The sequence below is a fragment of the Mytilus californianus genome, unplaced genomic scaffold (assembly GCF_021869535.1).
Source record: "Mytilus californianus isolate M0D057914Y unplaced genomic scaffold, xbMytCali1.0.p SCAF_6, whole genome shotgun sequence".
Lineage (NCBI taxonomy): Eukaryota > Metazoa > Mollusca > Bivalvia > Mytilida > Mytilidae > Mytilus > Mytilus californianus.
The window spans coordinates 75,228,761-75,300,849 of NW_026262712.1; the positions used below are offsets into that span (position 1 = coordinate 75,228,761).

At 32.1% G+C, this 72,089-nt stretch overlaps 1 protein-coding gene across 1 annotated transcript; it reads right to left on the reverse strand.

Moving 5' to 3' along the window:
• Positions 1-15,474: 15,474 nt before the first annotated feature.
• Positions 15,475-43,462, reverse strand: LOC127705228 (glutamate receptor ionotropic, kainate glr-3-like). Its single transcript, XM_052209548.1, has 8 exons — positions 43,284-43,462; positions 42,579-42,767; positions 30,509-30,603; positions 29,875-29,965; positions 28,391-28,721; positions 27,776-27,993; positions 26,636-26,901; positions 15,475-17,835 (listed from the first exon to the last, which is right to left on the reverse strand). Exons 1-8 carry the CDS (start codon positions 43,308-43,310, stop codon positions 17,529-17,531), a joined length of 1,524 nt encoding a protein of 507 aa, XP_052065508.1. The 5' UTR covers positions 43,311-43,462; the 3' UTR covers positions 15,475-17,528.
• Between the last annotated feature and the right edge of the window lie 28,627 nt (positions 43,463-72,089).

Here is a 72,089-nt window from a genome sequence, read left to right on the forward strand (position 1 = left end):
AATCCACGGCAAATGAATAGGCTGACGTCACCACAATGGTTTAAGTTCGTGGCTATAGAGTCCTTGGAAAGCTTCAATTAATTTTCAATTGATCAATTCAAACTTGACAATTTTGAATTTTGTGTGTATCAACTATCAAGGCTTTAAATGATTACACGTATGTTGTTATTTTCCCTAAAGGGTAGTCAAGAGATAACTGGATAATTATTCTATGCAAGATAATGTTGAGGTACTTGAAACGCAACCAAATACAATTATATAGAATAGATTAGGTAACAATAGTCAATTATTAGTCCAGTGGTTGTGTTTGCAGAGAAATAGGTAGACTACTATTAAGACTTGTCACACTAACGATAAAACGACTGTAATCATTTGTAGCAATATTTTATTCTAAAAGTTACTATTATTTCTACAGTAATAATTATATTTATGATATGTTAAATTGATTTTCTTGAATTAGTTCAACTAAAAAACAATAGAATACACAAAGCATATGATTAGATGGATTTTTTTTTGCAGACAGTCAGCGAAGTTATTTAATGAGTCCTATAAGATATATTTATTTTCAATTGAGGCAAAGTTTTACATGAAGGTAATGTGGCTAAGGGCACTATCACTAATTGTTTTGGGGTTTGATATTCAACATAGAAATTCAGGTAAAGTGAAGGCAGAATGGATGATCGATTAAGGTAGGATAAAAACATCTCCAGAATAGTTAAGGTTTTGTTGAAAATAAATTTCTACTTGAAAAAGGAATTTTTCAAATGTTTTTATCTCATTCCTCTACAATTCAAAAGGTCGTCCCCTTATACACAAATATTGTCGCATTAAACATAGTATTGAAGGAAAACACAAAAGAATACACAAATAAAATGCTAAGCCAAAATTTTTGAATGTGAATAACAAATTAAGATTGAAAAACCGATTTTACCTGAGGAAGTTGAAACCTTATACAATAAGAAGAGTCGGTATGATAGCCAATGAGACAATTCTCAACCAGAGACCAAATAACGTAGAAGATTAGCAATTAAAAGTCAACATACGACCTTCAACAATGAGCAAAACCCATGACGCTCGGCAGGTTATAAAAGGCCTAGAAACGACAAATGTAAAACAATTCAATCGAGGAAACTAACGACCAGATGTACTTTAATGTCACAAATAAGTTTTACAAATATAGAACTACACAAAGCTAATCTATTAATTGCCTAGATCATACATAACCTTAACACTAGCATAGCGCTAATTGTAGAATGTCATCCTAACACTTAACAGAGCCCTAACCCTATAGTACAGGGACCTATAAAATACAGGGATGTCAAATGAAAATGCATGCCTGAAGGCGTAAACTATGCATTTGTTGTCGATGTTTATCTTGTTGTTAATTACGCCACATCTGTCCTTTTATTTTGTTAAAGTTGAATCATTGGGTTGAATATTGTCCTTTGTGTGTGTTTGTGCGTTCCCCTCCACATGTCAGATTAATCACAAATTATACATGTTTTATTTCTAATGTAGTCTATTTATGCAGCATAAAACGAAGAACAAAATATCAATACACAGAATACAAATTCCATCGATCTGGAAATAAATTATTAAACCATACTGTTAGTGGATTTTAGGAGACTCGTCTCAAATTTAGTTTTGATAATAAATGATGTGAAATTAGGTGTCCTTTAGAGGATATACATTTTGGACATCGGTTTGATACTGTTACATCTAAAAGGACTCCAATTTGAGAAACGGACGACGATTTGAGACCGGACTTTGATCTGTGTCTTAAATATATATAACAGTGAATATATTAGTAAATGTAGTGTAGAGACAAACTATCCGACCAAAGAGCAAAAGTTACAATTATAACTTATTTTAAAAATTTTTTATGAGAAAATGTAGACAGCATTTAAATTATGTGTAGTAATCCATTTCCGAGAAGAAGGTTCTTTCAAGGGGTAGGCCTTGGTAATCCCAAACTTTTCTTCTCTTTTAAGTTGTCTTATATTTAACACCATTAAAAGGGTAGGAGTTCATGCATCATCTGCCAAACTCTTGTTGAAATTCACCATTGCATTTTATGTTTAAAGTATATTAAATATTACCAGTTTAGGGGTACCGTAAAACAGTCGAAAACACTAGTAGGTATATAATTATTGTGTGTTTTTCAACATGTACTCATTAGGTATACCCATGAATATGCTTAGTAGAAACATCTTTTAAAGTAAACATGCAGTCTTTGTAAAGCCTTTGTTAGTCTTGTATTATTTTTAAATTTAGTTTCTTGTGTACAATTTGGAGTTTAGTATGGCGTTCATTATCACTGAACTAGTATATATATTTGTTTAGGGGCCAGCTGAAGGACGCCTCCGGGTGCGGGAATTTCTCGCTGCATTGAAGACCTGTTGGTGACCTTCTGCTGTTGTCTGTTCTATGGCCGGGTTGTTGTCTCTTTGACACATTCCCCATTTCTATTCTCAATTTTATGAAATGTCATCTTAACATGTGTAGCCTGAATGTAAATAAATGGTTTAAAATGATTGTATAAGTCTAAAATTTTGGTCATCTCAGACATTTCCTTATGTAGAAAAGGGTGGATTAAACCTGGTTCAATAGCTAGAAAAACCTCTCACTTGTATGAGAGTCGCATAGAATTCCATTATATTGACAACAATGTGTGAATAAAACAAATAGACATAATAAGTGAACAATTTCAAAAAATTGACGTACAGCAGTCAACATTGTGTTGTTATCTTAATCACTATAAAACTATTAATTATGTCAACAAAGAAAAACAAATAGGCATAAAGACACTCTATAGACAAAGCACATACGCGAAAATGAAAGACAAGAATGCAAAAAATGACCATAGCACAATAACACAATAGTTGTATGTAAAAATACCGAGCCACACCGAGAGGATATTACCAAAAAATGGACTAAACAGTAAAGGATGAAAATATACATATATGCAAAAAATTGCTGAAACAATTATTCTTTATAAACCTTGCAAATCACATTTTTTTTATTAAATTTGACCGTTTCAAATTTCCAAAATCTTCGAACAATTTGGCTTACAGACATAAAAAAACAAGACAATTTTTGGACAAAACTCTTTTTTTTTTACTTTATTTTTGTCTCTTTAAATGAAAATTCTATGGTCCTAATAACAACTGTAGTCAAGTTTATAAGGGAAAACCGTAATATTTAGTATGGGACCAATTGACATATCAACATTATAATACATAACATTGGTTTCCCTCCCCAAGACTGCAAAATGCCCCTGCCATCAGTCAGTAGACGCCAACTTCGATGTTTTAGCCGTTTGTCACTATCAAAGTACTATCTTGGTGCTAATGCAGGATATCTGTTAGCATAAGGTTGTACTAGGATGGATGTTCAGATCATATCTTTTAGAATACTCGTTTGTATTTGAAAACCGAAGACATACACAGTTAAGTACAGTCTATAGCTTAGCACTAAAACTTCATAATTCAATCTTTTTTTCCAATTCAATGTTTCCTAAACTTTCCAAGATTTTATCTAAATTATGTCAAGAGTCATTCCAAAACACTCAGTGCATATACTTTTTTAATAGTATTTCATATGTGAATGTTAATTGTGTACCTGTTCATCTCTTGATTTTAGAATCTTTAATAAAAAAAAATCCTTAATTTAAGGCTTAGTGGACTGGAGTCAAACATGTCCAATTGTTTTAGAAGCCTCTGCACCATTCTCACAACCAAATGTAAACAACATAAATGCTTGATTACTGTCTCAATTACTCCTAGGTTTAAACGCACAAATGACTTCCAATACATTTGTAAGAGTTGTCTTCCATACCCCGGTCTTCTCTCTTAACCCTAAATTTCGAAAATCAAAATGTATCACTAATTTTCTGTAGATGTTTTGTCCATTCTGAGAGGAAAACATGTATTGAATATATCTTGAATGATAGTTGATTGTCTAAATATTGGATTTACCAGATGATTTGAAGAAAGCCTTATGCAATTTTAAATGTCTTAATCATCGATTCCCCATTGAAAGGGGGTCGCTTTTGGGGTAAGGAACGTGACGACAGAATTTGTGACATCTGTAATAATACCAACTAGGGGAAGAATATCATTACTTATTTGATTGTATATTTTTCAATGATGAAATGAAATCATTATTACATTGTAATCATATTACCAACCATAATACTAATAAATTGTATGAGTTGTTTAATTCTGACTCTTACAATGTTGTTCTTCAAATGCAAAATTTTGTAAAATTATACTCGTTAATTAATATGTGACCCGCCATGACATTTCCAGGCTTATGGGAGGGTTTGCGCCTTCAAACAAGTTTAACCCCGCCACATTCTGTATGTGCCTGTCACAAGTTAGGAACAAGTAATTCAGTGGTTGTCGTTTGTTGCTGTGTTACATATTTGTTTTTCGTTCATTATTTTGTACGTAAATTAGGCCGTTAGTTTATTCGTTTGAATTGTTTTACATTTGTCATTTCGAGGTCTTTTATAGCTGACTATGCGGTATGGGCTTTCCTCGTTGATGAAGGCCATACGGTGACTTATAGTTGTTAATTTCTATGTTATTTGGTCTCTTGTGGAGAGTTGTCTCATTGGAAATCATGCCACATCTTCTTTTTTATATTATGGATGTCGAACGTCATTGAAGGAAACACGCTGTTGAATATTAGAAACGCTACATATGTAAAATTTCGTATGGGGACACACACGTTTATTTTTGTATTGAATTAAAGTTTTTGATGCTTTTTACCATTGCATCTGAAATTTATATAATTCAAAGCTTTAAGCTTAAGCAAGCAAACTAATCATAAACTTCACAAAATGTTGGGGCCCTTTTTTAGTTTACTATGCGGTATGGATTTTGCTCAATAATAAAGGCCTTACGGTGACCTATATTTGTTTACTTCTACGTCATTTGGTCTCTGGTTGAGAGTTTTTTTCATTGGCAATCATACCTTATCTTCTTATTTTTATAAAGTCATAGCAACTTGATACCCCATTCCATCATATATTATTTTCAACGCTTTTGTCTGCATAAATGTTTTACGAACTTTAAAATATTGTAGGTTCCGTAAGAATACAAGCTTCTTAAGTGGATTTAAAGAAATAAAATGCATTTATCAATACTAGGGACAGTCGGTTGGTATAAAACGATTATCGTGAATATATGCGATGTGCAGTTACTCCATAGATAAGTAAACCGAAAATATCAGACACAGTATTTTTCATAAAAGTCCAAAGATGTCGTAAAATAGGTTTGCATCGTAGATTTAAAATATGTTAGTAATTAACTTCTAGTTACAGTTCAAGGATTTAAAGGGTGGGGTACCATGACAACGTAAAGAGTGGTATTTGAAAAAAAGTTTATGCATTTACCATATATGTAGCTGCGGTCCAGCACCTTCAAAAAAAAATATATAAATTGAAAGTAAATAAATCATTTACAAATTCATAACTGTTTTTAGATGGTTCCTTCAATTTCCTCGAGATTCAATCGAATAAGGATTTGTAAAGAAGAGATTAACTACACATCCTATATAAGTTATGAAGAAGTATTACGTTATCGTTTGAAGTGGAAAATATTTAAATCTATATATAAAATTGATAAAAATAATCTAAATTCTCTGCCATATAGATTTTTGTAAATGGAGTCTAAAATTTATCCATAATAAATGCACCGTATAAAATGAATATATGAGAACAACTACTTATAAACTGTTATGCTTCGCATGTTTAATGTGTATAATAATTAATATTCAAGAAGGCCTCAGGAGGTTCCATTGTTAGAGGAAATCGAATAAATATGGTAGGATTGGTGACTTTTTGTGTTATGACCTTACAACACAACATTATGTATAGCTTATACACGAATCGTTAATAAGCTGGCGGCTAATTGAAAGCTTTCATTGCAGGACAGCAGGCATTTGAGTTACATCATGGTTTATCTACTTTTGGAATATTTGCAGTAACATATCCTATGGAAGAAGTCACATCTTCTCAGATTGATGCTTTATCAAGTGCTTCACAAGATAAATCAACCAAAATTAACTTTACTGTACTGTGTCATAATGTTTGTCTTCAATTTCTTGAAAAGGTATTTTGAAAATCATAGAAACAAAAATAATTTTAAGAGTTAAAATCTTTGTTATTTTAAAATTGTTGCGATGTTCGCAGTTTAATTAGACATTCTTAATTATTTTCAAAATAATATGATCACAACTCAAAATAATGCGAAATATGTATATGACATTGTAAGATAAATAGTTGATCGACCGTTAGGGAATATCCGTTTTCACAGATGACGACGAATATGTTTGAATTGTTGTAACAACAATCCCGTCCTCTTTTCCTCGAATGTTGCTCATATTTTAGTTTACTATGTAATTTTGTTAGTTGTTTGATAGTTTCCTTTTACGTCATGCACTAGAAACCATTTTTTTTAAACAATTAATCCATATTTGTTTCATAGATGCTATAATTCTAAGGGTGTAATAAAAATATTAATAGAGAAAACACAGACAGACAATGCAATGGCCAAACGTAAAAAGACGAACATACACACAACATATCACAAAACACTAACCAGAAAACTTAAAACTGTGGCACCATTTGGTTCAAAATATGGTAAAAAAAAACCACCAAAACATCCAGATATAAACCCCAAAAGGGTAAGTATCTTCTGCTACACTTGTTGCAAACGTAATGTTGACAAATGCAGTTCAATTCCACTGTTATATCGCATTAGTTGGTGTTATTAATGGTGAATACTATGCGATTTTGTATTAGACATGTGGAGCAGTCTTGGTCATTTGTGACATTTGTATTAAATAAAGTCAATCAAATCATGATGGCATCCGTAAACTACACAACTAAGAACCCTTAGTTTAATACCATTGAAATAAGTATTATCTCTTGTAATAAACAAGTAATTTGAATGCAAACCATAATGATATATAAACAGAAAACAATGTAAAAATGAATAATGCAGTAGCAAAAAACATATTTTAACTAAAAGAAGGTCATATGGTTATAATATCTTTAACTTTTATTCTTCTTCAACTAGTTTTATCAAAAGTATGTAATGCAAATTGAACTAGTTTTATTTCATCAGTTAGACATATTTTCTTTCATTGACGATATTTTTGCTTAGGTATGTTTTATAAATATTTCTGTTTTATAATTCAGCCTTTTGCATTTGGAAGAAAAAATGTGTGGCGAAATTCCCTACTTCACTTATCGAGGTGGTTAGTAGGTGTTGATAATGTTGGAGATTTGCTTGATTTTGAAAGGGCTGATATAAAGTTCGACAACGTAGCTATAGTAAATAACTATACAACAAACAGAAACAAGACTTACAACATTGATTCGGTAAGATTATTATATTCTATTATACTGGAGCGACATATCACAGCTAATCCTGAATTTTGGGTCCTCACTCCTTTTTAAAGTCGTAGTTTATTTGTCCTTTTTTATTTCCTTTATTTGAGCGTCACTGATGAGTCTTTTGTAGACATAACGCGCGTCTCACGTACACACTGTTAGTTCTGGTATAAATGATGAGTTTATTTGCTTTTTGTCTCATTAGTAATCATACCATATATCCTTATTTAATATATATATATATATATATATACATAACGTCATTTATTTTCAGATACAGTTAAGTTTTAATTTTTATTTTAAGAAAAGAATATTGAAAAAAAAACATTTATAATATGTTCATGATCAGTCCAAATGTACTTCGTTTAACTGCGATTTTAATAATCGTTGATTAAACTGTTTGTGTTTTAGACTGACCAAGAAGAAGGTTGTATCGTTCCACAAATATATACTCTTATGTGGCAGTCAAATCGGCGTGGTTTGTCCAAAGTTGTGCATACAAACCAACAGATACCAGATGAAAACAAATTATTTCCAAATGCCGACTTTGGTTTTAATAAAAGAAAGTTTTTGGTCAACACATTACCAGTAAGAACATGTTTCTATTTTGCGTTCAAAAGTATTTATGCTTATAAAACATTGCTGATGATCATTAATGGTTCATGTCGCTTTCCAAAAGAAAAGAATAACGATATTAGCTTGTTTAATGTAGCATGATATTTGCTTCAAAATTCATATAGAAAAATTAAAAAAAGCATCGGTATTTATGTCCTTCGTTCCCCATTCTATTACAAAATAATCTAAAAAAACCTCTTCAATTCAGAACCTATACGTTTAACATGATCTTTTCGTATAACAATCAATGGCCCAGATTACTATCCTATTAAATCTATGCAATATCCTTTTCAACTGAAATGACACTTTCTGATTTGTTACGTCTGAAGCGATTTTCTGGATTTACCTTCATTGTGAACGCTCTTGCCATAAACTTTGAAGTCCAAGCATGTATTAATAGGTGAATACTTGACGAACTATGACAAAATAGTATGACACAAATATCGGACTCCAAAGTAAATTAAAAAAGGTGACGTCCATAAAAACCGACAAAATCAAACTTATCAACCAACGGAACGAGTGAAAAACCACTATCATATTCATGACTTTGTACAAGCATTTTCGGAAAATAAAATGGCGGGTTAAACCTGGTTTTATAGCTAGCTTTACCTCCCACTTGTATGACAATTGTTAATAGTTCCTTTATATTGACAAAACTGGGTGAGCAACCCAAACGGACATAAAAGCAAGGTTAATGTGAAAAAAAATTGGGATCCAGCAGCAGCCAAAACTGTGCAAACATACATTACAGTCATACAACAAAACTGACTAAACAAGACTAAACAATTCAAACAAACAAGTTTTTAAAGTTGATGGTACATACATACAAAATATAAAAACAAAGGAAAGCAAAATGGAAACAACACTGTAAAAACCTCTTGCGTCCGAATCACACCTCAGGACCCACCTGCACCAGGAAAGCCCAAAGTCAAAAACCCAATAGCTTGATGCATAAATACCGAATCACCTCAAAATCATATGACCAAAAGTAACATAATAGCACAAAAACAAATAAAAAAGGGACCTAAAAAGAATAGCCAAGTCAAATGGCTTAGGGAGCTGAACCTTAGTCTATATCTTAATCTATCATCGGAACTTTTAAAAAGTTATGTTATAAATTATGTCAGTACAGAAGCACTGACTACTGATCTGTTGATAACTGCGTCGACTAGCAGCCCAACAGCAGCAGAATTGATCCAAGTGCTGGAAAATGAAATGTGTGTGTCCGAAGCGCTTTGGCCATGTTCAAATCGAAAACCTTTGAAAGTATTAATACTTGAATGCTAAAGTGCAGAAGTAGTCTGCAGATCATAATAATATGCATACTTTTCAAGCATTTTCATAGCTTTTCTAAACTGATCAAGATAAAAAATAACTTATGGCTGTTGGAGCGCTTGTTTGTATGTCGACGTCATTGTAATGTATGCTGTAGTTGAACAATGTTGGGTAGGAAATTGGAACTTGACAAGATTTTCCAGATTTTTTCATTTGAATATTTTGTCATAGTATCTATTATTAGTAACAGTAAAAGCCATTTATCATTTAACCAAAATCTTGTCTTAGCCATGAGTTTTCAAAATGCATCTTTTGAATATTACCGGGGTTTGTTTTATGTTAGCAGCCATGTGTATATAATGGGGTTGGGGTCATCAATCATATTCTAAAAGAAAATCATAAAGTACCAGTTTGCAAGCAACTGTTCCTTTGTGAGATTTTTTAAAAAAAATGTTTTAATTGTTTGGTTCAGTGTTGATATTATTGCAGTATATTCCATTATTATCTCTCTCGTTGATATAGTTTGCCTTATAACAGATTGTCTTTTTGAACAATTCCATCATTAAATCATCAAGTACAAAACAAAATCGAAGTTTCTAATCAGTTATCTCCTATACTGGATATTAAGAAGGTGATGAAAATCGAGTAAATGAGTTACAAACGAAGCAAAATGTAATCCTTTACCATGAAACAAAAATCACTACTACACATTCTCGTCTTTTTCCATTTTCAGTTTTTGTGTGCAATTTTTTATTTTATTGCATTGTATATCTTTTATTCCTCATTTCATTATAAGAACTAACACGTTTGAGTTTTCTCTCGATTGCAGTTTTCTCCCTTTGTACAGTTCAGTAATGAAACCGGCCAGTACACAGGAATCACTATTGAGATTTTGAATCAGTTGTCTCATGAACTGAATTTTACGTAAGTGTCGTTATTGAGTTTTAAAAAAACAACCATATAAAAGTCTTAATCCTGGATTTATATATAAATAATGCTATTGATTCATTAATTTATTGTTGTCAAATATTACATTCATATTAAGGACGATATATGAAAAGAAGTTTTAATTCAATGTACATAGTGTCACACAATGACCATCCACATCACATCATATATGGTACCAATGCATGAGCTTTATTTTTAATGATTGTTGTGTTATATAATTGACTTGATTTTAATGTGCATGTTTATGGTATCCTAGTATCAATGATCAAACATTCAATAAAGAACATACAGACATGGCACGAAATTGAAAAGAATGATGTATCTGCTGTTATGGAGTATGAAAGTACATTATTTTAATGTCTTACGTAATCTATAAAATATTAATGGTTCACACAAGTATATGTTAATGTGATACAAAAACACTAAACTGTCGAAACAAGAAGTCAACTTTTAATGTACTATTTCCGTATGTATAAATATTCATTAAGATTTGAACATTATGTTTTGACTGTTTTGACTTTGCATGTTAAAACTGCATAGTTCGCGAAAAAAACAGCAAACACGAATATAAGTCCCGAGCATTTGATAAGATCATAAACATACGGATATTTGATACTGAGAGAAAACTTATTATCCTAACTTATTTTTCGGAATAGAAAAAAGACCTGATTTATTTCAAGTGTATACAAGATATTACATCATTTCATCGTGTGCTCCCTACACAAATACTGCTTAAACAGAGTTATGATGAATAACGTCTGAAATCGAAACTACATACATGTTTCTGTCACTATCACAAACTAGTTGACAGATACAATTTGAGTGTCTCAAATCAATAGCGACATGTTTTTGTGGTCTTATATATTGAGAAACCAGAAATGTCGTCTGATGTACAATGTTACCGATTGTATCATACATGTATTTCCAATTGTGATATTTTGACTGAATGTGGATTTGCATGGCGGTGATGCATGCCTAGCTGGAGAAGTTTACCCTGTCAAAGCACCCAGTTTTGCGCCTTTATGAGATTCCCTCCGTTTTAGTCTGATACCTACAGTTGTATTTTCTAAATCCATTTATGACATTTGAACATCTGTTAATTATTTTTCAGTAAAAGTTAATTCAGTTTTCATTCAAATTGTTATTATACTGGGAAAATGTTCCGAAGTTCCCAGCTTACATTGACATCGATGTCCAAATATTCTTAAAGATTAGATTTTGTTTCCGTTTCCAGTCGTATAAAACTACGACATACAACACCTTTTAATAAATGGTTCGCCATTTAGGAAAATAAAACTTGTTCACCGAACTATGTAATAACCAAACAAATAATTTTGCAGACCAAAAGTTGTTGTTTTGTAAACGCCATTTCGTCAATCGGTGCAAAATATAACCAGTCAGAGAACTATCATGAAACTCTTAAGTGTGATATTTTGAATAAATAATAAATATATGCTTTCGACAATAAATAGATATGAAATTCAAGCGCCACCTGATGGGAAGTGGGGAGCTGAAAAATATAATGGTACATGGAATGGTATGGTAGGTCAACTACAACGAAGGGTTTGTTTAATTCATTGAGATATACATTGCATTGGTTGTATCTATTGGCAATAATCAGTAAAGCTTGATCTTAATTATAGGCAACTTTATTTTTATACAGACGTTTAAATGTCACAGTAGTCTGAAATATATAGAAATTGAAAAATATAGTACACACCAGAAACTGAGTACTTTTTCAAATAAGTATTCTCATAAAATATATATTACTTATAACATATATGTATCATATTATTACATATGTTGTATTAGAAAATTAAATTTTGTAATATAAAAAAAAATATTGATGTTAGTGTATATAGTCATGGTTCGATCGGAAATGATCGAAGTTTAATAAATTTACTCAAACGTTGCTTTGCCGATTTATATATATCCTTTGATAATATTTTCAGGAGGTAGACATTGTAGCAGCATCACTAACAGTGCATTCAGACAGGGAAACAGTTATGGATTTTACGTATCCCTACTTTTATGAGTTTTCGTCAATAATTTTCAAAAAATCAAATCCAGAAAATTCAAAATGGACACGACTCCTAGATCCTTTGAGTCCAACAGTATTAATTTTGATTGGAGTTTGTCTACCTTTTGCGTCTTTTATACTTTGTCTTCTTGAAAATACCACCCCATTTTACAACAAAAGACAGGGGGAAAGAGGTCTACATAATATGTCTGATTCCTTCTGGTATATGTATGGAGCTTTATTAACACAAGGTAAATCACAATTTTTTCTACGGATGTCTATTGTCACAAACATTGTGTGAGCAATGATAAGACACTACATTAGCCTCTACCGATAACAGCAATATCGTTACATAAGTTTGTGCATTTGTTTACTTTTTGGATTGTTGAGAATTTTATTCCGTGAAAATTTATTTTATTGGTTACAGTTGAACTAATTAAGAATTAAATACAATCAAAATTGTTGTCAATATTTTTCTGCCTGTCCAATATACAATAAGGTGCTACGGAACTGATAACATTTATCATTTGCACATTTCAGGCGGAGAACATATGGCGGCTTCTTCATCAGGACGGACACTTCTAAGCTGTTGGTGGATATTTTGCATCATAATGGCGGCCACGTACAGCGGGAATTTTGTGGCTTTTTTGACAATTCGAAAACAAAACCATCCATTTGATGATATCAAAAGCCTAATTGCTCAAGATGAGTATAAATGGGGCTTAACAGGTGATTCAATATACGAATCTATTTTCAAGGTAATGTCATAACATGATTTACGCATTATTTATGAAATGTGGTTTTACATAAAATGTAAATGGTATGGTAATGCATACAAAAGTTAAAATTTAATTCACCTAATTTTATAACTCAAATTTGGAAATTTATTTCTATTTTCACTGTAAGACCCTTAAAGCAAAATACAATTCATTATTCTTATATATTTACATTTACAAATCGACAAACTAATGAAGTTATAATTCGAATTGATAAGGACGACAACAAAGTCTACGGCAACTGACATGGCAAAGCAAACAAAACAACAGCATCAAGTAAAGAAAAAGTAACAATAGGAAAGGAGAGGACAGAGTCCTCCCAGTATCATACATTTATGTTCATTCACAGATGATCCTCGTTTTGTTTCCATTACATAAAAAACATAATATGAAAAGCAATTTATTATTTTGAATGGCAAATTATAAATCATTTCTCTTCTATGGTTACTTGTCATGATTTATAATAGGAAGAATATCTACTAACTGTCCTCATTTAATTTTGATCAGCTGGCAAATAGTTCCAATTGAAACATAATCGGAATCATATTTTTATCGTATCTCTTCTTCTGCTAAATAGAATATAATGATTTCTACTATCCGTTTTTATTAAATGTTTATTTTTAAAGTTGGCCACTGTTAGCCATACTTGGTCGGGATAATGAATGCCAGGTGTTCTTAATCGATACTGCTCAAAGGGAAACAATCATCTGGAGGTTAAATATATCAAATGTTATCTTCTAATGATCAATGTTGGTAAATTTTATAAGTGAGGTTTTCAGTCTTCAAGGGAACACATAGTTTGGTTCAATATGTTTTTGGAATGCTAACGCGTTAGTCGATATGTCTTGTCCACATTTATTATGCTTAATAGAATCACAAAGTAGGGAAAACAAAATGGATTATAGAACAATTTTGAGTAAACAAATCATTTCATTTCTTTTACATAATTTAAGTTCTTTCAACTATCATGTAGCGACCAATTTTACATTTCAGGACTCGAATCTACCGGATCGTAAACTGTTTTGGAATGGTATCGTTACATTCAACAAAACCGATCCCTCTGTACTTAACAGTACAACAAAATCACACTTAGAAAAAGTGTTAGCAGAACAATATGCTTTTATTGATGATCACACTGGTACGGCAAAATTAGTAAACAATTGTGAAATCACGCTTTTACCAACTAACATAATGTCTACTTACGCCATTGGACTTCCAAATAATTCACCTTTTGTGACAAAATTCTCAAATGGGTACGTAATTGATTCTTGTATTTTTTCATAAATATGTCGAATTTACGGTACAAATTAACTGCTGTTAACAAATTTAAATTTGTTCTTTGGATTATTAAACAAGGTTACATGTATCTCGCTTTGATAACTGAAAGCTAAAACTTTATGACGAGAGTACCGGTATTATGGTAATTAAACATTAAATCATAGTGCTTATGAAATTTTAGAAAAGCACATCCTGATGTAACCTCACGTTACATATTCAATTAAATTATTGAAAAGTAATGTTTATGTAATTGAAAGCACATGCGTTTAAAAACATATCTGTAATGTATTTCTGATTAATTAACTGTTTCAACTATTCGATATTTCAGGATTATGACAGTTCTTGAAAGTGGACATATCTCAAAGTGGAAAACCAAATTTTGGCCATATTCCAGTCACTGTGTCGAACAATCTAAAACCGAAGCAAAAACGATACAAATTATTGATATTCAAATCGCATTTTATCTCATAGGTATTGGAATAACACTGTCTTTGATGTGTCTAATTTTTGAGTATGTTACGCTCAAATGTCGACAATTATTGGAGAAGAAGGGTATAGTCATCCATCCAGATAGTCCTGTGAGACACATTGGAACAATTAGCATGACAGATCATACGATCAAGGATTATTCAATTGACCAATGCAATTCTTTTTCTTTGAAAAATAGAAGTCGTAAATAAAGGGCTGAAAAACGTGCATAAGAATGAGATTATTAAATTCGGTTTTCTAGAAATTAAGCTACATAAGTCTATTTCATTTGTGTAATGACTTATAAATCAGTTTGAATTGTTGTCCGGTACTCCATTTGATTCGGTCAATTCATGCATTGTTCTCTAGATTTAAACATTTTGGTTTTTTTTATAGTTTTACTTTTACTTTTTTATGTATACTGCAAAATCATAAGAGGATACGAATGAGAGAGTTAAAACGAATATATTCTGTTAAGCAGATAAAGTGCATTGAATTCTGTTTCAGTTAGTTTGATCATTCTGTAGTATCATATTATATGCTGCACTGCTTTCAGTGAATACCGATATTAACGAGTGTGGTAGTATAAACTTTAAGAAAGACGTAAACATTGAGCAGGATTTGATACGTAAAAAATAAAATGCTGCTTACATAATATTCAAACGGTTGGTTTTTATTGTTATTTTCAAACAAAATATATTGGAATATACTGTCTTAAATATTATCTTAAAATGATTTATCAGATAACTTTAACTTAAGTTCCACATGAGATTATCGTTGAGGTGACATTGGTCCTTTGCAATTTATCGTCGTTTAAGTTGACGGTATTACCTTTTTATGATTTCAAACTTGTGTCGACGTTATCTATGTGTCCTAAATGATAAATCAAAACAACAGAAACTATTTTATTTTTGCATGATAATCAATTGTTTTCTTAGCTAACTAATTTCTTTCACACAACTGTCTCCTTCCTATCAAGATCACTTTCTTAAAATCGACCGAGAAGGACGACTTATAATAGGATCTTAAACAAACGTAATGTTGTGAGCTATCCGTATGCCACACCTCATGCGATTCCAAATTATTAAATGTTTGAAGCTTTTATATTATTATAACTTTTTAGAGGTTTGGGTGGACGAGTGATTCCTGTTCAGTCAGTGCATATATAAAACGATTTTAACACCGTTTAAACAATGAAAAGCTAACATATAGGATCTTCGGATACACTGAGGCAACAAAAGTCTACCGATGTTCAAATTTCATACTTTGATTACAAAAAACAAATCACGGCAACAAACTAAATCCGAGCTAATCGCATGAACTCCAAAAGGGGCGAGACCGGGTGCGTTACCCCTTTAATCATTTTAATTCGAAGATTGACACCAAAATAATAACACCAATTATATTACAATGTTGATTGCTGTACCCCAATGTTTGACATTTTTACCTATTATTTCTGTTCGTTTTGCTCGCACATTGTTGTCAATATAATGGAATTCTATTCGACTGTCATGATGATTCTGTCCTAGCATGAAAGTTTTATTATTCTTAGGATGGATAATTTTACACAAAATGAAAGCTGTATAAGTGTATGGTTACTTATTTTTGTGACGATGACAATAACAAGTGACAATATTTCTTTTCTTTCTTTTTTTTTTTATTAATATTCTTGTTCTGGCTTGATAATTGGGTACTTTTTATACTTCAAGATGGATTGTTAGACATAAAAGTGAAGGACTTTGAGTTTCAAACTGCTATATTGGTGTATTCATCAATATATGGTGCCAATAATTACCCTTTTCTAGATTATTCCTTAGTATTAGTTATATGCAATGTCTGTTATGTCTGTAAGTAAGAGGTTTAGCTAACTATTAAACCAGGTTTAATATGCTTTCAATTTATAAAGAAGTTTGCAGAATAATGACATTATGAATATTCCTGAATGCTATTTAATAGTGTTACAGAGCTAGCGATGTCCGATGGCAATACGTTATCAATACATTGCAATTATAATTCACACACTACTTATCATTCTATAAGAAGAAAGAGTCGGATTAGACTACTCCGATTTGCCTTATGCAGTCATTATATCTTCCGAAACCTCTGATGTGTAACGTAATTAGTTATATTGTAATGTCGCTTGTTATATTGTTCTCCATAAAGACGAACTTTAATTCAACCAAAGCCTCGTAACAACTTGTAATAATATATGGCAGTGTTACTTATATTTATTACTTGTAATTTTTATCTATTTTTTGTTGAAACTATGAGTATACAGTATTTACAGACATGTAGGGTACAAGTCAGTGATACAGCAACACAACGACACAAATGATCATATGACATATAGAATAGATATAAGAAGATGTGGTATGAGTGCCATGAGACAACTCTCCATCCAAGTCACAATTTGTAAAAGTAAACCATTAAAGGTCAAAGTACGGCCTTCAACACGGAGCCTTAGATCACACCGAACAGCAATTCAAGCTATAAAGGGCCCCAAAAATGACCAGTGTAAAACCATTCAAACAGGAAAACCAATGGTCAAATCTATATAAAAACGAGAAACACTTAGAAGTCAACATACGGTGTCAATTAATAGACAGGTGTCTTTACAGTGTGTCATTGTTTCATCAAAAATGTGATTATTGCAATTGTTAATAATTATATGTATTATCAGAATAAGTTGGGTCTTTTTTATCTATTTTCCTGCTGCAACATTTGTCGACACCTTGTCCTTCGCCTATTTGATATTTGAATAAACTTCATCATATTCAATAGTCTTTATACTGTTCTCTTTACGGTCTATTTCATCTTCTTTTCTCTCGCGTTTTCTTGATGTTTTCAAGCACCAAAATTTTATCCGTTCAACAGATAACGTAAAGGTTGCAATGGCTATCCCAAATGATATTAAATAAAAAGAAATTTGTATGTCAAAAATTCCTATTGACTTCGCTTCCGTCGCAGATATTTGTTTACAATATCCTGGTTTAGGCCATAATTTCAATTTCCAAGATTGCATGAGTCCACTTTCAAGTACCGCTATAACTCTGAAAAAAAAACAAATGACAAGAGCATTCCAATTAAAGATAATAAATCAATGAAGTGACTACAGTGGGGCATATTCCACACCGGAAATCCAGGTCACATCACAATACTACCTCCACAGCCTAAATCTAAAAGTCACCAAGGGTCGGTTCTAAATTATAAAGATAAATCCGGTCGTGAACGATTTTCAAACACCTCTTTACGAAACATCTAAATTTACCGATAACCACAGTTATGTTACATTTGTTTATCCTCAATTGCTCCTTTGTTGTTCTTAGAAGAAAAATACCTTTTATTCCGTAAAGTGTAATTTATGTCCAAATATACTTATTTTATTGTGTTACTTTGACGGTTTTTGGATTTTTTTACTCATAAGCATAAAATACACAACAGGTAACACAAGGGGAATGAGAGCAGCCTGCGCTTCATTCTCCTTCAGTTTTTAATCGGATCCGTGTTACCCTATCTTTTAGTTTGTATAATGTTGTTTCGGCTGCTCTTTGTCTTTTGGTCATCGTGTTATCATGAAACGGCAGTCGTGTTCTCGTTTAGGCTTTTTGGTAACAAGATGAGTGAAAATTACAACTGAAATATATTTATACTAAACAATTGTTTATAGAAAAACAAAGGATATGGGGTATCCATTCATGACACAACATCAGTACACGCACAGCATAAACACACAAAAAAGCAAAGGAACAGCGCTTTTATTGCTGTTCTTTCTCTCAATGTCACAGTGAGGCCTTCAACATCTAGCATGCAATAAGTGTCGGCTACTCTATAACTGCATTGTTTTTATCAAATTAGTTGGATTAAAATATTATAGAATAAGCACTGTATCAATGCAATTTTAAATGATTTAATTGAGTTTGAATGAGCGAATAAACTTTATGTCAACAGTTGAACTTGGTGGCAAGTAAACATTTACTTATTTATACAATGTTAGCGGCAATAGTAAGCGATAAAATATCAAAGGAGGAGGTATGATTATTTGACGTCATAAGCATGTCGAAACATACCTATTTGACCTATAATTGCCCTTTTTACGCACACTTTTTGGTCAAAAAATATATGAGATTTTCAGGCTTATGGAGGTACCAGAGTCAAAATGATTTTTTTGCATTTTTATCAAGTATGCATAGATAAAACAAAAATACCCTGACAAGTTATTTTGCTAAATTCTTCAAAATAAAAAATTATTGTCATTTTTCTTTATTTTTTTGTCAATTATTCACATGTATGTTCAATTTTTATAGTTGCTATGTCATATTGTTTTGTTGGTTTTATTTTGGGGCCGGGGGGTTGGGGAGGGCGGGGGCATTAGTCTTTTTAAATTAATCAAAATGTAATTGTAGCTTTAATAACTAAAAACTGAAGAATTTTAATTCGGTTGTCATAGCAACAATGTTTTCGGAATCTGCAATCAAAATTATAATGACTTAAACATTTTCTTTCTTCCGTAAGGAAAACTATACCAATGCTAGTAAAGTGAATACCAAGACATATAATAAACCATCAATGAGCTGTGTATTATTTAATATGCTTTCTAATGTTCATCTATTGTCTTTTTGTGAATACATATTGTACATGTATCCTGACAACGTGATTAAATAAAAGATCTGTTAATGCAGAGAAAGATGAGAAAATCAAACAGCATGATCAATAATATTAGGGCATGAAGGAAAAGCGGATGCAAAACAACTTTCAATAACACATACATCTTGTTTATGTAGTTCTAAGACAGGCATAGATAAAAAAAAATAGGAATAAACATGGAATTAGACACTATTGGGGTCCTAATAGGAAGATATATCTTGTTTTATTTACATGTACCGGTATATGTCCATACACAATTATATTTATATTTTCCTTTACAATGTTAAACATTAAGATTTACTCCAAAAACTTGGTGTTCATGCTGCAATTTGTTTCAAGAAAGTTATGATTTTTCTGTTCTTTTTTTATCGCAATGGTGATATAATTTAAACCATTTTGTATAAGCGAAACATATTTTATTTAGCAATTCTCTGAAACCACCAACCAAGTTGCGGCACTCATAGTCTCAGATTTTCTTGAAATTTGGTTTGTTGGTAGCTATCGATAAACAAACAAGAAATATGTTGACAAAAAAATTGTTTATGCCCCCGTTGCCATGGTAACGGGTTCCCTTGGATTTTGCCTCAAAAATGCATATTTTAACGAACAAAAATGACCCATTTTAAGCAGTAATCATGCACACATTTCAAGTTTTATGAATATTTTGACTTTTGTTCATTAAAATATAACACTTAATGAGTAAGATGAAAGATAAAAATTATTTCTGACAAAAGGGGAAGAAGGGGTAGCACTGATTTAAATAGTGGAGTTTTCAATGTATTCAAGAAGGTAAATTATAGGCATTTTGCATGACATCATTTTACACTTTTGCATCCACAACCAATTATACTAAGATAATACATGTAAACTATCACTGTTGTCTAGGAATAATTTATCAATAAAGGTTTGGGAAATTAGTTGCTAGGGTGGTTGCTATGGGAATATAAAAGTGTCATTTTTAGTATTTTGAAAAAGAATTTTGACATTGTTATTAAAGTAGCTTTAAAACAGTGACAGATACAAAATAAAAATCACTTGGGACATGTTGTGCATTCAATGACCTGAAAGTTGTTCTCAAGGTCAAAGCTTATTGATGACCTTGACTTTGACCTTCAATCTTTTTTATTTAATTTTGTTAGGAAATTGTAACAAATAAACCCAAAAAGTATTTAGAAAAAGAGTGTAGACAAAATTTTGCTTTTATTTGGTAAGAAAGCAAAATGCCAGAGGTCAAGGTCATGTTTTAAGTTCTGAGCAACGACCCTTACTTGATATAAAAGTACCTAGCAACCATACATAGTTGGGTTCAGATTAATACGATCTATGATATAGATCCTAATTAAAAGTTAAGGGCTTAATATTGCGAACATAAACTTTACCAGCCATTCTCATATAATTAGAAAATGCATAGCAACCATCCTTGTATTGGTGCTTTAGGTAAAAGTTCTGAAATTTAAAAACTAAAGTTGTAATTCATTCTTCCAATTAGACTTTCAAATTTCTTTTAAGAACTGTAATTGTGTTTCTTAAATAATTCACATACATGAGTTTACTCATGTACATTTCAGTTAATCGCCAGCTACTTTGTCTCCTGTTCCTACTTGAATTACAAATTGCTGTTTTTTCCAATTTTATCAATTTCACGAAAAAATACCAGTTGAATCATAATATCATTTCCCAGGGGCCTCCTGTTTTACTTTTATGTTAACAAGACTAATCATTAAATCAACATATTCGAAATTTTCATTTTACTCCATATTGGCGTTTTGCCCTTAAATGAATGCTAAGGGAGACAAATTCAAATAACAGCAATTTTTCTTGTTTCTTTATCCCAATTATGTACATCTTGTTTATTTACACTTGTAGCTATACATAGCTTATTCTATATCAATAAAATTGAGTATAAAAATGGGGAATATGTCAAAGAGACAACAACCCGACCAAAGAGCACACAACAGCCGAAGGCCACCAATGGGTCTTCAACGCAGCGAGAAAATCCCGCACCCGGAGGTGGTCTTCAGCTGGCCCCTAAATAAAATTGTGTACTAGTTCAGTGAAAATGGACGTCACCCTAAACTCCAAAACATATAAATAAACAAAAATTTAAAAACATACAAGATTAACAAGAGGCTCCCGACTTAGGAAAGGCGCAAAAATGCGGCGGGGTTAAACATGTTTTGTGAGATCTCAACCCTCCCCCTATACCTCTAGCCAATGTAGAATAAAGAAACGCATAGCAATACGCACAGTAAAACTCAGTTTAAAAGAAGTCCGAGTCCGATGTCAGAATAGGTAACAAAAGAAACTAAACAAAATGACAATGATACATAAATGAACAAAGGACTACTAGAAGTTACTGACATGCCAGCTCCAGACCTCAATTAAACTGATTGAAAGATTATAACTTCAACATATGAAAATCAATATATTTATGTTAATACTAAATAACGATTGTTACCCCAAATCGTCTTTAAAAGGTATTTACTCTAATAAGGGGTTGTCAAACGAATTTAACCATGTTAAATTATTTGTAATCGTGTCTTGCTGATAATTTTTGAATTTTAAAATTTCCTTCTGTTATAATATGGTATTTTTGATATTAGGCAAAAGCGCACACAAAAAAACCCCGTCTTTAAAGGGCAATAACTTCAATAAAAATCAGCTGACGATTTAAACGAAGTAGATCTGGTGCTGCTTATAATCTATTAAATTAAATGTTTCTCTTTCTCTTTTATTGTTTTCAAGATAATAGGCAAAAAAGACAAAACATAAATGGGGAATGTGTCCGTGGAACACAGATGATGCCCCCGCTTGCATATCATATTTATGAAGTTATAAAGGGACATAACTAAAGAATTGTAAAAGTGACGCTATCCAAATTTGTACTTGATCTGAGTTTTGTGGTAAAAGACATTGTGTATAAGTCTCATAACATTTGGTTGAGGATAACTTAAGTTAGAGAACAGAAACAAAATTCAGCAATTTTTCCATTTGTAAACAAAAATAACTCTAGAACTGTAAAAGTGACACCCCCAAATTTCAAACATGATCTGTATTATGTGGTAATAAGCATTGTGTATAAGTTTCATAACATTTGGTTGACGCAAACTAAAGTGAGAGAATGGAAACGAAAAAAATCAGCAATTATTATGTTTATAAAGGCATATAACTCCAAAACGGTAAAAGTGACGCCACCCAATTTCGAAATTGATCTGTATTATGTGGCAATAAGCATTGTATACAAGTTTAACAACATTTGACTGAGGCAAACTAAAATAAGAGAACGATAATGAAAAATTCAGCAATTTTTAAGTTTATAAAGGGTCATAACTCCAAAACTGGAAAGTTGACCTCACCAAATTTCGAACTTGATCTGTGTTTTGAGGTAATAAGCATTGTGTATAAGTTTCATATCATTTGGTTGAGGCAAACTTAAGTTAGAGAGTGGAAACACAAAAATCAGCAATTGTTATGTTTATAAAGGAACATTAATTTACTCCAAAACGGTAAAAGTGACGCCACCTAATTTGTGGCAAAATTGTTTATAAAGGTCATAACTCCTAAACTGTAAAAGTGATGCCACCCAATTTCGATCTGTGTTTTGTGGTAATAAGCATTGTGTAAAGTTTTATAACATTTGGTTGAGGTAAACTAAAGTAAGAGATCGGAAACCAACTTTGGGACGTACGGACGGACGTACGGACGTACATACAGATGGACAAGGGTAAAACTTAATTCCTCGTCTGCTTCAGCGGGGCATAACAAAGGTTAAAATTCTTCATTTCTGGCCAGAAACTCCCCTGTCAATAGATTATAGTTAGATCCTTTCACTCGGAATATTAAAGATGCTGTCAGGTTTTTCTATTTATAACAATTTTCATGATGAAAGACAATTTAAACTTGCATTTTATTCTTATATTCTATTTTAGCCATGAAAGCCATCATGGGATACATTTTTAAAGTACATACTCTAATGATGATTGTATCCATATCTGGTTTAAGACGAGTCCGGTAAAAGATAATTTTGCCAAAAATATTACATTTTAGACACTTAAGTGTGTACTTCCCTTGAATCAATCAGTTTGTGTTAAAGATTTGAACTGATTTGGTCATTACAAATGCTAAAATTCAAGTTCAAATATGAATCTATCAAATTTGCTATAAAATTTCATTTTTTGGATGTTTTTCTTTGTCTAAAATGGAAGTTGCCGAATTCATGTTCAGTCTCAACATTTATATATGTAATGCATTTTCATTACATACAATATTGTTATTCTAATATTAAGACTGAACACAAGTGCCACCATTTCCATTTCAGACAAAAACCGTCTTACAATTAGCACAAATGCTAAAATTTCAGTATTTTTGCATAACATAATGATTCAAGTACCTGACGCGTGTCCATTGTGTTGTCAAAGACGAATCATATTTATCTAACAAACGCATTCCACTTTCTTATAAATAGCGTTAGAGTTTACATTTTTAGCAAATTTGTAATAATTCTATATTTTGGGGCCAAAAACGGATCCTGATTGGCCAAGTCTGTTCAATTATTAATTTCAGTGGAGATTTTTTTTTTAAAGTTAACGACGACTAGCCCAATATTATGAGTAAATCTCAATTGGCCCTGTGGCTCTATTAAAAAATAACCTTTGCTAAACACACAACGTATTTTTTTAATAATTTTTTTTTTCAATCTTCCACTGTTGAAATACAAACATAGCAATGAGCGGATGCAGGGTAGTTCTATTAGTTAGGAAAGACCATTTTATATTTTATGATGGAGATAATGGATGTTTAATGAAATGATTGTGATCGTGTCTTGATCTGAAGATCAATAATATTGCACAAAACATGCTGAAAAGGAATTGTCTGTACATTCAGATGCACATCAGCCACAAACCATTTAAAATACAAAAACGGTGTGTATCAATGTTTCTAATCAATAAATTATAACAAAATGTTTGGGGTATTGGGTTCTAGGATGGTTGCTATGGAAATAAAAATGAAACATTGTAAATGAATATTTTGTCTATGCTCGAAAGGCCAATCCCAACCAAAGAAATAAACTCGTCGATCTCTTAGCAGTTATATTCCTTTTCTCTTCTTCTTGTAGATTCAAAGGACCTGTCTTAAAAATAACAGTCGGTTGTCTTCTAGAGAGTTGTCTCATCGGACGACATCTTTTAAATTTTTGTATTTGAATGTGTAATCAGTCTCATGAAATTGAATTTGCTATATAATATACTATTCTGGATAAGACATGTGTTCTTAAGGAAAACTGCATGTTTAATATTATTTTTTTTTCTGATTTTTGTCCCAATGAAACCTAAAATATATTGTTGCTGCGCAGTTTTTCTAAATAAATAAATGGTTGCTCTGCACTTTTTCAATATAAATAAATGGTTGCTAGGCATTTTTACACTTAAAATTAATGATTATTTAAAACTTATGTGATGATAACCCCCCCCCCCCCCCCCCCCCCGACCTTTTAAGTTAGGTCTATGTAATAGTTTATATAGTCCTGAATGAAATCATGTATGGTTGCTAATTTTTTCATCAAATAAGGGTGGTTGCTAAGCACTTTTGACATGATCTTGACTCTTTATTTTTTCATATGTTAATAAAATAGTGGCTTAAAACGTCCTGAACATTTTCTCCATGTATAGTATGCCTCTTTCTGTTACATTTCCTTTCAAAATTCAATTAATATACATAAGGTCAAAGGTCAAGGTCATCAATGACCTTTGACCTCTGGACAAATTTATGGTAATTTAATTGCCAATATTTTGCACATCATAGTCATTCAATAATTATTACTATTTGTGGATTATTTTAATAACATGGCCACATTTTAGAGGTAAAAAGGAAAATGTGACACATTTTTGTTTCCATAGCAACCATCCTAGAACCCAATATCCCAAACATTTTGTTATAATTTATTGATAAGAAACATTGATACTTTTCATTCATAACCACAGCTTAAATGGAGGTGGATGCAAAAATGTCTATTTTGTTCATGCAAAATGTGTGAAATTTGTCTACTCAACCACAATGAAAAATGACCTCTGCTTCTGCGGTTGTGACAATATTCAGCAAAAATATTTTTTATATATGACATTGCTATTTTGTTTGTTAAGTTTCATGTTTCTGAAAAATATTTACAAATATCAATAAATAAAACCTGGTTTTGTTTACGAATGACTGCAAAGTAGTTGTTTTTTCGATGCTAAATTCCTCAAAATTTGCGGGAAATCTCATTTACTTGGTTGCCATGGCAACCATGGGCTAGCAATATTTTGGTGGGCATTTTTCTTACTTTTTTACATGATCACATGTTTTGGCTAAGTTTCATGAAAATCGGTGGCTATGCGTGCCGACCCCCCTATATAAAATGGTTTGTGGTTACAGAGAATTGCTCTTAATGATTCATGTGAAAATTATTTACGCAATGAAATCTAAAAGATAAATTGTGTAAATTTCGAACGTGATTGAAAAGGGATTTAACCTAAATTATTAATTCAACGTAAAAGATCTACTTGTTTTGTATATCTTATTATAAAATTCAACTTTCCTCAAGTCATGAAAAAAATGAAACTCTATTTTACCGCATGATATAATTGGACATTCCATAACAGGTGCCCCTATTACGTAACGTCGTTATGTAACTTTCCATCGACGTTATCTCATTATGACGTTTACCGCCATAAGCCTTCAAATGTCATGACGGGTCACATATGAGCTCGGTTGTAACCCAAAGTGATAATCTATTCATATTTCATATCTTTGTAAAATACGCTTTGTAGCAAAATATCTGTCTGGATTAACCTTTTGTTCATATTTAAATAGGCTTATTTCACATTTTTTTTTTTATGTTTTGCACTTAATGTAGGAAGTTTGAAGCCCTAATGCCAATATGTAAGGCAAATTTGAAAATGTAAACACTGCTGTCCGGCAAACTTAATTTTTTGAACATCTAAAAAATGTAATTTAAAAGATTCATATTACATTTTGATTTTATAATGCAAGGGGCCAAAAAAAGGTGGTCTTATCGTACCTTAATGAGCATATAAATAATTGACGATAAATGCAGATTTAATTTCTTTAAATTAGAATTAAGATATTTCAAGAGCTTGGTAATCCGAAAATGAAAACAGATCTATTTCATTTGCCCCTAGTCAGTATTTCTTTATAATATTTACTTACTCGTCAGAAAAAATCTTTTCAAAAGGTGAGTGATTTGGAAGACCAATGGCATATGTGAAATAGAAAATATCAGTTGATGCCAAAACCAAATCGCAGCTGGTAGTCATTGATAGTTCTACAAGAGTTCTATCACCAAAATACGCATAATTTCCACCTTCAACCTTTCTTATATGGGCTTGAGTATCATGGTCAAGTACAGATGGATCATCTTTGCTAAACTGAACTATTCCATTCCATACTCCTTTGACTGCAGGTACTTCAGATGTCTGTGCCAAATATAAGATTTTAAGTACTGATTCCGGATTCAAAGGTATTACATTCATTCTGTTAAGGTTTGTGAAAATATTGATTGGTTGACTATTGTTTGTATAACGTTCAGTGGCAAGTATTAATGCATTTTCAGAACGGAAACAACTTAACAATAAACTCAATATGCAGGTTCTGCGAAGTGAGTAAAGTGTGATCAACAGTGGAAATTCTACTGCCACTAGGAAAAAGGGTATCTTTGATAGCCAAATAAATTTTGAGTTGCAACAAGCTTCAAACGGATTCCCTCAAATAGTTGATGCGATGGTTCACTAACGTGCATTCCACTCCCTTAAAAGAGGTATCAGATTTATCGTCCAAATTCCTATCGGACATTGCTGTGTATTTACACGCCATGCACTGTCCCATTTCTGCTGAATGTAAGACATATAGGGATGACCGTATGTTTATACCCTAGTCAATCTTTGAGGCGCCCGTGAAATGATATCATGAAATCAAAAGGCGAATGGATTTTATTCTAAAAAAAACAGTTGCTCTTAATACTAATAATAGCCGTGAGGATGGCTGATGATTCTTTTCGAATCGTTTTCAATTGTCAGAACTTTTAACAATCATTGACTATAATATGTCCTATCCTTATAGCATATGAACAATGTTAGAAATTGAAATGATGATATGAACCGTTTTTCAGAAATACTAAATAGAGTAATTGATAAAAAGAAATAGTGGAAGCTAAAATGAAATAGTACAAATTTGAATATTTTATATTCGCGTACGTTTCTATTAATATTTTTGCTCAATTGTTCGTATACTTCTATAAAATCAGTCGAAGCGTTGATAAAACTACCAGTAAATACTCCATTATTACCTTACCTGGAATAGAGTTTCATACACAGTTCCTCCTGTGGTGCCCCATTTATATGTGTTCTGTGCTATCAGGCCTTCGATATCTTTGAAAGGAAGAACAACTTTCTGGTATGTTAGGAATGCAACAAAGTTTCCGCTATATGTTGCCGCAACTACTATGCAAAATAGCCACCATGCGCTGAGAAATGTTCTCCCCGTAGATGAAGCGGCCACATGTCCACTACCTGTAATAGAGTTGACCAGTATATGATGAGATACTCAGATAGACGGCTTAATAAATAGTACCTGCTTAATTGTACAGAAACTTACGTAGTACGATAACAGGAACAACAAAAAAAGATGGCTACAAGAAAACAAGTTCCATCAGCTATCAACTGGTTAAAGAAAAGTTAATTGAAATTAGATTTTTTAAGTGGCTTTAAATGGTACTTTTTATTTTGTCCCTCCCTGTTTATAATGCTTCTAAACTATTGGTTCTTCTGCAACTGTATCTATCAAAGCTTTTTGAAGAAGCAATTTCTGTATAAATGATATTAATGTTTTCAAATAAAGAAAATATGATTCAAAGCAATTAAAATAAAATTGAAAATTAATATTTTGCTACAAAAATAGTAATCCTACCTTGACTGAGTAAGGCTCCATACATATACAAAAAGGAATCACAGAAATGGTGAAGTCCTCTTTTATTCAATCTTTGTTCCCTCTCACAACGGTAAAATGGGTTATATTTTTCAAAAATGAAAATAAGGAAAGAAGTAATTGAAAGCGATAGTCCAATGCATAGAAAGACGATAGGACTTAAAGGATCAAGCAATCGAGTCCAATGTGAATCATTTTGATCTGGTGTCTTCATTAAAATGACTGCTGTTTCATGGTAATATGGATGAGTAAAGTCGATGACCATTTCCCTTTGTGCTTGAACAGTCAATGGCGCTGCTACAAAGTCTATTTCCTAAATTGAAATACTTATTTGGTTGAGATTTGCAATAGGAAAAGAAATTTTAGTTTATTGTACCATTCGATCATTAAATCAACGAAGGAGCAACGAGAATAAGGCTGTAAACCTAAATCTTAAAGGTTCTGTTACATAATTAGTATGTACTTAAAGGAAAAGAATATATTGAAGAATTATTGCATTAAAGATCCGTACATTAAAGTATTATATAAACTGTGATCTGATAAATAATATTGTAGTCTGAGTCACAGAGAACAACAATGTAATTTCGTTCAATAAAACATTTTCTCGGACATATAAAACAATTAAATAATGACCTCCTTACAAGACAAATGGTGTTATTTTTTTTTTCATTCACTAAGACAGCATTCCTGTCATAATGCCATTGTTTTTATGTGCCAATATTGTAATATTAGGTTAGTTCCCATACATTTCTTCAATTCATTATGATGTATAATTTATCCCATATATTTTGACATATGAAGTGAGAAGAATCTTAACTAACATCACCGATATTCGTCCATTAGTTTGTAAGCAGAGATAGAGAAAATTACGTACGAGACCGAGTAATTAAAAACTTATAAAGTGTTTTTTCTGGGTTTTTTCTTTGGGGGGGGGAGGGGGAGGTGAACATCATTATGAAATTTAAAGTTTGAAGAAAGACTGGCATGTTTCCTTTGTTTTTCTGCATTACAATTCTGTACAGTTTGTTCTGTGCACTGCTTAAGATCGTGTCTTACTATTTACGACTGTATTTTCTGTACTTTGTATGCTATTGTGGTATGCAAATATCTATTATGGACAATATAAGAGTTTAGGACGGCATAATTTCTAATCAACAGGCTAAGTACTTTCAACTTATATTCAGTAGCTATATGTATTCTTTTATACGGTATACTATTGTTTATTGTAGTTATGTTTGCGCTTGCGTCTTTCTTTTTTCGAGTGTAGGGTCATTATAAAGTTTTCCTGTACTGATTTGTACTGTATTTTCTTGTATTTATCTTTTGTTTAGTAATCTATAAACAACATAAAAATAGAATCCCCACTATTGAATTGCTTCTTTGTAGAGTTAAACAAATCATTGCTTTCTTATCTGGTATCCTTTTTTTTAATTTGGATTCATGAAAAGAATCCATTGGTTACTAACCCTACGTTGCAACTGTCCGACCATTCCTGTCCAAGAACCGTTATCCAATTGAATACCCCAATGTCCGTCTGGTGGCTCTTTGATTTCATATCTATACAACAGTAAACAAAACTAAATTTCTATCTTACTAAATTTTATATTAAATGGCTTTTTTTTTAAACCGATTAAACGTTATATAACCATTTGTACTAAATGTTTAACTCCTTGTCATTTTTGTTCAGTATTAAGTTAGTTGCAGAGTAATCTTTCAAGTTCCGAGTAAAAAACAAAAGTGTTAAGGGCATGGCATGGATTTCTCTTATTTTTTTCAGATAATGAATCATTAGGGCAGTGAAGAGATGGTATTATTTTTTAACCATCAATTCATTGTATTTAGATCTTCTAGTAATAAGAATATCGGGTCATTACTGGAAAGTTACCATCCTTCCAGTGATACCACAAGAGGAATAGGAACGAATTACCCTTCCACATGAGTTCATCCCCGGTTTTGGGGTGGGGTTCGCCTTGTTAAGTATTCAGTTCTATGAAGTAGAAGTTTTCTCCTTTTTCATATATTCACTTTCATTCCCAGATGGATTGGCATTAACATATTCGAACATCGGTAATTCTATACAGCTAACAAAATAAAACTTACGTGAAATTAAGTCCATCTGCAAGTTGCTTTACTAGTTCGATTGATATTCCAGTATATTGTTTCGTTTTGTTGTTAAATTCTACAAAAGGTGGCCACTTTAAATAGAAAATAGAAACTTTAACATGAATGAATTGAATAAAAGGAGGCACGGTAAACGTCAAGGAGAAAAGGAGGCACGCTAAACGTCAAGGAGAAAAGACCTATACGACACAATTAGATATCTAGACCATCGGAATATCAATTATATGATCATATTACTTTAACTTTAAAACGAATATATATATGGTCAATCAAAGAAATTAAGTACTGTCATATAAAATAGCAACTGTAATGATTGCATTACAAAAAAAATGAATTTTAGACTTCTATTTGTTATGTTACTTATTGGTGTTGAGAATTCTTTATTTTCAGTTAAAGATAGCCGTAGAAAACACGAGTTATCAACACTCCAGAAATTTATATTGAGTTCCTCAACGAGCAATGTATGTGCAATGGTCAACAAAACAGATTGAACTATATGATTATCAGTATTTACTAAATATGTTGATATTCTATTTTGAATAAAAAAAATCATCACGTAAAATTGCGTATCCGTTTCTTTTCCATAACTGTAATCAAATAAAATCTTAGATTAAATAATGTCAATGGTTAATTTCACACTTATGTTTAAAACAAATACTGAAATAGAATTATGAACTACATCCGTCATAAAGTTTTTGCAACAAGTAAATATATTGCAGTCAGATTAATACATGTCACGTTTTTATGTTATTGTTCAATTAAACTGTCAATTATATACTATTCAAAAAAAGTTTAGCAACACATATGGAACGCCACAGCTGTCTTATGTGGAACTCTGATATTATGTTATGTTGTTCTATTATTACTTGATGATAGTTTGTCTTTACATAGAATCATGTGCAAAACAGTGTAGCCGAGACCATTGATTGGCGCGCTAAAATATCCCATTGACTGGGTCAGATTAGGTGAACGTTCGTCTGTAAAACCCACAACTCACGACGTATTTATTATAAACATTTAAACTGTGGGGTTGCCAAAGGGTCTCAGTATATATACGTACTACAGTGCACAGTATATTATATACATATCTTATTTGCGATCATAAAATGTACGAAGTCGTCCATTACTATGTAAATTGGGTCGATTAAAAAAAAAGCTGAATATGTTTCTGTTGCCAAGGGTTTTTCACAAGTATAGTAGTTAGCAGAAAAGATCATCAAACTATACATTGTATACTGAACTGCGGCCAAGCTTAGCGAAAGGTCGTGCAACATAATCAGTCAAACAAACTTTATTAGATTAACTCGTTAAGAAACGATCGTTTTCATTGGTCAATTCAAACCTTCGACCTCACACCTGCGAAAATAGAACACGCGTACTATAAGGGAGCTACCATTTGATTTGTATGGGGGGGGGGGGGGGGGGGGGGGGGGGTCTAGGATGAAATTTGAAAAAAATAGGCAGGACAGGAGTTTTGAGTAAAAAAAAAAGGCAGGATGAGACACTTGCAAAAAAAAAGTCAGGATGACAATTTAGGTAAAAAAAAAGTCAGGATAAACTTTAAAAAAAAAGGCAGGACCGAACAGAGTGAAAAATAAAAATGCAGGACAGAGATAACAACTAAAAAAAAATGCAGGACAAAATTTTTCATCCTAGCCCCCCAAAAAAATCAAATGGTAGCTCCCTAAAGCTGAATGGACTGATCGGTATTCACGTAGCCGGTCAAGGTCGTTAAAAACTTCCATCGTCGTATTCACGTACATGATTGTGTTCTTGATTATCCCATGGCAATTCTAGCTTTTATACATGTGCATGTAAAATTTTAAACTTTAATCTTAACAGTCACGTCGAAATATTTAATTCAACTGTCTCCTCTCAATTGGTTCTGGATTAAGGGAGCTACCATTTTATTTTGATTGGGGGTGGGGGACTTGGATGAAACATTTTGTCCTGCATTTTTTTTAGTTGTTATCTCTGTCCTGTCTTTCTATTTTTCAGTCTGTTAGGTCCTGATTATATTTATTAGTTTATCCTGATTTTTTTTACATAAATCGTCATCCTGCCTTTTTTTGTCAAGTTGCTCACCCTGCCTTATCTTTTATTCAATGGACTTGATGAATTAACGTTGTACTTGAAATGAAACCGTACTTAACTACAAAAATAACCAAATTACATACTAAAGATATTGCTCGATTTTTAGAGTAAATGGGTTTGTGTTATAAACTGTCATGTTCATTATTCATATTCTTTCATAAGTTTTAGGATAGTGTGATTTTTTTCTGATTTAGTTTACTTGATTTTGAAAAAAAAAATCCCGAAATTCTAAGTAAATTCAGAACATGTAACCAGCCATGCTTTGTTAAGAGAAAAAATGGAGATGGCAAACCATGGCACAGTGGAAGGAAATGTACTTTATAAACTCCAGCGATATACTTTCTTAATTTATAATTAACTGTTTTGCTATCCTCGGTTGAAAATTATATATTGTAAATATTTAAATAGTTGCATAGAAAACAATCAGTTTTAAACAGTGTGGTTATTCACTAAATGTATTGATAAAAGGTGACTCCATTTTTGTACATACTTTTACAGTAGTCATCCTTAATTTCTTAATATTTCGTTTATAAGTTTATCATACATGTATGATTTTGTATTTCATTTTAATACGCACGCATGCCACACGTTACTTTGGCGGATAGTTCAACAATGTTAAGCAAAGCTCTATTCTTACGGTATGAAATTAAAGGATAAATTTTCAACCAATTAAAATCGAAAACAGTACATTTATATAGTTCCTTACAAACTACGACATTTCTCACAAGTATTTATTTATTTTTTAGTTCCACAAATGCAAAAATAAAATCTTCGCCGATGAAACATTTCAAACCTTTTTACACCAACATGCCTTCACTGAATTCATTTGAATTTCGTGGTGACCATGATAGTACATTGCATAGTACATCTATATTCACGTGCACACATGATACGATCTTTCGGGAACAATTTGCTCGTTTATGACACGTCATTTCTGAATGACCAAACGCTTACCTACTTTATTTTCGTTTTATAGCATGAAAACAATAAAAGAGGAATGTGCAACCTATCATAAATTTGAAATGGATCAGTATTATGAGATCCTTATTATAAGTAACTACGACATTGTCAGGATAATAACCTAGCGTCAATATGAAAGAAATTAAAGTGGTTCATACATTCATCCGTATAAAAGCGGCACATGTATTTTATTTTATCCTTATATTTTTCATAGTGCGGTACAAGTGCTGCATGCATAAAGGATATTACTTAACACAAATTATTAGTATAATATTTCGACCCCACTATTTGAAATTCACAAAATACTTATTTAATTATTTCGACCAAAAATCATTGTTTTTTACGTTCTTAGTAACGTAGTACATTCCACTGTCGGTCACCTGTGTCAATTCACGTGCACACTACAATTGTTGTTGTATTTAAATCTTTCGGCCAATGAAATGAGACGTTACAAGTTGTTTGTGTGTGATACGCCAGAATGTTAACAATGAATTATCAATCGCTAAACTTGACTGTACCTATTCAAAAACGTAAATGCAAATTTCTCAAGGCTTGATCCAAATAGCCTTTTTACTGTCTAATAACTTGCAAGTACAAAAAAGACAGGAAAGAAGTATATTTTGTCTATATGTTTTGTGTTTGCACACTTTTTAAAGTTGATCATGCATTCGTTCTAAAATAAAATTTTGACCAGATAAAAGTTAAAAGATGACATAATTGGACAACCGCAATTGTTAAATCGCTTTGACGTCCGAAAAAAAGATAATAATCAACACATCCATTGTAACTTTTAAAGCCAGTTAAATCCTTTTTTGCTGAAAGAACGTCCGATATCATAAAAATTCATTATCAAAACATAACAAAAACACAAGTAAAGAACGTTTAAGTATTCAATATAAATCAAAACACAAAGGTTATTCCTGATTAGTTTTTCGAATTATTTTATTTAGGCGTTGAGACCCTTTGGTGACCCCACAGTTTAAATGTCTATAATAAATACGTTGTGAGTTGTGGGCGTTACACACGAACGTTCACCTAATCTGACCCAGTCAATGGGATATTTTAGCGCGCCAATCAATGGTCTCGGCTACACTGTTTTGCACATGATTCTAATATGGTTTTGACATTACGTAATGATGTTTTGATATAACTCAATATGGAATAGTCATTACAAAATGATATTTCGATATTACATGATATGGTTTCGTATTGACTTGATATAGTTTTGCCATTACTTAATATAGTTCTGTCATTACTCGATGTGGTTTCACCATTATTTAATGTGGTTATGTCATTAGGCAATGTGGTTTTAACATTACTTGATGTGTATGTGACATTATATAAATAACACATAGCTGAGAGGGTGATAGAGCAGATTGTTACCCCGAGAAAACATTGTCAACTGAGGCGAAGCCAAGGTTGACAATGTCTTTTCGAGGGGTAACCATCTGCTCTATCACCCTCTCAGATATGTGTTATTAAATTTATTATACTGAATGTTCTGTTATTACTGTCGATTAAATTGCAAATTCAAAGTAATAAACTATGACGTCTTGTACATAATAACCATCCGTATTTAATAAAGCGCACACTTGATCAAGCGTCTCCGTGAAGGGTAATAGAGTATTTGCCATAGGATAGAGTCGTATTTAATAAAGCGCACACTTGATCAAGCGTCTCCGTGAAGGGTAATTATTATAGAGTATTTGCCATAGGATAGAGTCGTATTTAATAAAGCGCACACTTGATCAAGCGTCTCCATGAAGGATAATAGAGTAAATCAACACCCTCGTATAAGCCAATCAAAATCTGGCATTTTGACATGAAGAATAATAAAACGTAATGTAGTTGTTTCATTACATGATGTGGTTTTGTTATTGCGTAATGATGATTTGTCAATTCTTTATATGGCTTTAACATTACGTAATGATGTTTCAAAATTTGACGATTTTACACTACATGATGTGTTTGTTTCAGTATTTGATGTGGTTATGTCATTCTTTGATGTGGTTATCCCTTTACTACTACGAGGTAAAACCACGTGACCATTTTGGAAAAAAAATATGTTCTATTTTTAGACCGATTTCCATATGTCGTTTGTGTAATGCGCTTTGGATGAGTACCGCTATCCATTAAGTTAAAGTTCAAATTAAAGTTCAAGTTGTTGTTCATAGTTATTTGGTATGAAAAAGGGGAACGACAGACAAAATTAAGAAAAAAAGGACTTAATCATTTACAGTAATTCGGACATAAGGGGTATATCCCAAAACAACTTGCCGGTTTTTCCTTAGTTCTCAAATGGAAGCAGTATTATAATAAATTCGTAAATGATTCCAAGGAACACTGCTTTATCTTGGTCTTGAAGAATAACTCCTATACAAGTTTTATAACAATTCATGGAGGTTTACAAATTTATCATGTCAAAATAGTTTAATTCGGTAATATTCAATGCAAAAAAAAAAGCAACAAAGCATCAATTCTATAAAATAAGAATTCTCCAGGTTTTTTCTTAGCATGTATGTTCATTTGAATATATGAATATTAAACTTTTTTTATTAATTGCAGTTTCTGATATACCACGCACTAATTGAAAAAAAAAAATCTTGAAACATCTGTTTCACAGGTGACGACGAATAGGTTCTAGTTGTCGTAACCACAATCCCGTCATCTTTTCCTCGAATTTAAACTACCAAATGAAACCAAATCACTGGGTTTGTACTTTCACGATTAACATGACGGGTGCCACAAGTTACTAGTAAGCAGAATCCGCTTACCCTTCCAAAGCACCCGAGATCACGCTGATGGATTTATGTTACCCAGTCATACTGATCTATTTAGTTGAGCCAATCAAATATGTCTTTACATTTTCTTCTTATGCTGTGCTATGATACACTAGGTTATGAAAGGGATTAGCGCTTACATACATGTTAAACTCCGCGGCGTGCACTTTCTTTAAATGCCTGCCCCAAGTCAGGAACCTGTAGTTCAATGGTTGTCGTTGTTTCATGTGTGTCATATTTGTTTTATACGCCGGTCAAAATTGACGGGACGTATTATGGTATACAAATGTCGCCTGTCCGTCTGTCCGTCTGTCTGTCCGGCGTAAACATGTCGCACCGTAACTTGAGAACCACTTATCCAAAATTCATGAAACTTAACATAGTTGTTTCTAATGACAGTCAAACGATCTGTATACTTTTTGGTGAAAATAAGATTAAAACTTTTTGAGTTACGGGACTTAGTAACTAAAACAGGTGTGTGTGTTTTTTTTTTTCACATGTCGCGCGGTATCTCAAAAACAATTTATGATTATTGCTTAAAACTTTACACACTTCTTAGTTACATTAATCTTAAGATCTGTATACTTTTTGGTGATGATTCAAAATCTTATTTTTGAGTTATTGAGTATTTTGTAAAAAAAGGGGGAGGGAATTTTCACATGTCGCGCCGCATCTCAGAAACGATTTATGATTATTGCTTAGAATTTTATACACTTCTTAGTTGTATTAATCTAATGATCTGTATACTTTTTGGTTTTGGTTCAAAATTTTATTTTAGAGATGATTTTTTTTTTTAAAAGGGGGGGGGGGTTTCACATGTCGCGCCGTATCTCAAAAACGATTTATGATTATTGCTTTAAATTTTACACACTTCTTAGTTATATTGATCTTAAGATCTGTATACTTTTTGGTTTTGATTCAAAATTTTATTTTAGAGATATTGAGTTTTTTGTAAAAAAAAGGGGGGGTTTTCGCATGTCGCGCCGTATGTCAGAAACTATTTTTGATTATTGCATAAAAATTCACACACAAGACGACGGGCGTATCATGCGCTCATGGCGCAGCTGGTTATTCGTAGATTGTTTAGCTATAAACTAGACCGTTAGTTTTCTCGTTTGAATTGTTTCACATTTTCACGTGGTGGTCTTTTGTGGCCGGTGTGTAGAAGGCTGTCAGGTTGCCTATGATTGCTTGCATCCACTGCATTTAAACTATGGTGGATAATTTTCTCATTGGCAATCACACCACATCTAACTTTATTTCAATTTCTATGTTGTGTTTTGTATGCTGTAAAATTGTTTATCTTTTGTACGCATACCTACCCCTGAACCCTCTTTTCGGAAGCTCGAGCAAAAGCCCTTGATCCACGATAAAAAAAAAGTAGAACTCATATTAGATAACTCGAATTTCAACTCTTAATCTTAATCTCTAAATGAGACACAAATAAGGGTTTACCTCGAACTCTAAGTCAAAAGGTGACTCAATTTAAAAGTTGAAGTCCAATTGTAATTCGGAACTCTATCTTTAAATGTGACTCAAACTCGAAGTTCAACTCGAAATTTGGTATGTGGTTGAGAGTTGTCTCATTGGCAATCATACCACATTTCTTTATTTCTATATAAGGTTTTTTTAATGCATTAAATATTACCGAATTAAACTGTTTTGACATGATAAATTTGTAAACCTCCATGAATTGTTATAAAACTTGTATCGGAGTTAGTCTTCAAGATCAAGATAAAACCATCTACAGAAAAACATGTTTTCCTCTGTTAAGTGTACCGGTTAATGTACAGTCAGTCAACATTTAATTTACGCTTTTACACTGACAGCAGAATTATCCGGCGAGACAGAGGGTTAATAAGAATCTTTGATTTATTTATTAATTTACAGCTTCCATTTGAGAACTAAGGAAAAAACGGCAGGACCAAATGGTTTGGGATATGTCCAAATTACTGTTAATTTTTTAGTACTTTTTTTCTTATTTTTGTCTGTCGTTCCTTTTTTTCATACCAAATAACTATGAACAACAACTTGAACTTTAATTTAAACTTTAACTTAATGGATAGCGGTACTCATCCAAAGCGCATTACACAAACGCCATATGGAAATCGGTCTAAAAACAGAACATATTTTTTTCCAAAATGGTCACGTGGTTTTACCTCGTAGTAGTAATGGAATAACCACATCAAAGAATGACATGACCACATCAAATACTGAAACAAACACATCATGTAGTGTAAAATCGTCAAATTTTGAAACATCATTACGTAATGTTAAAGCAATATAAAGAATTGGCAAATCACCATTACGAAATAACAAAACCATATCATGTAATGAAACAACTACATTACGTTATGTCACAGTCGCATCAAGTAATGTTAAAACCACATTGCCTAATGACACAACCACATTAAATAATGGTGAAACCACATCGAGTTATGACAAAACCATGCATATTAAGTAATGACAAAACTATATCAAGTCAATACGAAACCATATCATGTAATATCGAAATATCATTAAGTAATGACTTTTCCATATTGAGTTATATCAAAACATCATTACGTAATGTCAAAACCATATTATGTAAAGACTAATAAGGCTGATAAGGCTGCTGATAAGGCTGCTAACAATATCATCAAGTAATAATAGAACAACATAACGTAATATCAGAGTTCCACATAAGACAGCTGTGGCGTTCCATAAACACAACTTCTGACTGAAGATAAAGTAAAACAAAATCTCGATTTATTTTTAAAGTTTGTGTTTTTTAAATTTTCATTCGTTTGTGAATTCAAACGAACTCCAGTTACATGTATGTTGGTCAAATTTTAAACATCTAAACTGTATTTAAACTTTGAAGGAATGGTTCAAAATTGAAAATGAAATCGTCCAAATTATAATTGCATATTGTTATTCTAAATTGTTTCCAAAAATTGATCGCCCTGAAGATCACAAAAAACATTTTATTAAAATTAGATATGTCAATAAAGGTTTTGATTTTGTAAATATTGCCGGTATTTTTAATGATCATTCTGTTAAAGAACAAATTCCTGGCTATTTTGATAATACTGAACTCCCTCTTATTTGTTATGTTTACAAAACATCTTCCCGGAAATATGTGTTTAATTACAGCGAAGTGTGTAAAGATGTTAATATCAGTGACAATACACCTACGTCATGAAATTGCAGTAATTCCGAATACATTTATGGCCCCAGTTCCCATGTTATAACTGGAGACCTTAACATCGTTCGTGACCGAGAGTTGAAATCATTCCTCAGTAAAGGACCTAAATATCGTCCCCCGTCAATTATTAATTGGAATGAGTGTCGTAACATCATCCACGACTCACTCCGTACTTACTGCTCTAAAAGAATAAAACGAGAAATAGCTGACAAGGAATCATTAGATTCTTTTTTTAATTCGATAATGAACATAGTTGATATACGTATTCAACATTTTAAAGAACATTTTACTCCTAACAACAACCATAATAGCCCAATTTCTCGTATCAAACATAAGCTAAAAGAACTCGCCAAGGAATTTGTTTTTGTCCCGGCTGATAAGGCTGCTAACAATATCATTATTGTTTGACGTAAATTTTACATTGAGGTTCTAAAAAAGGAAATCACAAATTCACCAACATTTCAACTGACTCAACTTTCGGAAAATGACATCTGTAACAAACATAAACTTTTGGCTACAGAACCAAATACAATGAAAGTTCCAACCATGTACTGGCTTCCGAAGCTGCACAAAACTCCTTACAAATATAGATTTATTTCGTCTTCAAGCCATTGTTCCACTACTTAACTATCTATTCTACTTACTAGTACACTTGGTACAATCAAAAACCTGGTAATAAATTGTTCAAATAAGGCCTTTGAAAATAGTGCAATTAATTACTTTTGGAGTGTCAAAAATTCGTTGGAAGTACTTGATAAATTGCATGCTTATATTGGTGATTTTTTTACCCTATATACCACTTTGCCTCATAATCTTATTAAGAAAAAAATCACACACCTGATTAAATGGGCATTTAAAAAGTCGGAATGCGAATATATATGTTCGAACTCTTTAAGGTCATTTTTTAGTAACAACAAACAAAAGAACTATGTCAACTGGACCTGCTTTGATACTATAACTGCCCTTGAATTTTTACTAGATAACATTTTTGTTCGCTATGGAGATTCCGTATATCGTCAGGTTATCGGAATTCCCATGGGAACTAACTGTGCACCACTTATTGCGGACCTGTTTCTGTATTGTTATGAGTTACAATTTATGACTAAAATCAGCAAAGACCCGTCGAAACAACATCTGATTCAAAAATTTAATAACACTTTTAGATATTTAGATGATATATTGGCTCTCAATAATGACGACTTCAGTATGTACACTAAAGAATTTATTCTGCCGAACTGACTTTAAATAAAGCTAATACTAACAATGAACACTGCCCTTTCCTGTATTTTGATATTTATACCTTTAACGGGAAGCTTAATACCAAAATGTATGATGAAAGAGATGATTTTTCATTTCCTATTGTTAATTATCTATTTTTAGATGGTGACCTTTCCCTTGTCACCGTCTTATGGTGTTTATATATCTCAACTTGTTCGATTCGCTCGTGTATGTAACAACGTATTTGATTTCAACGAAAGAAATCTCTGTATTACTGAACAATTATTACACCAGGGTTTTCGATATCACAAACTAGTCAAAACATTTATTAAATGTTATCATCGGTACAAGGACATCATTCGTAAATATAAATCAACATGCAGACATCTTATACGTTCAGGTATTTCACATCCAATAGTTTATGGAAATATTTTTTACAAAGCACAAAAATGTCGGCATTCACCTCAAAAGCTAACCAAACCTTTCAACAGACTTATTCGGAAGGGATATAGTTACGATACTGTTGTCAGGTCATTAAGGATTGCATATTTTGGTATTAATATTGATTCACTCATAGGGTCTTTGCATCGGAAAAAAACACATTTATTCTAAAACCAGTTGTTGGCATGATACGGGTTATGTTCTTCTCATATATTTTATGATGGTATGATACTAAACCCCTAACGGGAGGTATTGTACCTGATTTTTATATGATGAAGACATAATCTTTCAATCAGTTTAATTGAGGTCTGGAGCTGGCATGTCAGTAACTGGTAGTAGTCCTTTGTTAATTTATTTCTAATTGTCATTTTGCTTAGTTTCTTTTGTTACCTATTCTGACATCGGACTCGGACTTCTGTTTAACTGAGTTTTACTGTGCGTATTGCTATGTGTTTCTTTATTCTACATTGGCTAGAGGTAAAGGGGGAGGGTTGAGATCTCACGAAAACATGTTTAACCCCGCCGCATTTTTGCGCCTGTCCCAAGTCAGGATCCTTTATATGTTTTGGAGTTTAGTGTGACGTCCATTTTCACTGAACCAGTACACAATTTTATTTAGGGACCAGCTGAGGACCACCTCCGGGTGCGGGATTTTCTCGCTGCGTTGAAGACCCATTGGTGGCCTTCGGCTGTTATCTGCTCTTTGGTCGGGCTGTTGTCTCTTTGACATATTCCCCATTTCCATTCTCAATTTTATTAGTCACAATTTTTTACAATTGTTTGCTCATGGTCTAGTTACAAAAATGCATAAAACGAACACAATTGATAAACTTGTGAATTTGATGTCATAATTGATTACAAATGAACATCGCAAAACTTAATAACAAATTTGGAGGGAGACTTTTTTTACCCCTAATATTGTATCATGATTTTTTTAGTTTTTATCTTTAATCAATTTGACGTTGCTACTAATTTTCTGATCATTTTGAGCATATTATACAAAGAATGGGCCCTCAAAGTTTGACCCTCTTTAATTGCAATGGAAGTATTGTATAAAATAGACCATATTATTGGATACATAAAATTAGTCGCCCTCCTCTCCTGGTACTATACATTGGTATATGATAAAACTGTCGTCAATTTGTGTATATATGAAATACTTGTCACTGGACGTTAAGTAAACTACCAACAATCGATCAATGAAATACATTCTACATTAAGCACTAACTACCAACAACCGAATCGTTCATTTAACTTATCAAAATATCACAAAATATTTTTTTATTTGAGCAAATAAGCTATTTCCGGTACTTCGAAATATAAATTTTCTTTAACTGTATCGCGTTAAATGTATGAAATATGAACTTACGGGTAAGGTGCTAGCCTCAAGCTTTCTCATGTTGAAACCAAACTTGGCATTTGGAAATATATCTTTCTCTGCCAGTAATGTGCCTTTAACGTTGACATACCCAACGGTAGATAACTCTCTCCTATCTGTCCTCCACATTAATGTACGTATAGACATCCAATTACAAAAATTGTGAACTTGGTTTCCAAACTAAAAAAACCAAGCATACATAAAGTAAATCAAGTGGTAACTCGAATGGTACTTCGTTTTCTTAAAGCAAGTCTTGATCGTTAAATCCGCGTTGGGGTAAATTGCAAAACAGCTGAAATGTATTGCAGTATAACAAATGATTTGTACTCTCGAAGATTCTATTAAAGTTCATCAATCTTTAAGAAATAATTATAGAAAATGCCAATTGCAACATGATTTATATTAACCTGTAAAGATGGATACTGATCTATTGAAGTTGCCCATTATTGCCTTTAATTTCAACTATGACAGATTTACCAGTTACATGTAACCGGGTTTTCTTATATGTAGAATAGTTAATGCAAATCTGGATCCATCTTGTTTTGTAGATTTCTGAATACTTGTAAATAGATACATGTAAATTGACATTTGTCCAATAATACAATAAACATTGTCAAAATTACTTAACTGATTTCGTCAATTTATTAATAAATTATTACAACAAATGTATATGGAACTAAAGATGAAGTTATTTACTTTGGAATGAATCTGTGATTTGTACATATGGAATGTTGGCAATTGTAAAACTACAACGTTGTCGAAAGGACAACTGTTAAGGGTTTCTAAAACTGCCAAGGTTCCAGAATGAAAAATAGCAACAAGCCATCTTGAAAAGTGAAGTAACGCATTTCGCCAAACATTTTTTCTTCCATAGTCAAAAGGCTGAAAACAGAAAAAGATCATTTACATACGGTTTATCTATGAAATATAATTTCTAGGTGTTCTTTCAAAGTGAAATATTTGTCATAGTACAAGAATGTAATTTTTATTAAAACATGTTGGTGAAAGAGAAGGCCGTTCCACTAATTCAGTATTTGGTATAATTCAAAATCCGTATTGTACTAGATCAGTTCAGCCAGATTATTGTTTTTGGTTCTCATAAATTGTTGTTTTTTTTTTATTTTGTTTATGTTTTGTTATATATTGTTGTTTTTTGTTTTTGTTTTTTTTTTTATTAGTAGTATCATTTATTTATTCATGATGGTTTGCTATTGTTATTGTTGGTCAAGGAAGTTTTCATTTGAAGTTTTGCTGTGTGTATATGCATAATTGGAAACTGAGATATTCTCATATAACATAAATTCTATGCTTTTTTTCAAACATATTGCAAATAATTTGTCGTTTTCAGTCAAAAGCTTAATTGCTACCATAAAATGCTTCAAACGGATGTCACATGTTATACCTTTTTCAGAAAACTCTGGCAAGATTCTAAACGACAAAGAACTGTAAAATTTAGCTTCTTTGATTCATATAGCGAACTTGTTGTTAACAAATCATCAATTTTGGATGATGTCACATCTTCCATAGAAAACATTACAGCATATACATGGATAGCTGACAAACCTTTATGGAGTTCAATGGCCTCTTGTTCTGAAACGAAAATATATTTGTTCTTATTCGATATGAGCTTTTTCAAATAATTAATTATTTTATTTGAAATTTAATGCAATATATTTTAGTGGTCATGGACAGTTTAAATATCCTTTATTAGTTGTGTACTCACCTTAACTTAGAACTGAGTTATTTTTGAGAGATGACTAGTTTTGTATTCATGCTATCTTTATGGTTGAATATAGACGAAGTAGATTGACAGAGCTAATGAGTGTTATGAATATCATATGTTCAACACATATTAGAGAATCTTGCAAAGTGAACGCCCGTTTTGGATTTGCGGGATGTTTAAATACACAGTCACGTCTAATCTGATCAGGTTTATACAGACCTTCTAAAATTCAAACTGACCACACGCACGATACACGCACGCACGATACACGCACGGTGAATGCACGATACACGATACACGCACGATGAGCGATGAGCGTTACACGGAGGATTAACGAAAAATGAATGATGAATGATGAACGCACGATACACGCACGATGCACGATGAATGATGAACACACGATACACGCACGATACACGCACGATACACGCACGGTGAATGATTCATTGACGAATGAACGATAAGCGCTTAATACACGGTTCTCAAAGCCATTTTATTTGGAATTGCATTTAAAATTGATGTATGATAATGAAAATCTATAAGGGTATACAAATTTTAGATATCTCGCTTTCTGTGTTGATTGGTCGACAGTTTTACTAAACACTCCATGTATTAAATAAATTAATTGTAGTATAGTATTTCCAATATCAATGAGTGTTGTCAAATTATAAAACTCATCGATTTTATGATTCTACCAGAGACATATAATAATGTATTATATGTCTCTGATTCTACTTAATATAAATAATTTTTAAATTGCTACGTTTTAAAGAGTGGCGATTCCAGCCATTTTTAAAAAGAGGGTTCTCAACCCAGGATAAAAGGGGTGGTTTTAACCATATGTTCCCATTCAAATGCATAGACCACCCCCCCCCCCTTTCTTTTTATCAGCCTAAATTTGTAACCTCAACTTATTAATTATCATATGTTTACGTTCCGAAATTTAGGAAATATTTGTATGTTTCGAAGTTTAGTATGATGTCCATTATCACTGAACTAAAATTCATTTTTGTTTAGGGACCAGCTGAAAAACGCCTTCGGTGCGGGATTTTCTACCCATGGGTGGCCTTCGACTGTTTTCTGCCTGTACGTCTAAACACTGCTAAGGACTTTTAATATGCCACTAAAGACTAGAAAGGACGTGTTACTTGTACTCTGTTTTCATACTATGGTAGAGATAGATAGATTTTTATTACATAAATTCCAATTTTTAAAGAAAAAGAATCACCATTAAATGATTAGTTGAACAATATTTGGAGCGTGCCGGTTTTTCCTTGATATTGCCGAAAATCAGTGATCCGACTGACACGAGCGAACTTACATAACAACTGATTAAACAATCATAATCTCTTTTTTTTACTTAAGTTACAATGTTCCGAATCGTATGAGTTAATTTAGAGCAAAATATATAATTTGTCAGAAAAATCTGATTCGTACAAATTAATTAGAAATAGCTAAGAAAATGATATTTACCAAATAATGAGAAAATTTAAACATTTGTAATACCAAATACTTCATAATATACTTCTGAAACGACTTTTCGTCCTGAATATGCGTGAAATATTTGCCACTGGACGTTTAAACAACCACTGAATAATCAATCAATCAAATTTTGCTCTCAGTAAAAATGAATTTAACAATATAAGCCACAATTGTATCCATCACTTGGTGTCTGTTGTTTGTTTGTACAGTAAACATAATGAATCTTTTTATATTCCTTATACAATTTCAAATATGTAATAAAATTCATACATATTTTCAAACATCCTGGCACTTCAAATTTCTAGGAGTGAGATTCTCGGGGTTTTACCTGAAACTCTTTGGGAAATGCAATTTTTAATTCCAATTCCAATTCCAAACTGTAAAAGATATCCCAAGGTTTTTTAAAATGCATTTCTAATTTGATAAGGAGATTTAAAAAAAACGATCTCAATGGTAGTTGAAATTATTCAGTGTCTTTCGTACATATCAATTGGTGCATCCACTGTTTGCTGTTCGTTATCTGTTGTTTATGGCAGTCAGGCCTCGCAATCGGTCTCCAAATTTAAGCCCCCACTTGGGTAAATTAATGATAATTTATAGGGGGGGGGGGTCTTTTTCTCGGGACAAACATTATTTTCCTTCCTTAAAAACAACTTAACAATTTTCTATATTTTTCATTTAATCATAAACCGATGAATATTAAATGATTTTTAAAAAATTAAAAAAATATTTTTATTCTAATATATCTAAATATCTGGGTTATTTTCTTATCCAAATAATTATTTTTTCATTTTTTTAAGGAAAAAGTGTTATCAGTTATGGCCCCCTCATTTTAGACATGACATTTTGCTTGATACTGTAAGAAGATTATTCGTTGCAACTTTTATGAAGAAATTACCGACTTTTTTTTAACTAGATAAATATACAACAAAAATACCGTTTTTTCTTCTTGTATCAATTTCTTTTCACAAAAATTAAATATTAACAAAGAATTGTTACACAAATGTAGAGCCCAATTTTATAACGAAGATATTCCTAATCACTTTACCGAAATCCGCATATCTTTATCTTTTGAAACAAAAAAGTTAAGGATGTCTGTTCAAAGGACAAAAATGTCCAAGAAACCGAAATGTTATAAGTAAAATTTTTTAATGTCGAATAATTCAAACCCATTTGTCTTTTAAATTTAGCACATGAAGATATAATTTTTATTACATATACAAATTGATTTTGTAAAAATTAGCTTGTATATATGTGAACTTTTGTAAAACCAATCACTGTGGTTCTAAAACTGTATCACATGCCCATAATTGTCCTAAAGCTAAATGTCATCGTCAGATTATGAGGGTCTGAATGGGGATTCATTATTTCTGTATTCTATCATTTTAGGCAATTTTTTCTAATCGTTATACCTTTTGTCGATCATTCTTTATTCCATATATTCTAGTACCTCATCATTTTCTTTTCTATATATTTGTCTGGTTATTTTTTGCATTCTTTATTTTTTGGTCAATAATTTTCTATTCTATAAACCCCCATCCACACCCTCATGTATAATGGAAGACGATAAACATTTTAGTATACATACCACCCGTTGTCACTTTCACCTGACATACAAACCACAAATTGTTATTTTTACCTGGACACGGGACTTAATATAATTACGTAATACTAACGGATATAGTAAATTCAGTAGAATATAACCTGTATCAACGCACTGGCTTCTTAAATAAATATTGATCCGACAACTGTTTATCATATTTTTTATTAATTTCAAATTGAGAATGGAAATGATGAATATGTCAAAGAGACAACAACCCGAAAAGAGCAGATGACAGCCGAAGGCCACCATATTTGATAAGGTTTTAGTTTCTAATGAGACAGTAACCATCGTATTTTCAGAAAATCTCTAAACGGATAATGAGAGTTTAGCGACCTTGACTGGCTATACAGCCCAAGCACGGTCGGTCTCTAAAAGTTGCCAAATTTAAGAGCCTATATCAAGAGATAGGCTTTACCTAGCTTTAGGTGTTTAAAAAATATCCATTTAAGAACCAAATGTGGCTTCTTTATATTTATACCAACATTGAGTTCAAGGCAGTATTTTGTCGAAGAGAACAATTACACAAAGTGCAACATGCGAGAAGAGGTTTCATTTCCCTTATTTATTTTTTATTGAAGTGAGTAATCTTTTGAGATTACTTCACGGAAATATATTTTAAATGAAAAGGTGCAACTGGATGCATCCCTAAAAAACAAATTTAAATATATATATATTACCTGAAGATCTGTAAAAACAGTGAAAGCGCTAGTAAAAGTGATGAATTGAAACCGTTATTATCTTTTATTAATTTTCTTATATGTTACCAGCATACGGATTCTACTAAACTTTTCTTTATATATATATATATATAGATTGCCTAACGATGTAATTTTAACACACTATATATATATATAATTTAAATTTGTTTGTTATATATATATATAAAATGACGGATATTCGTCAATCAGACAGCAATCCAACATAAACACGAGTAAGTTACCTGACATCTAGAATAAGAGGTTTAAGTATACCCCGCGCTGGTCAACTTTCTGAGTTGTGGGTAAAATTCAATATACATGTAGGACTGTGAAACGGGAAATATACGAAAGATTTGTTTTTACGTACGACGAAGTGTCATTCCCTCAATACATACGGGTCCACCGTGAAACTATTCTTATGATTATATAACGGTAAATGATGATCTCATTAGAGGAACAAATTAAGTAAAGATACATGTTGAAGCAAGAATAATTTCCACTTGCAAAACATCAAATAGGACGATCTCTAAATTAGTACGCGGCAACTTTAACTACATTGTATTACATTCATAGACAATAACACTAGTAAATGCTTTATATACTGACATTGAAACAAATATACTGCTCATAATAATTGCACATCTGTAGACTTTAATCTAGGTATCCCGCGTTATATAAACCATCGCAAACCATCGAACAGCTCATCGCACTTCACGCGTGGCCATCAAAATTTATGATCTCCATTGCACCTCCGAGTCATACACACATATATATTCCGATTTTCTAATAATGGTTTTTATTATTTTAATTCCCGTAGGTATTGCCCACAGAAATAGGGTTTATTTAAGGGTTTACACATCTTCATAGCTAAAATATTTTGATACTTATATCACGAACAGATATCTATGACAAACATTTCTTAAATTGTCAGTATATAAATTTAGATTTTTTTTTAAGAAACGTAGGTTTCATCTACAGCAGACTAAATTGGCTTTTGATGGATTGAAGGCTTATGTAAAAATAAGAAAATGTGGTAAAATTGCTAGTGAGTCAACTATTCAAGAAAGTTCAAATCAAGAGGAATGCTAGCAGTTATACCTATACGACCTTCAATAATGAAAAAATACGGGAACTGTAAAGTCGGTTATTAAACGTAGGGATCGATGTTAATGTCTGTTTTATATGTGCAATAATATCGGCCTTCTAACTTTAGTGAAACTTTGCAGTTGTTCAGTGACGGATCCAGGGGGAGGGTTCAGGGGGTTGGAACCCCCTTTTTTTGGACGATCAATGCATTTGAATGGGTACATATAGTTGGAACCCTCTCCCCCCCTTTTTGCCCTGGGTTGGGAACCCCCCTTTTTAAAATGGCTGGATCCGCCCCTGTTGTTTCATGTATTTGATATGCAAATTATCACAAAACTAAAAGGATAAGATGGGTGAATTAATAGTTGATCGTTTAACGTCCAGTGGCATATATTATAGATTTATTATTAGGGGGAGTACAATAATTATGATATAATGATGAACATTGGCAATCATAACACAACTTCTTTTTTATAAGAACGTACATGTGTAGATTTTCGTCTTTTACTGTAAACGACAGTGTCCCCGGGAGTCAAAGCCGAAATCAAACTTGTGTAAATTTCTGAAACATACATTTCATTATTTAACCCAATGTAAAGCAAAACAAATGATACCGTTTTGAGCTATAAAACCAAGGCAACCCTTTATACTAGTCAAAAGTTGCTGGATCGTGATAGATGCATACGAAACTTCAATTAATTGTTTGTATTTTTCAATCTTTTATATCCGATAAAGATGAACACAAAATCTATCGGATAAAAACTACCGATTTTTCTATAAGATAATATTTATCCTTATTGAAGTCAAATTTGTCATATGGATTCATAAAGGACAAAAAAATGTCCTCAGTAACGGAACAAAAAATACCCCCATGGTAAAATAATCCGTCATTCTTTAATACAAAGTACTATTGTGAATTATTTTTTCGGATATTAATCTTTTAGACATACATTAAAAACGGTGTCCTTGATATGCAACCATGAACACAATGAAAATTGAATCTGTGAAAGTGTTCCATGTTTATTCAATTTAAATAAAGACTTGTTATGATAATACAATATTTTTAACTATTTTATCAAAAAATTTAAATAAAAAAGAATATCTTAAACTCGTAAACACAATTTCAAGTGTAAAAAGTTCCTCAATTTAAAATCCTTCTTAAGGAATACGGGATATATTTGCGTGATCTTATACTTGTTTAATTAAAAAAATGCCTTCAAATACATATGTTTATTTGTATTCATTTTCCACAAAACATATTTAGCTTATTTTAAATGAAAATAAACGGAACAGAGAATAAAAACACTGTTGAAGAGAAAATACATATTCGTGTTAAATTCGCCTCAGTTTAATTTGTTAATTCAAGTTTGACATCTAAAATCTTAATCCGCAATCCACATTTACCCGACAATCTTGTATATTGTATTTTCTCAATGGAATAACCTTACCTGCACGTGACCATCAGAAACGAAGACAAAAATTATATTTGTAATGGTATTTATCAACACTTAAATGTTTGAATATTTAGTAGAATATGAATTTGCCAAATAAGCGAAGAATTATAATCTTGCATTGTTCAACATTGGAGAAATGACTCAAGTTGAACATTAATCATGTTAATACTGATTCAATATTTTATTATAGTCTCACCACATACAAACATAAAATGAGAATCACAGAAATAAACATAAAACATTAAAACACTTGCATTGTATGTACCAATCTTAAAAAGAATAATGAGAGACTTTTAAGACACAATATATTTACTCATTTACATTTAAAATTTACAATGTCCACCTGTACTATATGAAAATAAAACATTTTTTTCTTTGAGAACTAGGAAATAAAATGCCGTTTCTTTTCAATGAAATATTGTTGATGTTTTGGCAACTATAGCAGCAACATTGCCGTTATTAAATAAAAATATAAATTTTTCGCTATCTGATAATTAAAGGTTAAAATGTTCATTAAAATGTTTAGCTTAATGTATCATAATTTGTCTTAAATCTACATATAATGGGCATTTTAAAATGGCATGAAGTTCATCTTCAATAGTAGAGCTACAACACATGTCATCTCGTGAACTTCTTTTCTTTCATACTTTCCAGTTTCTATTTTTAGTGGAGCTACCCCATATCTAAATTTTGCAAAAGCACTGTTGTTTTTAATTGGCGGAATATTTTTTAACAAATAACAGTTGGCCAACAGTATATTTTTAAGCCCATTTCGCTCAGTTGAATAGAAATTCCAATTTCAACTGTTCTGTCGTAGAAATGTCATCATGTTATTGTTTGTACGTAGAACATGTATCATTATATTAAAATGTGTCAGTCCCAGCCAAGATTCACTGAATAACCACGAAATGTTTACAGATGATAAATAAATTTTACACAAAAATTCATGAATCTGTATGAACGTTATGTACGATGAAGTTAATTAAGTGTTCACAAGAAAGTAAGTATGAATGTAAATTTTATTTAAAGTCGGAACATATATATATACTTTAACCGTGAGATAAAATATAAGCTTTGATGAGCTCTATAACCGACTATCATATAAAAACCGCAATGAATGAACGTTACCCGATTAGAGATGAACGTTACCCGATTAGAGATGAACGTTTGACAAATGCACGTTATCTGATGTACACAGTTACATACACGATTGACGAACGCACGATACACGGTTAAGAATGAATGATTGATGAACGCACGATACACGCACGATACACGCACCATACACGATTAAGAATACACGATGCACGCACGTTACACGGAAAATACACGGAACGATGAATGATGAGCGCACGATTGGTACACGCACGATACACGCACGATACACGCACGCAACACGCACGATACACGATGAACGCACGGAATAATGGTCAGTTTGAATTTTAGAAGGTCTGTAACTATAGTACATGAAATGATCCTTACGTCTTGTTAGTTTTATGAGGTGTAAAAATAGACAGCCAAGTCTGAGATGGTTGGAGACGATAACTTCAAAGAACGAAATAGGAGAATGCCACAGTGAATTAAGTGAAAGAATCTGGGCAACGAATTTTATAAAGATGTCATTGGTGTGATTTTTAAGGCATCAAACTTGAAATCGATGATACATCGATATTTTAGACTCGGATACTTGGTTTTACGGGAATATGGACCGCAAAGTGGACGGCTGTATACAAATATGGTCACCTGAACCCACTCCCTATAAACACCGTCCGAAGGTAAGACACGTGCTGAAAGGAGAGGTCGTTTGGTTGTACGGTTGAATATGCATGTGATATTTACACTTGACGTTAATCAAATAACTTAAGATTGTGACTATGCCAGACATTTTTTAAGTTAAAGTCCTGTAACTTTATGTACAGTATATATTGGTTTTACGTAGATCCTAATTCTCTGCTATCCACAGAATTTCAGCCATATCGACCAATTTCGTTGTTTTACTCATGCCGGTAGGAAAAAGAAAGGTTGATGGTATTCCGAACGGTTAATCTATTTTCTAAAATTTATATTCAAGTCATGTTTGCAGTCACGAAAACATCTTTACGCCACTGAAATTTTACTGTCTTGATTTAAGAATGTTTCCTTTTTTAGCAAAAATCCTAGGGTACTATAAAAAAAAGATATTTGTTCGCGCATAAATATTTCTGGAAGAGGTTAAATCACATAATATACATGTAATTATTTTTCTTTATAAATAAAAATGCATCAGATAAATATCGATGCTATTATAAATCATACACATTTCCATTTTTTTCAACATATTGAATTGGGCTAATCTATATAAAAAACGAGAAACACTTATGAACCACATCAACAAACGACAACTACTGAACATCAGATTCCTGACTTAGGACAGGTGCAAACAATTGCAGCGGGTTTAAACGTTTTAATGGTACCAAACCTTCACCCTTATCTGAAACAATAGTGTAACATCACAACATAGAAAGACACACTATAAAATATCATTTGAAATTGTCTTAATTCAATCAAAAGACATGCACGTATTTGTCAATAGCATTGCTTAGCTGAATACATGAGGAATTGTGAACTCAAATAATTTGTTTTTTTTCTTCCTTTTTTTATTGAAAAAGGAGGGGGGGGGGGGGGGTAATTAAATGATGTTAATGAAAAGTTTCATTTTACAGAATTTCTAAGATGTAAATATTCCACTTAAAGCTAATAGCTCACATTCGCTTTCAAATGATGTAATTTTTCAAGGATAAATAAGTTCAGTAAATCGATATAATTTTGTACTTAACAAACAGCGTTAATGGTCTGGTTGTTAATTGCCTCATTAAAAATTATATTATAGTTTAATCATTTTCCTCATCGTTGCAATCGTCTTAAACAGTATGATGAGTAAACCGGTTTATCTAATTCCTATAATTCCTATACATTTCTAGGAATATCATTGGCTGATAGCGATCGCGTCGAGACCCTGTATATTTCACATAGGGTTAGTAGGCGTGGTTTTTTTGGGGATAGGATTGCTGTCTTTTACCATTGACTCCTTTCCAAGGCTCTCACGTCAACCGTGCTTTATATTAAAGAACAACTCAGATTCTAACGATTGGTCTGTTTTAAAGAGTAAAACAAGCAGACAGAATGAATTTAAACAACTTTCCGTTAATTTTCTCATAATCCTCATGTTTTGATATCTCCCTTTATTATTTGCATTTATTTTACAATACGGAAAATCAGTATTACACAGTATCTATAATTAGGATTCTATTTATTTAGCATCACATCAAAGTGGGAATTCCGCTGTTTTGTTAAAATGCGAGAGTGGTTCCGAAATAAAACTATTTCCGTCAGATAAGTACTGAAGTGGTGTTGTTCCTATTATATGTAACCTTTATGGAACTTTTATATTGAACTTCCATAAAGAAATTGGGAACCACAGTTGACATGTTGTCCTCAGTCAAAACATTATTCTAACGGTTTGTTTATGTAATTAAGCGCATGCGTAGTTTCTTGACCTTGAGAGGCATCAGACTAACTGGTTGCTCTAAATTCCCAACTCCGATGATTGATTTGCAACTCAAGAGATCCTTTCTGTGTTTTTATCCGATATTGAGAGTCATTGTTAAATCATGTGCCTTAATTAGCTCGAAAAATGTAGTTAACAGCGTAATGGTAGAAGTAGAAGTAGAACATCCCCTCAGCCCAAATGGAGTTTTTCATATTATCACTAAGAAACTACATGCCTCTTATTCAGTTATTGCTCAAATGTTTTTAAAAAAGTCAAATTCATTTAACATGTTTAATATGTAAGCAATCACCAGATGAGTTTATTTGCAATTTTTCCTGTTTCGTTAAAAATCTGACTACATCGATGATGAACTCAGCTTTCAATACATTACCTGTGGATAGACTATTCCATTCAAGACGGGGTATACCTGTGGATAGACTATTCCATTCAAGACAGGGTATACCTGTGGATAGATTACTCCATTCAAGACAGGGTATACCTGTGGATTGACAATTCCATTCAAGACAGGGTATACCTGTGGATAGACTATTCCATTCAAGACAGGGTATACCTGTGGATAGACTATTCCAGTCAAGACAGGGTATACCTGTGGATAGACTATTCCAGTCAAGTCAGGCGTTAAAATTATTTTTACTAGAATTTAATAACTGTAAAAGCTTCGTGAAATAGATGACTTGTAATTATCAAAAGACAGTGTCCAGAGCAAAATTTAGAAGAAAAAAATTGTATTTGTCTGTGTTCAACGAGTAATTGGACTTGGTTGGGTTTTTAGCTGTTAATTTTAGTCTAAAATTAAAAGTTTTTTTAAATATCAATATGACTTTTCAAATTTCATGGAATTTTGGAAAACTACCTGGATTGAAATAAAGTGCATCTGTTCTTCATTTTGAAATACATTTTTTTTATGTTAATTTTTTTAGTATTTTATTGATAAATGTACTCAGTTGTTTGTTTGCAGTTTACATTTAGATCGTTTAAGGTTAGAGGTATTCATACATCAAGAAATTGTAAGTAGTAATATCTTCGTCAAACTTTCAGAAAAAAAAGGAAAAAGGATGAATGTTTTATACTGACAGCAGCTAACGCCAGAATAAAACAAAATCATCTACGATACTTATAATTTGGTACGTTAGAAGTGCGTTTGGCTGCATAAGACTCATCAGTGGTGCATGAATCAAAACAGTAAGAAAGCCAAATCAACTAAGAAGTTGAAGAACATAAAAACACAGGGTTTAGTTTAACCCTTTAGGATATGCATTCCCCTTCCGCGGCGGAGGGGGCATTAAGTGTTACCCTTGTAAGTCCGTACGTCCCAAAGTTAGGTTCCTTTCTCTAGCTTTAGTTTGCCTCAACCAAATGTTTTGAAACATAAACACAATGCTTATTATCACAAAACACAGATCAAGTTCGAATTTGGGTTGCGTCACTTTTACTGTTCTTGATTTATGTCCCTTTATAACGTTATGTGCAAGCGGGTGCATCATCTGTGTCCCATGAACACATTCTCCATTTATTTGTTAAATTAAATTGTCCCTATCGTTGTCTTTAAAAAAAAAATTAAGTACCAGATATATGTGTTAAATGCATCAACATAATTATGTCAACGGTTAGTATAGACGTATTTACACTTGTATGCAAATTTGTCCACCATTATTTAAAATAACACAAGTTCCCATAAAATTTGACATCACAATTTAAAAAAAATTGACGTCATAATTAAAATGTGATTGTTGCTTGACGTCAGAAGGTCATTCGGAGACAGATCTAAGGTCATTCGGAGACAAAATTCAGCTAAATACCAAAAGTGTAAGTACGTTTATTGTTGCAGGTTACCTATTTTTTTTAAAACTCAATAGCTTGAAGCTTAAAGGGAAAAAAATATATAAAAGAAAGACTCATCAAAGTTCATGAGCTGTGTATACCAACAGAAAAAAGGAAATATACAAATTATGACACATGCAAATTCTAAAAGAAATGCTGCAATAAACCGCACTCCCTTTAAAACGTCTTTTCATGAACAATTCAGGTGAAAACATGGATAATTTCTAAAAAAGTTAGCAGGTATATTTGTTTTAAGGTTATGGACTAGTTTTAATGACCACTGCCACATCTGTCTCTAAGGACGTAGTCTTTCTGTCTGTACCAAACAAGTAAAAAATCGTAACTCAAGATACCTTTTTTCCAAAAGCTTTCATACATGGTAGAATTTATAATCTTGACCATGAACGTCATTTAAGTTTCTGCAGTTTTGGTAGCAGGGATTGGACGATTACTTTAAAATGTAATCGATTAAATTATAATTAAATTGCTAATTTAATGTAATCGATTACATTATAATTACACTTAAATTCAAATGTAATGAATTACATTAGTTTAATTTTCTTTAAAGTAATCATGATTATTTTGGATTACTTATGATTACATTGTATATTGTAATATTAAAGAATTTCTTATAAACTTTTTATCCTCACAAAAAAAGATAATTTTTGTGAAAATTTGTGTTTTTTTATATCTTTGATTTATCCATCTTATTAATAAATTAGACTAGGAACTGTGTAACATGTGTAAGTTTTAATAATATAGACAATTGTCCTTTCTCTGTAAAAGAAATAACACCGTTAACGGACAATTTCAATGACAGTTTAAATGACTCAGATGGAACTGACTTTCAAACTAACGATAAGATTGAGAATGGAAATGGGGAATGTGTCAAAGAGACAATAACCCGACCAAAGAGCAGAAAATGGTCAGTTTCCCATCGAAACGGGGGTTTCGGTCATTCAGCACGACAGCGCCAAAGCGATCGGTTCTAAAATTACTTGGTAAAAATATGTTGGTAAGGGCTGAAAATGAGGAGTTAAATATACATGACCATCAGGTTTCGCTTAGAGATGTTATGAAAGCTGTAAAAACGCAAGGTGAATTTAACGCTAGTGTCTACTGTTTCTGTTGCTTCCCACGTAAAAAAGTTAAAAACTGAATCCCAGTATAATTGGAAATACGAGGGGAATAAGGTTCAATTTCTTCTACACACTGAATTTTTAGAAGACCTCACACAATCCATTTGGGCAATTGATAACTCAACACGAGATACTATCAAGGAAGTTATTGACAAGATCAAAAGGCGAAACAAGCTAAACAAAATCGCCGATAGCAGCAAAGGGGAATGGGAGATTGTTCGACAATATGAAACTAACCCAGTAGCAAGCGACTCTGACGATGAAAGCAAAGTTAATAAAGCAGAAAACAGGGCGTTACGTAAACGCAATTCAAAAGGGAAAAGGCTGCTGCTAAGCCTAACAATAATTATGTATCGAGTTCTCCTTCTCATTTTAAAGCTACTTTTCCAGCAAAACATAAGCCTTTTTCGTGACCCCCAGTCATGGTACAATGGACAAGCCTTGTACCATGTTCAAGCCAGCACGAGTTGTAATCAGCGACGAAATCAATAACAAGTAGCTGGTTAAGGGTGTGGATCGTTCCAGCACTGAAGAAACCAATGTCCTTTCAACCCAAAACCTGGCACCATGTAGAAACCAAAATAAGACAGATTTCATGAAAGATGAGTATAGTTTGAATTTTTTACCTGATAATACTGAGTCAGGTTTTTTGATTAATGAATCTGATAATCTCACTAGACCTTTTCAACAATTGTCTACACCTACAGTTGAGAACGACTACGACAGGTGAGATATGAAGGGTCGTCTCAAAAATGAAATTTTATGAAATATGATTGATCGTATATGATTATTTTGATTGCCAATGAGAACTATCCAACATGACGTGTATAAAAGCATTTGTTGTGTACCGTACCTTATTTTGTTTATTAAGTATTTGCTTATCAAAATTAAACTTATTTTTGAATTGACTATGAGGAAAAGGAAGGACTTCAATGTTTCATTTCTTTTAGATGTCGAGTTGGAAAATGAAAAAAAAAAACAAACAAACAAAAAACAAACAAACCTGTATTTTGTAGTAGATGTTTAATTAATCATTGTTTTATGTCTGACGACTAGGGCGGTACATGTTTTTTACAATATCTGTTAATTTTGGCTTCGGATGCCTCAACGTACTCATTACTTTATTTCTTTTTAATTCACCAATTTAATCTTCAACTTGAAATCGATATTGAGCGACAATGTAATTTAACTTTTGAGTCTTTCTCTTTAAATTATCCTGCTTACTGTGCCGTCGCAAGACCTGCTCCCCGGCAACCAGATGCCGTAGCTGACCAGAGAGAGAGGAGGAAGCTGATTAATTGCCTCGCCCTAAACAACCTCATTCGCGAGAATCAGCTGGAGTACAATAAATTCACAACAAAATAGATACAAAGATTTTGAAAGGCCCTTGGTGTCTCTTTTGATTCAAAGTCAGATTCAAGTCGTAATCTTCTTTTTTTTCTCGTTTTCTTGCTATTTTTATGTCTTCCGCAGTAGAAATAAAATCACACAATGCAACATATAAAACAGACATTCAGATTGACACATGGTCTGTATTTTGGTTAAAGACCCCCATCCCAAACCCAAAAAAGGGGAAAAAAGGAAAATAAGTTACTATCTTTGATTGAATAAACAGGAAATAAATATGAGAGCGAAGCAAAATTTCAAAATATTAAATTGTAAACTAAAAATTCTATTGTGACAAAACTTACCAATTGTAATGACTTACTTGTTCAGGAATTGTTTCATGCGTATAAAACATGCGGAGGATTTTTACTAGTATAATTGGATCTTAACCTCTCCTATGTATGGTCAGAGATGAAATTTAAAAACCATTATGCATGGGGGAAAAAGAATATAAGGAAGAAAACCAAAGCTATGTCCTGAAAAGGGACAGGGTAAGCAGTTTTCGCTTCTTACAAGGCACACGAAGGTTATTTTTCGGGAACAAGGAAAGGAATCTAAGACAAAGGGACATGTTATGTTGTCTTTCGGGACACGGACAACCTATAACGGTCAATCAGTCCAATAAGACACTGCAATGACAAGAAGCTATGTTGAGATATAAATATCATACGCATCACTGAAGAGACAATACTTGTCAAAATGCGCATGTGGCGCGGACTTGAAAAAATGATGCCGTTGATGTTTCCAGTTCATTAAGGAAACACATCATCTTTAACATGGTATCTTGAAGCGGAGTAGTCACTCGTAATTAAATTATCGATGTAGCCTTTTCCGTTGATCTTTAAACCAATAGGCGTATACCCCTCCCAAAATTGAATGTGTACAACAAGTGACGTGAAGATCGGTTGAGAAACGCAAACTCTAACGGACGGACGGACAGTCCTGTTACAATATAATAATGTGATAAGTGATTGCCAATGAAACAACTATCCACCAAAGTTGTAATGAAGTGAATGTAAGAAATTATAGGGTACCGTACGGCCTTCAACAATGAGAAATCCCATACCGTATAGTCGGCTATAAAAGGCCCCGACATGAAAAATATGAAACGGCCTAATCTATATCAAAACAATTTAAGAATAACAAATATGACAGACATGAACCAACGACAACCACTGAACTACAGGCTCCTGACTTGGGACAAGCAAATAAAGAATGTGGCAGGGTTAAACATTTTTGTGAGTGCTCAACCCTCCCCTAACTTGGGACGATGGTGTAACAGCACAACATAAGAACCAACTATAAATATGTTCCTTCCACAAATTTCATAAATAGCATTACAAAAACGATAAAATATTCTGATCCCTAATTTGATGAATAAAAATATTGTGGTCAAGCAGAAGAAAAAAAATATTTTGAATCCAGATTTTCCTCATACCTTATAGTGTTAAATTTTGAAAAAAAAAATTAGATTGATAGCGTCGAAAAAACTAAAAAAAAAATGTTCGAGTAACCCCCCTTAAAGTTAAATGGTTGCTCCCTAAATACTCACATAAAATTTAACAAGATAAAAACTTAAAAAGGCAGATGACAATGTGACATAATTGCAGTAATTATTTCCTTGAAAGTTTAATAAGTTAAACGTAAAATGTTGTATAAATACATGTAATTATAATATTAAACAAAAAAGAAAAGTATAACTCATATTCGTTTGGAATATGTTTTATCGTCAAAATAGTGCAAAATCGATAAATCGAAGTTGTAAACGTAAAACTATTCATGATGATTTTTAATTTTGAGACGACCCCTTCATTTTACCTGTAAACTGTAGGTGTCATTAGTCGGTGTCGAGAGTTGTTGAAAAGGTCTACTAATGATTATTACGAGTATGAAGAAGGTCAGGCAAACATTATTGATAAGGACAGGCTAAAAAATCACTTTCTATTTGAAAAAGTATAGGATGTTATGATTTTATTTTGACACCATTTTGAACGGTTACAAAATTCCTTTTTTTAATACTCCACCGTCCATATGTTTACAAAACAATCGATCGGCAATCATTCATAGCGAGTTTGTCACAGAAGCTATTCACGATCTTTTGATTAGGGGACTGGTTGAAGAATGCAACATGCAACCACGTATTGTAAATCCATTTACAGTTTCTGCGTCTAACAGTAAAAAGAAACGTCTCATTTTAGATCTCAGACATGTTAATCAACATCTTTGGAAAACTAGTGTAAATGAAGATATTCGCATAGCCATGCAATTTATTACAAACAATTCTTTCTGTTAACAGTTTGATGTGGTGTCAGCATATCACCATATAAATATTTTCATCCCCCATGCAGAATTTTTGGGGTTTTCTTGGAAGTATGAAAAACACTGTAAAGTGGTATAAATGTTTAGTTCTACCTTTTGGGCTATCTTCAGCTTGTTATATATTTACCAAGATCACCAGACCATTTATAAAGAAATGGAGGGGTGAAGGTAAACAAGTTTTAATGTACTTAGATGATGGTTTAGGTACTCACACAGACGAAGATATTTGTAAAATTGTGTCTGAACAAGTGAGACAAGATTTAATTATGAGTGGTTTTGGTTCCAAAAATGAAAAATCTAAGTAGTCAACTATGAACAATTAGGTATTCTTGTGTTATTCAATTGACACCTACCCGGGTATTGTAAAAATACCGAATGACAGAGTTCAAAAGGTTCTAAAAACTATTGATGACATTGAATATTACACATTAAAAAATCGGAAAGTTCACGCTAGATTGGTTGCCTTTTTTGGTGGGACAAATAGTATCAATGTCATATGTAATTGGCAATGTTGCCTATTTATGTCTAAACATTTAAATATTGATATTTTAGAGAAAACTCATGGAATAGTTGTATCGTGTTATCAAAAGCAAGTTTGATACAAATTAATTTCTGGAAAGAAAATTTAGGGAGAGTAAATGTTAAAAAATTTACTTCCGATTTTTCATGTCAGTCTGTAGTTTACAGCGATGCTAGTAATACAGGATATGACGGTTACATAGTAGAAAAGCCTTTTAATATAGCTCATGGTATGTGAGTCTACTAAGAGTTCTACGTGGAAAGAGCTCAATGCCGCCAAACATATTCTTTTATCTATGGTAGATATTTTGAAGGATAAACGAATCAAATGGTTCAGTGACAGCCAGAACGTAGTCAGTATTGTTGCCAAAGGGAGTTTGAAACCTGAATTACAGGATATTGCTATGTACATTTTTAAAAATTGTTTGACACATCATATATCCATCGATGCAGAATGGGTTTCTAACATTTTCATTGAGAAAGCGGATTTCATTTTTGGGGCCCTTTACAGCTTGCTGTTCGGTGTGAGCCAAGGCTCCGTGTTGAAGGCCGTACTTTGACCTATAATGGTTTACTTTTACAAATTGTGACTTGGATGGAGAGTTGTCTCATTGGCACTCATACCACATCTTCTTATATCTTTATACATTAGTCGTATTATTGATTACGACGATTGGGGTGTTGGTGAACAATTGTTTACGTATTTCGAGTCCCTGTGGGGACCCCACTGTGGGGACCCTAAGAAATAGACTGGTTTTCTAATGATGACAATCACAAGTTACCGGTATTTTATTCCCGTTACTGGACGGTAAACTCTATTGGTATTGATTCATTCGCTTTTAACTGGAATGGTGTGAACGGTTGGTTTGAACCTTCCGTCTGTTTAGTATCGGAAGTAATTCGTTACATGAAGCAATGTATAGCAAATGGGACAATTGTTTTGCTTTTATGGAAATCGGCAAGCTATTGGCAGATATAATCTTCCACTGGTGAAGGGTTCATTAAAGAATTGAAGGGCTGTATTAATTTACCCACTAAAAAGAAATACTATACTCCCGGTAATATAACTTGGAAATATTGATTTACCTTTTAGGGTTTTGGCTTTGAAAATGGTTTTTGAACATATTAGCTACTAATATTTTAATTTTGTGGTGGTTTCTTTCATCTATATATCTGTGTTTGTGTTAAATTCATATTTTCTAGACAGTCTGAATGACGGTGGTGGTGGTGGTTTTATTTCAGTGAAAGATGAAGTGTTTAAAACATTAGTAAAACCAATTTTATTTGCTAATTGAAAATTAAGCTGAATAAAATAATTTAAGACAGCAGAGAAGATAATTCTGTTTTATTTGTTTATTACTAAGACTTAAATAAAGAGTGAGCTATTTATACTGTAAATTTATGATGTCTCTAGTCTGGTCAAAGGTTCAGAGTGTCCTACTTAATCAAACGATAAATTGTTGAAATTAGATAACATGTTTTCACGTGCAGAGAAATTTCACTTATGACCAGTGCATGATTGGATTACATCTTTCTTATTGGTCACTGATCTTTCGGGGTCAGCACGAGTTCACGTGTAAGTGCGTTGTGGTCACTTCCTTTTATCATCAGCATTTGATGTGTTAACTTGTGATTCTTATCAAACAATTTGTTAAAAATTCCCACCCACATACCTCCCTTAATTTTATCTTTTGAAGTAGATATGTATATATATGTTTGTTTGTGGGGCAGATTTTTCTCCCCACCTTTGCTATTCTTTGTCATTTATTCAATTGATATGATATTAGTTGATGTAATGTCGTATTAATTATGTATTATTATTTCATATTAAATATGAACTTTTATGTCAAATGTTTTATTTGCAAAATGTATTTTTTGCATTTTATGATTTTGAATAAATGACCTTTTTTCGTCGGTTTAGTTTTTATATCATATAGCAAATCAAGCTCCGACTCTGGCCTGTGTATACATTGTATGTTTATGGTATCTAGCTGTCTGTCTTAAATAAGTACTAAGTTACATAAACTGTTTGTATGTATAATTTACTAATGTATTTTTTTATTTTTACGTATGTTTTTGCAGGCTTTCGAAAACGACCTGTTGGAATTACCTGCTTCATTGATTAAAAAAGTGTCCTTACTTCCTGATCTTTTAACAGAGAGTAAATGTAGCAACACAGTTCAAAATAATAATTATGGTTTTTAAAGATGAAAAAAATGTGCTTAATCGAATGGAATTTCTAGTGATTTTTTTTTTACCGGCAAACCAATTCATGTGGCTTTATATCTAGCCTATTTAGTGCAACAAAATCATACACCCAGTCCTATCAATCAAGTTTTTTTATAGCATTAGATGGGTACATAAAATTACTAGTGAAATTTCTCCTACTGATTCTGATTTGTTGAGTCATTGTTTAACTTTTTTAAAGATATAAACAAAAATAAATTATGAGAAAGATACTTATGATATTAATAATGATGTTGGCAAAGAGTCTTCAAATTATATGTAAAATGAAAGAGGGACGAAAGATACCAGAGGGACAGTCAAACTCATAGATCGAAAACAAACTGACAACGCCATGGCCAAAAATAAAAAGACAAACAGACAAATAATAGTACGGATGACACAACATAGAAAACCAAAGACTATGAAACACGAACCCCACCAAAAACTGGGGGTGATCTCAGGTGCTCCGGAAGGGCAAGCAGATCCTGCTCCACATGTGGCACCCGTCGTGTTGCTTATGTTATTACAAATCCGGTAAATAGTCTTATTTGGTAAGTCACATTCGTGAAAAGGGAGGGTATTGTAGTTGCGACATAAGGAACATATCCAATATCATCTGTGAAACGGTTATTCCATAACGGTCAACCAACTCGTGATGGCGTCCGTAAAATTTACGAAGGGATGACTTCAACTTCACCATTTGGAACTCCTGGTTTAATAGCTTCCTTGTGAGCAGCAATCCTCTACTAAGGAAATCATGATAGGAAACACAAGCCCGGGAATATCGTATCAATTGGGAGATATATACTCCGTATGCAGGCGCTGCTGGAATGTTGCTACATAGAAATGGAAAGTTCACAATTGGGAAGCTGAAATTATCTCTTTTGTCGTAAAGTTTTGTTTTCAACCGACCCTCATTGTCAATTTCTAGATGCAAGTCAAGATATGAGGCAGACTTAACTGTATCTGTAGTATCCTTTATCTCCAGTTCGATGAGATAGATTCGTTCAACATAGTCACCAAATTTTGTATCATTTAGTGAGAGAACATCATCTATATAGCGGAACGTAGAGTTAAAGGATATTGCTAACTTCTTATCTTTCTTCCTAAGAAGTTCCTGTATGAAGTCAGCCTCATAATAATAAAGAAACAAGTCGGCAAGAAGAGGGGCACAATTGGTTCCCATTGGAATTCCGACAGTTTGTTGAAAAACACGTCCTCCAAACGTAACAAATATGTTGTCAATCAAGAAATCAAGCATCTTGATAATGTCAGTTTCAGAGAAAATATAACAGCTGAAGAAATATTGAAAGCTATAAAAAAAATATTAAGAATAACAAATCGTCGGTGACTATATAATTGTAAATGAATACATTTCTTCTTCTATTGATTGTATGATTGATATCTAGGTGTATATATTTTAATATTTTATTTATGATTCGGGTATTTTACCCGAGGCATGGATAACAGGTAACGTTATACCAATCTTTAAGAACAAAGATAGTAATACCGAACCACAGAATTACCGTCCTATTACTCTTTTGTCTTGTCTTGGTAAGATTTTTACTTCTATTTTGAACACTAGATTATGTGATTATCTTGATGAGTATTCTATTTTACTAGAAAAATCAAGCAGGTTTCAGACATGGATATTCAACTACTGATCGTTTATTTTCATTGTATGCACTTTTTGAGTTACTTAAATTAAAAAAGAAAAAACTTTACTGTGCCATTGTCGACTTTGAAAAGGCCTTTGATTTTATTCAGAGAAATTTTTTATTATTATAACTTCTAGAGAATAATATAAACGGCAAATGTTTCCGTATTATACAAAATATGTACGAAAATGTAAAATCACGCATTATATTTATGGTGAGAAATCAGAGTTATTTGCTTGTGAAATGGGTGCATGACAGGGAGTAAATCTTTCCCCTGCTCTTTTCGCAATATTTCTAAATGATTTACATAGTTTTGAAGGCAAACATGTACCTAGTGTTAGTTCCATTAGTGATTACCACTAACAAGAGTTGACAGTATTCTTTAAAATATTTATGTTATTATATGCGGATGACACTGTGATGTTTTCCGAGAGTAGTGACGATTTACAAAACATATTAAATGAATTTTGTGAATATTGTGAAAAATGACAACTGAAAATAAATATTAAAAAGACAAAAGTTCTTGTATTCTCTAAAGGGAGACAACCCAAAAATATGAGTCTTTTTTTTATACAGAATAGGGAACTAGAAAAAAGTAAAATCACAAAAATACTGAACTCCGAGGAAAATTCAAAAAGGAAAGTCCCTAATCAAATGGCAAAATCAAAAGCTCAAACACATCAAACGAATGGATAACAACTGTCATATTCCTGACTTGGTACAGGCATTTTGTACCTGAAATTGTAACTGATTATAAATACCTTGGTATATTTTTTGCTAGAAGTGGTTCATTTCTAAAGACCAGAAAATATATTTGTGAACAAGCTACAAAATCAATGTATGGTATAAACAAATAGTGTAGACAAAACAGTTTAACTATAGAATGTCAATTAGATATGTTTGATAAGATAGTTTTACCTATTCTTCTTTATTGTTCGGAAATTTGGGGATTCTAAAATTTTGATATGATAGAACGTGTTCATTTAAAATTTTGTAAGCTTGTTGTACACTTAAAAAAGAGTACACTTGGCTGTATTGTTTATACAGAATTGGGTAGATATCCTGTAATTCTAAATGGCAAAGTGCGTATGGTTAGTTTCTTATGTAGATTACTGTGTGGTAAAGAAAATAAAATTACAGGTCTTTTATATAAACTATTGTATATTAATTTTCACAACTATAGTCTTAAATGTAAATGGATATCATTTGTAAAAAAAAGTTTTTGGTACTTAAGGAATGTCAAATATCTGATAAATGTAGGCCCCTAATTATAATTTAAAAGTATTAAGGTAAAACTTAAAGACCAGTTTTTGCAGAATTGCCTTAGCGAAATTAACACTACTCCTAAATGCTTATGTTATAGAATTTTTAAAACTGATGTTAAATTTGAAACTTATTTGTCAATATTGTCACAATGTATATTCAGCTTTTATTGTGTAAATTTAGATGTAAAAGTCAACGATTACCTATTGAGATGGGAAGGTGGAACAACATATCCAGAAATGATAGGTTGTGCCATCTTTGCGAATCAAGAGATATCGGTGATGAATATCATTATGTCGTGTCATGTAATGCTCTTAATCAAGACAGAAAGAGGTTGTTACCACACTATTGTACTTTTTGACCAATTTATATAAATTTCAACAATTAATGAGCTCGAGTAACTATATTGTTCTTGAAAAACTATGTAGATTTATAAAAATTATAAATGTTAGGGTCACTTCTCCTGGTTAGTCTGTAATAAAATTTATGTCTGTATTGTTCACATCTGCTTTAATATTTAATGTAATTGTTTATATATATATATATATATATATAGAGACATTAATTGTCGAAATCCGGATATGGTGTACAAATTTTTGCACCTCATGTTTGCGGTATACCATCTTTTCCGCAAGTTTTTTGTTTTCTATTTGGTATTAGATTAAAATTAAGATCCATTTTGTTACATCTGTGATCCGTTTATTTGGCAATCGCCATGGCAGTCAGCAGGGTTTAAGAACATCCGTTGTTCGACCTGCTAGTCAAAAGCGTTTTGTTAAAATATACTTTTTCACTTTTTGGTCTTTTGGAAAATGTTGTTTGTGCTGTATTTAGACCCCTCTACCAAGAAATTTGTTTTGCATGCACACGTATAAAAATTGCGGTTTTTATCCAACGCAATCATAGGTTTGAACGTTGTTTTCAATTTAGACTTGTTTATATTTTTTCGTTTGGGCTTGTATTATATTTGCCTTCGGGTTTATATGATCCGTTCATCCTATTTCGACTCTTCAAAATTCAAGAGTCAATCCCAAATTGAGGTAAATTATATGGCCTTCCAAATACCGTTTCGATTCCTAACATCACTGAAGAGACATTAATTGTCGAAATCCGGATATGGTGTACAAATTTTTGCACCTCATGTTTGCGGTATACCATCTTTTCCGCAAGTTTTTTGTTTTCTATTTGGTATTAGATTAAAATTAAGATCCATTTTGTTACATCTGTGATCCGTTTATTTGGCAATCGCCATGGCAGTCAGCAGGGTTTAAGAACATCCGTTGTTCGACCTGCTAGTCAAATGCGTTTTGTTAAAATATACTTTTTCACTTTTTGGTCTTTTGGAAAATGTTGTTTGTGCTGTATTTAGACCCCTCTACCAAGAAATTTGTTTTGCATGCACACGTATAAAAATTGCGGTTTTTATCCAACGCAATCATAGGTTTGAACGTTGTTTTCAATTTAGACTTGTTTATATTTTTTCGTTTGGGCTTGTATTATATTTGCCTTCGGGTTTATATGATCCGTTCATCCTATTTCGACTCTTCAAAATTCAAGAGTCAATCCCAAATTGAGGTAAATTATATGGCCTTCCAAATACCGTTTCGATTCCTAACATCACTGAAGAGACATTAATTGTCGAAATCCGGATATGGTGTACAAATTTTTGCACCTCATGTTTGCGGTATACCATCTTTTCCGCAAGTTTTTTGTTTTCTATTTGGTATTAGATTAAAATTAAGATCCATTTTGTTACATCGGTGATCCGTTTATTTGGCAATCGCCATGGCAGTCAGCAGGGTTTAAGAACATCCGTTGTTCGACCTGCTAGTCAAATGCGTTTTGTTAAAACATACTTTTTCACTTTTTGGTCTTTTGGAAAATGTTGTTTGTGCTGTATTTAGACCCCTCTACCAAGAAATTTGTTTTGCATGCACACGTATAAAAATTGCGGTTTTTATCCAACGCAATCATAGGTTTGAACGTTGTTTTCAATTTAGACTTGTATATATATATATATGTATGTATATTCTCTGTAACTATGTGATTTGTAGTTAATGAGAAATAAAATTCATTTCATAGTTTTTAAACAAAATTAAGCAAAATGCAAATTTCCAATTAACAAAAAAAAAAACCTGAACAAATAATGAAAAATTAATTAAGTACTTTTATTGTCTGTGGGGGTATAATTGACACATGCATATGTTTTTGCAGGTGTTAATCACTACTTCAATATTTTTGACAAACAATAGGTGCGCTTGGGTATTAAAAGTTAATTGTCTTAATTGCAATATCAATAAAGTTATAAGTAGTTTATTTTCATAATGTATATAATTGTTTGAAATAACTATAGTTACATATTAAATTATTCATGGGAAACAAAAATCTACACAAATTGTAAAAAAAAAAATCATTAATAATTGACTGGGCTCGTTTATGTTGATCATCAAAGTCAAAATTGGAACTAAATTCCCTTAATGTTCTATGCTATTGAATTTTCCTGTAGTTGTAACAATTTATTATGCAAACTTCAATTTGAGTTAATATCAGAAGTATTCCATCAGGGAACATAAAATTATGCTTTCAAAGCATATTCTTTTATCACAAGGACTCAATTTGACAATGAAACATTTGGAAAGGTAAATTCCTTTAGGGAACTGTTTACAAAATAAATCACACATTTCCACTTTACATGCCCAACCTTGTTATATGGATGATATGATCAATCATAGTGAATACTAGTTTGATAATTATTTTCATTCATGCTTAACATCTTCTTATTTTTATAATGTATATCAAAAACTATTTTCATAAACAAAATTTGTAATCAGCCAGTAATATAAAAGTAATCTTAAAGTAATATAAAAGTAATCATGATTACACCTGATTGTAATCGATTAAATTACGATTACTTGTAATTAGAAATAGCATGATTACTGTTTACATGTGATTATATGCAAAATGTAATTGATTACAGCTGATTACGATTACTGATTACGATTACCCTATGCTTGTCTGGAAGACGCCTTGGACTTTAACTTTATTGGCCATATGAACCCTTAAGCCAAAGAAAGAACAGATTGGCATTTTTATGCTTGTGCAAATGTATATTTGTGACACTGAGGATGTAAGATTGATAACATTCAGAAGAAATATTTTTAAAAAATTAGTGGGTTTGAATTTCCAAGAATGAAGTTTCAAGTTTCAAGTTTCAAGTTTTTATTTTCTCAAAGACCCCAACAGTGGTATGTGAACAATAACACAAATACAATGTAAGTATTCATAACATACGAAATAACAAAGTAATGCAGTGAACATTATAAACATTCATTTACATATATACATGTGAAAAAATAATACTTTTTAAAGAAGACAGTACATTTCAAATGGACATATTAATGGTTGTTACAATATTAATTAACAACAGCTAGTACAATGTTACCAAATTTGACAATTTTAAGAACAACATTGTAAGAGTCCGAATTAAACAACTCATGAGCTTTGTCAGTATTATGGTTGGTAATACGATTACGAGGTAATAATGATTTCCTTTCATCATTGAAAAATGAACAATCAAACCAGTAATGATATTCATCCCCTAGTTGATTTTTATTACAAATGTCACAACTTTTGTCGTCACGTTTTATACCCCAAAAGCGACCCCTTTCGATAGGGAATCGATGATTAAGATATCTAAAATTCCATAAGGCTTTCTTCACATCATCTGGTAAATTAAGTAAATAATATTCTTAACCATGATGTCATTTAAAAATTCTATAGTTATGTCGTTTTGGTTAGTTTAAAATAGCTGCTTAAATTGATAATATAATCTCTGTTTTACAAGTTTTGATAAACATATACATTTCGGTACCTTCTGAGCAATCCAATATTAAGAAAATTCACAATCGTTCAAGGTATTTTCAATACATGTTATCCACTTAGAATGGAAAAAATCTTTCTTGTGCATATTAAACAACAATTTGTACAATATAGCAGATATCTTGTCTTGTTTATTACATATGAGCCTTTTCAACATACCTATCATTCTGCATTTTATAGATATGTCAGTATGATATCTACCTAGTTCTCCATAAAAACTACAATTAGGAGTAGATTTTTTAACACCAAGTATAATTTTGTACAATTGTGAAAACAAGGATTCAAAAGCATAATTATTCTCATAACTCCACACTTCACAACCACAAAGCAGAATTGGAGAAACTATAGTATCAAACATTTTAAGTCGGATATCAATAGGCAAACCTAAGGCTCTACAGTTTCTCAACATGCTATACATTGCTTTTCTACCCTGATCCAACAATTTAATTCTATTTTTGGAAACAGATCCGTTTGACATAAAAATCATACATAAATACACAGAGTCATCTACAACATTTAATATTTAACCATTTATAGTAAATACAGGTTTGTCAATTATTTTACGCTTGTTAAATATGACAACTTATGTCTTTGAAGCATTAATTTCTAAATTCCATGACTTACAATACAAGTACATTGCGTCAAGAGCAGTTTGTAATTCTACTTTCAGCTTAAATAACTGTGTCATCAGCATATAACAACAAGTATAATCTCAAATAAACAGAAATTTCATCAGTATCACGTACAAAGTGGGTTATATCACATACATCAGATAAACAATCATACGCTTTGGATATTAACTCTACCAGGTCATTTAAAACAGTGGGAAAAGCACTTTGAAAATATTCAGATAACTTTGAACCTTGCCTAACACAGGACTTAGCATTGTCATACATAGCATGTATAATAACAAACATATTTCTATTAACACAGTTTTGGAACAATTTATGCCATAATGCTATTTTATTAACAGTCAAATACCTTACGGTAATCAACAAATGCACTCAGTTTTTTTTCACGATAGAAATACAACTCAACTTAGCATTGAAAATTAAAAGTGTGATCATAAGTACCATAATTTTTCGTAAAACCTGCCTGTTCGTCGCAGAGAACATTCATATTTTCTAAGTAACAATTTAATCTGTTATTTAATACAGTTCTAAAAAGTTTACCATAACAACTCAGAATAGTTATACCCCTATAGTTATCAGGGTCGGCCATATCACTGTTGCCTTTATGAATTGGAGATATTATTATTATACCAACTGACTACAGGTCAGGTATTTTACCAGATTTCAAAACAATGTTAAATATTTTTACATATATATCAATCATTTTCTGACATGAATTTTTCAAAAAATCATTTAATATCAAATCTGTACCACTTGATTTGTTATTTTTCGATAACTTAATTGCTTTGACAAACTCGGCCACAGTAATGTCAGAATTTAGTTTAACATTCAAATTAGTTACAGCATTACCATCAATATCTTCAGTTAAATCACCATCCTGATCAAGTTGTACATTACTCAATTTCTTAAAATGATCATAAAACATTCAAGTGATATCTTCTCTAGTACATTTGTCTTTGTATTACTTGATTTATTAAGTAATGACCAATAAGACTTAGGTTCACTTTGATTAAGATTATTTACTTCTTAATGAAGTTTTTTCTATATTCATTACACTGAGAACT

Excerpts from the sequence above, each read along its gene's own strand:
- LOC127705228 (XM_052209548.1), bottom strand. The coding sequence starts at position 43,310 with ATGTACAAATCACAGATTCATTCCAAA. Across the intron at positions 42,768-43,283 it reads AATCACAGATTCATTCCAAA|TTTGGAAACCAAGTTCACAA; the intron begins GTAAATAACTTC and ends TGGTTTTTTTAG. Across the intron at positions 28,722-29,874 it reads TCGGACAGTTGCAACGTAGG|GAAATAGACTTTGTAGCAGC; the intron begins GTTAGTAACCAA and ends ATTTCAATTTAG.